General features: G+C 41.4%; 2 protein-coding genes across 3 annotated transcripts; both read right to left on the bottom strand.

Annotated features, from left to right (window-relative positions):
• Positions 1–8,323: 8,323 nt before the first annotated feature.
• Positions 8,324–36,705, bottom strand: SDAD1 (SDA1 domain containing 1). Of its 2 annotated transcripts, none has more exons than XM_036763800.1 (22): positions 36,331–36,705; positions 30,672–30,776; positions 28,926–29,024; positions 28,152–28,262; positions 27,384–27,455; positions 27,198–27,298; positions 26,675–26,732; positions 24,431–24,505; positions 23,747–23,848; positions 23,056–23,125; positions 22,547–22,650; positions 21,548–21,605; positions 20,170–20,228; positions 18,791–18,867; positions 14,409–14,506; positions 14,120–14,196; positions 12,965–13,094; positions 11,333–11,427; positions 10,965–11,155; positions 10,751–10,835; positions 9,861–10,022; positions 8,324–8,972 (listed from the first exon to the last, which is right to left on the bottom strand). In XM_036763800.1, the coding sequence occupies exons 1-22, from the start codon at positions 36,418–36,420 to the stop codon at positions 8,922–8,924; spliced, it is 2,070 nt and encodes a 689-aa protein (XP_036619695.1). In that variant the 5' UTR covers positions 36,421–36,705; the 3' UTR covers positions 8,324–8,921. The 2 variants fall into 2 exon arrangements, with proteins under 2 accessions (XP_036619695.1, XP_036619696.1); XM_036763801.1 differs by having other exon boundaries at positions 27,198–27,289; positions 36,331–36,536.
• Positions 36,706–49,520: 12,815 nt separating this feature from the next.
• CXCL9 (C-X-C motif chemokine ligand 9) lies at positions 49,521–55,690 on the bottom strand. Its single transcript, XM_036763799.1, has 4 exons — positions 55,577–55,690; positions 54,061–54,187; positions 53,010–53,097; positions 49,521–50,306 (listed from the first exon to the last, which is right to left on the bottom strand). Exons 1-4 carry the CDS (start codon positions 55,638–55,640, stop codon positions 50,202–50,204), a joined length of 384 nt encoding a protein of 127 aa, XP_036619694.1. The 5' UTR covers positions 55,641–55,690; the 3' UTR covers positions 49,521–50,201.
• Between the last annotated feature and the right edge of the window lie 10,243 nt (positions 55,691–65,933).

The following is a 65,933-nucleotide window of genomic DNA, read 5'->3' as shown; positions in this document are numbered from 1 at the left end:
TCTCTGATGACCTTGGGGTTGTATGTGGCCTTCTGGTCCTTGGGTACGGCTTTTTGACCGAGTCCAAGTTTTACAGAACAAATTTTTTTATTTTATTAAGGGGATTTGTTCTGTGAAGTTTAGATTCAGTCAAAGGGTCATACCTGAGGACCTAGAGGGTTACATGAGGCCTCAAGGGCACAGCCACAGCCACACCCACCTACACACACACACACACACACACACACACACACACACACACATGCAAGCACATGCACAGGTACACATGTGGGGTGGGGTGCGGGTGTATGTATGTATTTTAAAGTTCCTTTTATATCTAAGTTCTATTTTTTAGGTTTGGGAGATTTTGCTTTTGTTTTTGTTTAAAGCAAAAATGAGTGTTATTCTTCGTCAAAAGCTTTTTCTTTATCTGTTGATATGATTATGTGGCTTTGAATCTTTTGGTTTTAAAATGATTCAGATTCATTATTGTGTGAGGTAAATAAAATGTGAAGACCTCACCGGGAAGATATGTATAAATATATATCTATATTAAGAAATGTTTAAAAATCAAGAAATAAGGAAGTGAAAAAAAATTCTGAGGCCATGAGAGTCTGATGGCTCAGCCTCTGGGAAAATTTACCCTGAAACTTTTTGTTCTTCCTTCTGGTTCTGGTTTAAAGATTTGCTCAGTAAGAACAGGGTCATAATGACCTGTTTTTCTCTATTGTAAAGAATGGAGAGGGTCTCCCCCTCCCCTTATCCCATTCTCCTTCTTTAGATTTATAGACGTCACCTCAGTTGTAATCATTAACTAAGGGAATGGGAATTGGAGTTTCTGTGCCTCAATTTCCTAGTTCTTTGTCCAGCTTTCATGCTCAGTTTGTAAGCCTACCTCCCAGCCAAAGGTGAGAAGGGTCAGAGCTGGGCGGGAATTCTCTTGTGTTAGGTATAATTATGGGTGCTTTGCACCTTGTAAAGTGTCTCCTTTGCTGGTTCTGCTCTGTGCTAGCAGAGGACGCCCAATTCTCAGGAATTGAATAAAATTCATTTCTGTTCCCACCCTGAGATGGCTCCTTATTATAAATTTAATTGGTGAGGGTCTTTCATCCCACACAATTATATTGACTATTTTCCTAGTGTTGAACCATTCTTGTATCCTTGGTGAAAATCTAATTTGATCATAATGAATGTTTTAAAAAAAGAAAAAGAAATTGCCGTAGTTGTTTTGCCAGTATATTCAAAATCTGGTCAATATTCATTAATGACATTGTTCTGTAATTCTTTATTTCATCCTCTCCTGGTTTAGGCATTAGGACTATATTTGTCTCAAAACATGAGTTTCATTGTTTTCTATCTCTATATTTGAGAAAAAGTATAGATAGTAATTGTTATTTTAAAGTTTTATAGATTTCTTCAATAAATCCAGGAGTTTTTTCTTTGATAGGTCCTTATAGCTAGTTTTAAGGTTTTACTTATTGATTTCTTTCCTTTCTTATTCCCTATTTCTTCTCATCCTTTCCCCTCTTTTTAGTTAAATAATTAGTTCCAAAACCCCCCTTCCCCAGTTTCTTTTGTTTTTTTAATGCCTTTTCCTAATAAATTTCTCTTTCCTTTGTCCTCTTCCTTAATCCTCTTCTCTTCCAGTCTATTCAGCAGTTTGATTCCTTGATTCATGGATTATACGTTTATTTATTCCTTTGTTAATCTTTGTGTTCTTCAAGACATTAAAGAGCCTGAAGTACCTATTGAACTTGAGCTCCCTTTTTATGGAATTTATGTTATTGCCTTTATAAATCCTGTCCTGTGCTCCATTTTCCCCACTGTTATCTCTTACCATCTATTTATGAGGAAAGTCATTTGGATATCAGTGCCCCATGGTAGAAATTATCTTGTGTCCCAAATTGTTTCCATCCCCTACTTTCCCATGAACAATCTCCTTCCCATTTACTATGCCACATCATCTCTGAGTCAATGTCATTCTTCCCTACCCCCTGCCCTTGAGTGCTGGCTACCACTAGGATGTCACCTATCCCTTCACCTGGGACAGGATGCTGTCCATGGAGGAATTCTCTTATAGAAAGTGGTCTCCGAACACACCAATTCACCCCACGTTAAACTCATCATGAAGTATACATCTCCTATAACAGGCAAGTACCTCTTCCCTTTAAAGAATGCCCTTCAGTGGAACCCCCTCCTCTCACCTCCCATTAGGTTGAGACTCCTCCTTTCATCCTGCCAATTTCAATCTCTCTTCCATCTTTCTCCTACAACCCCTATCTTCCTAATCGTAAGATATATTCCCTTTTTCCTTTTTTACCTCCATCTATCCCACCTCCCTTGCTGGTTCCTTTTATGCGTCTTCCCATTGTGCAATTCTGTCCCACAAAATATATTCACCTGTAGGAGTTGGAGCTGTGGGGTTCACCCATCACACTTCAGTTCTGCTCTTGTGCTTTGACTTCTATTTTTTTTTAAATTCTACTTATATCTTTATCCCCTTGTGTCCTATTTTATATCTCCATTTTTTTAACCCCACAGGTAGGTCATTCTCTTTCTCTTGAAAATAACAGTGACAACCAACCCCTAAACATTGGTGTAGTTTATTCCATCAATTATTCTTTCTTCAGTAATTTTTTCTGTAATCTTTCTGGTGTTTCTGTTGTTGACAGTATTTGCAAATTGAATATTCTACTCATGCCTGCCTTACTTTGCAGGACTGCTTCAAATACCTTTGTTTAACGTTCATTACTATAATTGATGAACAAGATCAAGTTTGCAGGATGTGTCATTCTGGAATGTAGCCTGAGCTACTTTGCTTTTCAGAGTATGTTTTTCATACTCTTCTGTGGTCCCTACCAGGCATTGCATTTCCTGTTCTTTACACATGAAGGCCTCCTGACCACTTGCAAAATTTGTTGCTTCTCATTTTAATTGTTTAATTTATTCATATATGTTTTGGAGTTTGAAGCATTTTCCCCTCCAAGGCCATCTGTGGATTTTTTTTTTTTGTATTTAGAAATCTTGGGTAGGCTTTTAAAAAATATTTCTGGCATTACGGTGCTTAGGTTTTTTGATTTGTCATTTTCTTCTGGGGGACCTATTATCCTTACATTTTCTCTCTTCATACTGCCTTTGAGGTCAATAGCTTTGGCTTATATAAAGATCATGTGTTCTTTGAGATTGCTGTTTGATTTTCTTCCACCAGATTTTTCTCAACTTCATTATTTTTGCATTTTAAATCTGTTAGTCTCTCTTGTTTCTTTGGAGAAACTGGACCATACTATGGACTCAGTTCTTTCTGGTTTACTTATTTTAAGAGACTACAGTCAGAAGAAGAACAAAGTAAAGAATTTGGTCAGCCAACTAGCTTTTATTAAGCACCTACAAGACACTCTGCTAAATGCTGAGGATACAAAGAAAGTCAAAAGACAATCTGCCCTCATGGAGCTAACATTCAACCAAGCAAGCAATTATGTATGTACCTATAAGTTATAGATAAGCTAGAATGGAAATCATCAGAATCAGCTGAGGCTGGCAATGAATGCTAAGGACAAAAGAAAAGGAATTTGGAGTATTCTTGTCTGAGGGGGGATTTTTGGTTTGTTTTTAGCCATGGTGGAGGCAAGGAGAAGCTCCAAAAAGCTAGAGCTGCTTAAGACACATGAGACATTGGTAACTGATAGAAGACTGAATTACTGTTTTCTCAGCTCAGAGAAATAATATTGGGCTGAAAAGGGAGAATAAAAATTGTTAAATGGATAGTACAATGGAAAGAATGCTAGATTTGGAGTCCAAAGATCCGAGTTCAAATTCCCTATCTTCTACTTGCTACTCATGTGACATTGGGAAGTCACAATCTCTCTGGATCCCACTTTCCCCATCTATAAAATGAGAGGGTTAGACTAGATTTTCTCTCAGGTCCCTTCTACCTCTAAATCAATGATTCTATTACTCTCTGACAGTTAGTAAACATTTATTAAGCACCTACTATGTATCAGGCACCATGCTAAGCACTGGGAAAACAAAGAAAGGCAAAAGACAGTCCCAGTTCTCAGGGAGCTCACAGACTCATAGGGGAGAAAATATGCAAACAATTGTGTACAAAAGCTATATAAACGATAAATTTGAAGTAGCCAAGAGGAAAGGCTCTAGAATTAGGAAAGACTTCCTGTAAACGGTGGGATTTTAGCTGGGACCTGAAGGAAGCCAGGGAAGCAAGTAGCAGAGATGAGGAAGGAGAGCCTTCTGAGGCATGGGGGACAGCCAGAGAAAACACCCAGTCAGATGATGCTATGTCTTGTTTGAGGAACAGCAAGGAGGATCTTACACACTCAGGGAGGGTGGGGATAGTGGGGTGGGGTGTAAGATCAGAAAGGTAGGGGTAGACTATGAAAGCCAAGACGAGGAAGTTCAGTGAACTTAGAAGGATGGTATCAACAGGAGAGATGCTACAAGAGAAAAATTCTTGTTTTCAAAACAGGGAAAAAAGAAAAATCTCTTGGGGCAGCTAACTGGCACAGTGAGTACAGCACCAGCCCTGGAGTCAGGAGGACCTGAGTTCAAATCCCACTTTGGATATTTGGCTACTTACTAGCTGTATGACCTTGGGCAAGTCACTTAACCCTAATTGCCCTGCCTTCACCCCTCCGAAAAAAATTTTTTTAAAAATAAAATCTCCAAATTAGGCATAAGTGAGCTTGATTTTTATTCCTGGCAAAATCTTTTTCCAAAAAAAAAATGATTATTTTCACTTTATTTAAAAACATATACATTCACTTTAACAAGATAATAAAAATGTAGTCTTTCTTTTTATATTCTATTACAGATTCTTTTCCTTCTATGTATGCTTTGGTATTTTGTAAATATTATCACTGTAAACATAAAAATTATTATCTTATTCTGTTCTGAATACCTTTGCACACATGGGTATTTTTCCTCTTTGGATATAGCCCTAGTAGGTGAAATCACTAGGACAAAGGATATGAACAGTTTTGTAGCTTTTAGCATAAGCCATCATTTTGCTGTACAAAAAAACCCCCAATGCCTCTATTGAAAGCTCCACTTGTAATATATCATCCGAAAACACACTAGCATTTAATGTTAATATTTTGAATAATACACGTGCCCTTCCCCTCCTAGCTTTCTAGCAGATCCAGTCATAATGCATTCTTCCTCCCATCGCCCTGTATTCAACATCTAACTGATTCTTTTCCTACTGCCTGGTAAGATTTCTAGAGTATGTTTTTGAAAGAATGGTTCCTTAATTTACCATTACCAGACTGTGGTGAGGCTCCAATGAGATAAATTAATCAATCAATCAAGTCATTATTAAGCACTTTCTATGTGCCAGGTGCTGCAGCTACAAAAAAATCAATCCCTGCTTCTAAGGAACTCACATTCTAATGAAAAAGACAAGGACCCATATGTGGCATTTTAAAAGGTTGAGAGACATCATTTCTGGGTAATTTAATCATTTTATTAATAATGCCAGGATTTTAATAAAAGGCTGGTCATTCGGCTGTCTTTCTCTTAGATCAAAGACAATCATGGCGGCAGCTCAAACTCACATGCCTATTGGAAAAAGGGGTGTTCTCCGAGGGTAGTAATCAACTGACTGGTTAACAATTAGTAAGAAAATGAATATTACAAAGAGGGGCTGGACCTGAACTTTATGTCATTTACTTCTAAGTTAGCCCCAGCTTTGCGCAATGTAGTTAAAAAGTTATCCCCACCCAAACCTGAGTAGAGCACAAGGGCTGCCCCATTTGGGTGGGAACCTTCAGTTAGTTCAACCTTCAGAGACTGAGGTTGTGAAATGAGGATAAAATAAAAAAGGTGACATCTGAATCTCCCCAAATCATTGGCTATTAATAATCATTTCTCTCACATATGAATGTATACAGCATAGTATTTATTAAATAAAAGGAAGTTTGGGAGAGAGGGAACTAGCAGTTGGGTGTGATCAGGGACGTCCATGCCCAGGAGATGGTGCATGGGCTGTGCCGTTAAAGAAAAGGACTCTGTGAGGCAATGGTAAAATTCTAGGCAAGGCAGAGATGGGAGATGGAAAGTTCTGTGTGAGAAACCAAGAGAAGGCCAGTTTGGCAAGATTATAGGGTGCAAGGGAGGAGAGTAATGATGAGTCTAGAAAGATAGGTGGGGTGGGGTTAGGTAATGCTTTAAAAGGCAGAGAAATTCACATCTGATTCTAGAGGCTGGGGGTGGGGTTTGGTATTGATTTAAGTATGGAAGTTAAGTAGTCAGATCCATGTTTAAGGTAAATCACTGTGGCAGCGTTGTGTAGAATGGACTGGAACGGGGTGAGATCTGAGGCAGAGAGATGCATCAGGAGGCTGTTACTATAATCTAGGGAAGGGTGATGAGGGTCTGAATTAAGGTGGTAGCTTTGTGGGTGGAGACCAGAGATGTTGCAAAGGTTGAAATAGCAAGATCTAGCGATTGAGACCATGTACGGGGTGAGGGAGACACTGAGGGCATGAACCCGGGAGAACAGAAGGATAGGGATGCGTTTGAAGGAGTTCTGAGTGTAAGCTGCCTCTGGGCAACCGGCAATGTGGGCCTGAAGCTGAACGGAGAGACAGTCTCTGTCCTAGTCTAACACGTTCTGGCCACCTCCTTTGGTTGTTCATTCATTTTTCAGTCATGTTTGGCTATTTGTGACCCCATCATGGGGTTTACTTGGCAGTGGTTTGCCATTTCCTTCTCCAGCTCATTTTATAGGTGACGAAACTGAGGCAAACAGTTAAGGGTTAAAGTGACTTGCCCAGGGTCACACAGCTAGTAAGTGTCTGAGACTGGATTTGAACTCAGGTCTTCTTGAATCCCTTGAGCCACTTCCTATTATTATGATTGTTTCTGGGCATTTAGGAGGCAGTGGATAGAGTGTGAGGCCTGGAGTCAGGAAGACTCCTCTTTCTGAGTTTAAATCCGGCCTCAGACACTTACTGTGTGATCCTGGGCAACTTAACCGTTTGCCTGTTTCCTCATCTGTAAATCCATCTGGAGAAGGAAATGGCGAACCACTCCACTCTCTCTGCCAAGAAAACCCCAAATGCGGTCATGAAGAATTGGAAAACAACTGAAAAATGATTGAAAATTCAAGACTGAGTCAGGATGGACCAACCTCCTCATTTCTTTCTGACAAGGTAAATTGCCTGCCTGGTAGGTTAGAGATGCTATAGAGTAGAAGTTCTTACACTGAATCAACTTCCAGGGGCCTGAAAACTTGGATGGGAAATAAAATCACATCTTTATTTTTACTAACTTCTAACTGAAATTTAACATTTCCTTCAATTATTTAAAAAAAAAATTTTTTTCTGAGAAGGGGTGTGTAGATTTCACCAGACTACCAAAAGCAGGGTCCATGACACATAAAAAGTTAAGAACCCTTGGCATAGACAAGAGTAGGCCTAGATTTCAACACAGCATTTGACAAAGTTTGGGAGAAAAAGATCTGGAAGCTTTGGTTCACTGCAACTCAATGGGCATTAACAATGTGGCTTGTCGGCAAAAACAAAACCCCCAAATCCAACCCATAATCCTAACCCGGGCTGTATTCACTGGAGGCATTCCATGCAGGATGAGCAAAATGGGAGCCCTGCTGAACTCAGACTTGGTCTCTGTTCTAGTCCAACGAATCTTTAGTACTGGTAGTTCTAGCTACCTCTTTTTAGGAAGGGATGCTACACTGTTGGGAGGGTGTCCACAGGAGAGTGGAAGGCCTTGAGATCATGCCAGATGAGAACTGAGAAGACACTTAGGGAGATGTCCCGGCTGTCTTCCGAAGAGGTCTTAATGTGGATGGCTAGTTTTACCTATTCTGCCTGGTTCTAGGAGCAATGGGGCAGTTACAGAGTCAAATTTATGCTTGATGTGAAGACAACATTTCTAAAGTCTGGAGATGTCCTCAAAAACCTCCTAGAGCACTGGGCTGCTTTTCCTTTTACATGGAGTCTTTGGGGAGCTGCCAGATGGCTACCGGCAGAAGCAATGCTGCAGAAAAGATTCTTGGTCAGGTATGTGGGCACCTAGACGGCATACAAAGGTCTTTCCAGCTCAGACTTGAAGTGTCCCATCAATAGACACTCATCTGGGAAGGATGCAGACACCAGGGGCCCGGTTTTCTTTGAGCTGCCGGACAAGAGAATTCACTTCTCCTTCCTCCTCTGCAGAGGTGGGAGGGTTTGGGAGGCATCCACAGGCATAGAAGACTGAATAATTGTCAGGTTTTTTCAATGCATCGGCCAGTTTTGTTGAATTTTTCTCTTCCTCCTTTTTCTCAATAAAGTAGGGCTCAAGATAAAGAAGCAAACCAGAGAGATTCAAGACAATTATGTACAATTCAGTTTATTTTTTTTAAAGTAAATTATTCACCAATTTGCTTTAATTCACCAACAAGCATTTCCTTATGTTTATTAAAAAAAAATTTAACCCTTTGGCATGAATTGTAGTAGTCTGCCCAAATGTGTGTAGGTCAGTCACCAGACTCACTGGGCAAACACAAAGCGGTTCACCAAGTTAGGGCTCAGACCAGCATTGTCATCAGCACCACACTATCCTGGGCTGACTAATGAAATACATGTCCATTGGACAAATAAATTATTTCTTTTTTGTCAATTTTTTTACAGATATTGGTAATTTTTCATCTCCAAAATAAAAATACTTTTAACTAGTGCAACATTTTGTGCAGTTAATAAGAGCACCCTCTCCATGGGGATCAATAAGCACAGGCAGAGTGACCAGTGGTCAGGATGGGTAGGAGTTGGGCTGGATGGCTGGCTCCCGAGGCCTCTTCCGGCTCAGAGGTTCTGTGATTCTACACCTTCCCATGTATGGAGCTCCCATTCCGTCGTCAACAAGGCCCCTGCCTTTCCAAAGCAATACTGCAAAAACAGCACTTTGTCACTCCCGTGTGATGGTTACTTCATTAGCTTTTTCCTCTTTTTCAAAAGTGCATCCCGTAGAGCCAACTGGAAGATTAAAAAAAAAAGACCCAGGTTAATCAAGTATGCCACCTCTCCATTAGACTCCACTACGACGCAATTCTATTATTACAGAATTCTCCCTAGGGACACTTGCATAAAGAGTTAAAAAGCAGTAAATCCATTTGGTAAGTAGCTCCCAAGATGGCGCATTAATGGAGTTCTTCGGGAAACGGGTGCTCAACGTGTACAATCCCTGCAGTGAAACAGGGAGATTCAGCATGTCCGGCCCTGTCTGGCTAATGCTGACATTTACCAATGGCTGGGTATTCTTCATCAGTGAGAAGGACCCATCTCCAGGACGCTCCCTTATCTCCAGCTCTCTTTGCTCCCCGCCTCCTGTGCTCTTAACTGGGGTCGCCGACATAGTTACTGATGTTTCTGCAAACACCCTAAACTCATTCCTCATTTCCTCAACCTCCTCACTACACCCTGAGATGGTAACACCCTCCTTCTCCAAGGGAAGCCCCTAAATTTTGTAACTTCATTCTTCAGAAATCAATGCAGAGCTTCTGGCATATTTCAAAAGAGCCCATCTGTCCATTAAAGGCTGCCTGTACCCCCATGGCAAGCTGTGGCACAGACTGGGGACCCCTCCTTCCAAGTCACTGCCTTCTGACAGACATTAAGGGGAGAATCCTAAAATCCAAAGGGTTGGGACTTTAGAAATCACTTAATCCAGCACTTGGATTAAAGGTCCCAAAGATACTGACCAACGGAGTGAGACCTAGCACTCATGTCTCCTCACTAGGCCTCAGAAAACTGAACTAATTTAAATGCTGCTATGGACGGCCCCAGGGTGACTTGCAGAGGGAAAGCCACCTTCCTTCTTTGGGCAGAGCTCGCCTAGCTGCCTCAGCACTGACCCCAACTCACCTGCTTTTCTCTGAAGGAACGTTTTGTTTTGGAGCGGATGTTATGGCTGTACCTCATCATCATAAAATTCTTCTGCTTTTTCTTTTCTTTATTTGTCGAACTAGCAAATGGGTTCAGCTTGGTTTTCTTCTTCACAAATTCTTTTCTGTCTGTCTTCCCAGCCTATTCATACAAAAAGATTAATTTTTCTTTTAAAATAACAGACCCCTCTCCTCTTTTCCTATTTCACACTCTGCCACATTTAGACTGTTCTCCCCATAATTTTCAACACTAGTACAAACATTAAGATCTGCAAGCAGCTGGGGGGGCGGGGGAGAAGGGAAGGAGGGAACAGTGGATAAAGCCCTGAGTTCAAATCCTGCCTCAGATACTTGCTAGCTGTGTGACCCTGGGCAAGTCACTTAACTTTTGACTGCTTTAGTTTATCTTTAAAATGGGTATGCTATTTCCACTTACCTCAAAAGGGTTGTTGTGAGGAGCATAGAGCTAATATATGTAAAGCACTTTGTAAACGTAAATAGCTATGTAAATGTTATAACCTAACGCAGTGACCGCAAGTGCTTAATAAATGCTTCCTCATGCATTCATGATTATCTGCAACATAGGAAGCCATGTGACCTGATATTTATCAGCCCTGCTCTCTGAGCCCCAGAATCAGAGCCAGAATGGACCTGAGGCCATGTGCCCCAATCCCCTCACTGTACAGATCCATATAGCTAAGACCTGGTGACATTCCTGGCTGCACCAAGGCCCCGGCGGCAGTAAGCACGCGATCTGGACTCAAATCCAAGGGCCTCAGTTTCCCATCCAACGCCCCCTCTTCGGTCCCCCCACTACCTCAGTGCATCCATGAACTGCTCCTGGATTTAAAAGAAGAATCGGGCCCTCACCATCGCGGTTGCCAGTCTCGTCTCTTTGTCAGACTTGGGTTTTTTATGGAGATGTTCGATGTCCCTCAAGGAAAGCAACTCCCCCCTGGAGGAAAAAAGACACCTCCATGAAAAAGGTCAGTGAAAACCCTGCAGTCTGAAATGAGGATGGGAGTCCCTACCCCCTTGGGCACCCTCAAGTCCTCTATGTTGGGTGTGGTGCGCCATGCTTTACCTCTCTTCCTCTTCACTGTCTATGTCAAAATTCTTCCTCTTCTGGGACTTCCCTGGGGCAGCATCCATTTCTTTCCTCAGCTGAGCGAGGCGGATTTTCTGGAAGTCTTCTTGGGTGAGAACCCGGCTGGTGCTGACCGCAGCCGCCTTGGCCTTTCGCTCCTCCACCGGCACACTCTTCAGCTTCTCAGCCTTGCAGAAAGACAGACAGACAGACACGTTAAACAGGCAAGGACTAAAACACACGGAGGCTCACCCACATGAATGGAGGTTTGGCCACCCATGTCTTAAGACTTCTGCATCAACCGACCCAGGTGAAGCAGAGCAAGCCTAATGACTTAGAATGACTTAGAGAGTCTGAAGACCTACTATTTCCTGTTGCTCTTCATCGGAGGAATGGTGCACCTGGACCCACTCGCCATCTTCATCGTCATCCTCACTGAGGCTGGCGCTTTCCCACCCATCTGGATGGAGAGGAACGTGAGGTTACCACAAGAGACTCTCGGTCACTCCCAGGGTATCCAGGTTAATTAGGCAAAGGAAACGGTAATTTGGTGAGGGCAGAAGGCTCCCTCCAGCCAAGGAAGAGGGGATGAAGATACAATCGACTCAACTAGGCTAGTTTTAAGTGAACATATCTCTAGCAGCACAAGGTCACACAATTCACCCAACCACAGTTTTAACTCAAACCTTAATACATATGGTTTATGGAAAACAAATATGAAAAAAACTTTACAGACCGAGCCCAAGCCACCCTCCAGCTTTGGCAGCTGCCCACGCCAGGCCCAGAAGCCTCTTTATCTTCCCAGCTCCCCCCGTCCCATGTTCAGATGAATGACAGGACTGGATCTTCGAGGGAATCCCTCCATCGGTACAAACCCCTCCACCTTCTCTGAAACCCTTTGTGAGGGAGAGCGGCCTAGAGCTCTCAGAGATGAAGTCAGACCCAGGTCAAGGTGGCCCAGCCAGCACATGTCAGAGGTGCGGCTCGAACCCAGGGCTTCCTGGCCATGAGACTAGCTGTCTACGCCACACAGAAATGACTCTGAAGCAGCCTGGCATAATGGAAAGAGCAATGCGCTTGCAGCCGGGACACGTGAGTGTGAATCCTGGCTCTGACTTTTACTTTGTCACCTAATTTCTCTGGGAGTCAGTTTCTTCCTCCTGAAGATGCAGAGTTCAATGACAGATGAGGCATCTTCCAGGTATCGATCTTATGAAATGTTTGATGACGTGAAAGAGCCTCATCTGTAAGTCAGTGAAATCATAACAGCTGGGGTTTATCCGGCGCATTCAGGCTCACAAAGTTCTCGACAAACGTTACCTAACCGGGTCCTCCCAGCAACCCTGGGAGGCAGATGTTGCTATCATCCCCATTTTACAGATACGGAAATGGAGGCTGAAAAGATGAAATGATGTGCCCGGCTAAGGCAGAATTCAAACTGAAGTCTTCCTGACTCCAGATACGGTGCTTTCTCTGCTGCGCCACCTGGATGACCCTCAAGAGTCAGGGTCCATAAGTGACCTGAGTAAAGCCATGTCCAGAGGCTGTCTCCTAAAACCAAAGTGGCGACTACTTCAGTGACCATTAATTTCGTCACTCTCCTAGAAAGGCAAGAGGAGGCTGCTCCTAGCACCTCAGACCTTCGGTTCTGGGCTGCCTATGGTCCACAAACACAGAACCTATTTCTCCTAAGTGATCTATGGTATGATCTTGGGAAGGAGACTCTCCTGGATCTTAATCCAGACATACGTCCATTAGCATGGTGTGGACAAGGGACCGGAAGCAGGAAGACCTAGGTTCAGATTCCGGCTCAGTCACTGAACAGTTATCCTGGGTCACTCGGTCTCTGTGCCCCAGTTAAGTCATCTGTACAACGAGCTGGGCTAGACTGGACAGCCACCGCGGTCCTGACTCTAAATCCACGAGGGTCTGGAGTTCAGTTCCCTACAAAGGCGACGCAAGGCATTTCTGTACCAAGTAACAACGAAGCTACTAACCATCGTCATCTTCTTCATCCGCCTCCTTTTTCTCCACATCGAGAACTTCAGCCCCTGGAATGTAATCTTTAGCGTCTAACTCGCCGTATTCTTGGATTCTTGCTTCTACCGAAGCCTCGGTGGGTTTGCCCTAAAACACGAACGATCATTAGGCACTGAAGGAGCACTGACTGTACCTGCCCTCAAAGAGCTCGCAAACTGAGGAGTTTTGATTGTTTTTTTGTTGCTTTTTACAGATTTTGCAGGGAAGGAAACTGAGGCAGGTATGAGAACAAAGAGAGCACAATCATGGAAATCCAGAGGAGAATGGATCTAAGGGGAGAAGGAGGTCAACACTGTCCAAGGCTGCAGAGGTCACCACTCAGCCCCTTCTTCCTAACTTCAAGGCTGGCTCTCTCGCTGACTCAAACTACATAGGGAGGCCTTTGAAATGCTACACACAAGGTGGGGCAGTCCTACCTTACCCATCTTATCTCCTGCTACTTCCTGGCATATAACCCACGCTCCACACACACCAAAATACGAACTGTGTTCTGAGCCCACCGTGGCTTTCCCACCTCCCTGCCATTAATACCCTCCACTGCCACCCCCTTAAAATCCCACCCAACCTTCGAAGCCCAGGTCAGATATCACCACCATCAGCAATCATTCCTGATCCCCAAGGGGATAATGATGTTTCCTTATTGGATGATGCTTTGTACCTCTAATAGGTTTATTATATTAGAATTATTTATGACATGCCCCCCTCTAGACTCTAAGGTCCATGAGGACAAGGATCACGCCTCATGAAGAACAGTTGCTGAATTGGGCCAAAGAGAGCTCAAGGTGATCTTGAGTCAATGAGCTGCCCAGCATTGGCTCCCCAGCAGCCCAGAACTTCAAAGCCACAAGCCACGATTTCCTCTCCCCGAGTCCCCACTCTCAAGGGCACATGTCAACTAAAAGGTGAATTAGATGACACTTGTCACAATTTCCTTTTTTAAAAATCCTTAACTTTCCTTTCTGGATGTATTATTAGAGAAAGAAAGCTATGCTGACATACAGACATATTTTTCCCATGATCACTAAAATTCAAAGGCAACTTTCAACACCACTTCAGAATTCATAACCACCAGAAAACAAAACCAAAGACTGGTGCCCACAGGGATTCCTTACCCTGAATTTTTTCTGCAACATCTGTGGATTCAGGGTTCGGAAGAGCTGAATCAAGGTTCTAGCGGACATCATCACATCTACAACAGCAAAGATTGCATCAAAAGTCACTGACATGCACCAGCAAATAAGAATGATGACAATGATAACAGCCAGCACTTGCTAGGCACTGGGCTAAGTGTTCTACAAAGATTCTCTCATAGAAGCCCAGAAGATCAGCAAGAACCACCTGTACTCAAGCAGAAATGGGCAACTTGGTAGGGTATTTGGTGCACAGAAAATAATAACTTACTCTTGTCTTTATGGGATTTGTATTGGGCCAGATCCTGGAGAAGGTCTTCAGTCATGGCCAGAGGGCATCGAGCTGTTATCTCTTTTATGGCGTTGATTCTAAAGAAGGAAGAAAAATATGCGGGGATTGGCTTATTATTGGCAAGGCAGGATGAGCCACCATGGATTCTTGGGTGGGCTTATCTGGACAGGGTCAGAACCCACAGTTTAAGAAATGTGTAAGTGGTCAGTAAAGGGTCTTCCAACTTGGACATGCTGTGACTCTGTGACAGTGTGTGGCAGAGTAGAAGTGGGAGACCTCAAGACTCTTCATTATTAGAGCCATGAAGGAACATGAGAAAATCTATCCCTTTCCTGCCTCCTTGACTCCTGTTCCATGTTGCCAATAGCCTGTGGGATCCTGTCACCTGGAATTTCATGGGCATCTTGGACTGGAGATGTCCAAGATGGAACTCATTATCTTTCCTGCTACACCTAGCCCTTCTCTAAATTTCTCCATTTCTGTTGAAGGAACGAGACTCTTTCTCATGGCCCAGCTTCAAATTCTTGGAATTATCTTTGACCCTTTGCTGTCCCTCACCTCCTGGCCTCCTGAGCCTGCATCCAGAGCATCTCTCCTGTATATCCCATTCTCCTCAATCATGCACCATTACTCTGTCTCATCATCTTTCCCCTGGACTACAGTAATGGACTCTTAATTGATCTTCCTGTTTCAAATTTCTGACCTCTCCAGTCCATTCTCCACACTGCTCCCAAAATAATCTTTCTAAGCTTTAGGTCTAACCAGGTCACTGTTGTTGTTCAGTTGTGTCTAACTTTTTGTGGTCCCATCTGGGGTTTTCTTGGCAGAGATACTGGTTTGACATTTCCTTTTCCAGCTCACTTTACAGATGAGGAAACTGATGCAAACAAGGTTAAGTGACTTGCCCAAGGTCACACAGCTAGTATCTGAGGGTGGATTTGAACTCAGGAAGATGAGCTTTTCTGACTCCAGGCCCAGCACTGGAGCCCCCTAGTGTAAGCAGGGTGGGACTTTTTTTTTTTACTGTTTTCTCTTTTGGAGCACTTGTGTAATCAAGTGATGAGAATGGCCTTTGTTTCTTTGACTATATCGGGAGTCTTTGATGACCTGCTTACCTCAAGGGAAAGCCTAGTATACATGAGTTTGAGTCACATGTTTGTGACACCCTTTGACCCTGAACAGGGCATATAAACTCAGAAGTTAGCAGCATTTTGTTTGGGGCTGTCACTCACTGGAAGAGTGTTGATATGGAGACTCTGGATAGCCGCTGGAGCCCCCTGCCTTTGAAGAAAACCCAGATGTTGCTGCTTCTCTTTTTGGTAACTATGTATGTGATGCCTTGATCAGACAAAGCCTGTCTGTTGCATCCTGTTATTTTATCTGTTGATATTTTCTGTTTGTAATTTTTGTTTGTGTTTGCTCTTAAGTTCAGGGTGCTGGCTTTCCCCCCAACTAAGGTAAGATTGTTAACCACTTAAAGTTGCTTTCCTTAGAAAAGCAGATCAAAGAACCTGTGTTGGCAGCTCTGGTTGGGTCTTATACCTCAGCAGCAGCCTCAAGCCAAATTGTCTTACACCTAGCTGCCCCAACTATGTCACTCTTCCACTCAAAAAACTTCAGTAGCTCACCATGCCACCAAAGATAAAGCTGTAAAGCCAATCAGTAAGTGAAAAGATCTTTCCCACCCATTGAAGAGGCTTCAGGTGGGCCAACAAAAGGAGGTCTGATTAGAGAGAGGCCCACATCCTTTAAGTAATTAAGTGTGATGCCCCAGGCCAGTTAGCAAACTAATTAGCTACTTTGAGAGAGGCAGGAAGCCCTCAGGGCCCTAAGGGGAGTTGCTAAGACCAGAGCCAATGGTATGTGCCTGAGAGAACAGAGCCTGGAGTGGCAGAAGTTGAAGAAGCCAGGAAATGGAGGAGCAGAAACTGCAGAAACGGAGAAACAGAGCAGCAGGATTCAAGAGCCAAGCCAGCTTCCAGAGCATGCAGAGCAGAGAGTGCTGAACACAAGAGGGAGTTCTGGAACTCGGAGTCAGCAGAGCTGCAGGAGAGTACTGAGTGGGGACTTAGGATTTGTGAGTGATCTTCTTACAGGAGCGCCCTAGCATCGAGGGGAAGCACAAGTATGGTCTGGCTTGCTGCTACAATATTTTGTTGTAACTTCCTCGTTATCATAGTGAGGTGGGCTTATTGGTTTTGGAATGCTGTTGCTACGATATCGAACTGGGGGCTCTGGTCCTTGGATCTGATCCTTTGGAGCCTAAATAAACGTTATACTTCCTCTGCCTTCTACCTAGAGAATTCATTATATTCTGTGATTCCAAACCATTCAGGCATGCTCATGGTTCTCTTTGAGGTCATGAATTTTGTCTTAATGATATAAATGCCTAGCTCCCAATTACCATTCTACTTTTACCTACATTACCTCCATTCATGCACTCCCTCCATGCACACACCCCAAACTTAACATTTCATCTCTAGCCTCAGTGCATTTGCCTGGAATTTCCTACCTGCCATCATGACTTCTTACCTTCGAGACACAACTCAGGGGCTATCTCCCCTGTGAAGAACTGTCTGATGGTTCCCCTCCAATTTGTTAATGTTCTCTCCTTCTTCAGATTACTTTATAACCATCCCCCAACTGTTAGCACCCTCCCCAACTACACTTTTATTTGTATTGACGTGCAAACGCATATACATATACATATACATACATAGCCACACACATACCTGCTATCTCCCCTGTTATAACACAATAAGCTCCTTGAGAGAAAGGATTGTTTCATTCTTTTGCATTTTTAATGCCAGGGCCTAGCACAGTGCCCAGATACAGTAGGAAATTAATAAATGCTTGTTGATTGACTATATTGACTTATCTGCGTACAAGTTGTAATTTCTCAGCAGACAGTAAATCCTTTGATACTGAGGGCCGTGGATGTTTTTATCTTTGTACCCCTATTGCAAAAACAGGTATTTAATCCACAGTTCTTGACTTGGATTGAATGTTAGTTGAGGCCAGAAAGGCTCAATGCTAGAGACCTCAGCACAATTTACACAAGAGTCCTGGAGGGAAGAAGGGAGGGAGGAAGACCAAGGTACAGTAAACATAGTGGGCTTTCACACTCAAAACACAGAGAAAGGACAAAAAAATGGGCGCAACCCCAGTTTTAAGACTGTGTTTACTGTTACTTTACATTAAAGGAGAGAATTTTGGGGAGGTAGAGTGCACTCCATCACACCCACAGAAACCTCATCATCACCGAAGATCAAATCAGACTGGGTACTCACCCCTCTGAATGGAGGGTGGGGAACCTCCATTTAAAGAGGCCTTGAGCCCATCTCCTCATTTCCCAGCTGGCTTCATCACCTCCTTCCCTCTTTTCCCCTACCCAGCTCCCCAACATCCCCACCCTTCAAATGCCTTTTCTGCATCGTCTTCTTCAATTAGAATGTAAGCCCCTTCAGGGCAGGGACTGACAGACTGCCTACAGTTTAGCTGTTACTCCCAGGAGAAGTCCATGAGAGAAGGAAAAGAGTTAAATACCATCTGGTGAGAGACTGAGGAGTTAATCATTATTAACTGTTACGGAGGGGTCATCCGGAGGAGGATTCTGGGGAAACTCCGCCTACCTTCCCTCCTGAGCACTGACAGCTGACACCCCACCAAAACATTTAAATGTCTTTGTACTGTTTTATCACCACAAATTATATCCTTAGTAACTCTGGAGACCAGGGTTTGATACAGAAAGAGAAAAGACAATGTTCATGGCAAAGAAGGGTTGCCTAGTTTTTATCAACTGAGCCAATTAATTATTGAGAAATGTTACATTTTTAATATTTCATGAGGAAATATCAGAACTTACTCCTTGACTATCTTTGAATCTAATGGAAGAAAACTAATAAAAGAATGGTTTAAGTAGCAGCCTCCAGGATGGGAGCCTGTGCTTGTTTTCCTGAGAACATGTGAGATGTTTGCGAGGCAAATCTACAGCCGTGCCCAGGGGATCCATGCAAACAATTTAGTTCAAAGCCCAGTTATCGGTTGGGGGAGGGGTTTCATCTAGGCCTAACCCTGCTGTCCACAAAGGGTCAGTCACTAAAGAAAAGAATCATTTGACCACAGACAGAAGAATGTACAAGGAAAAAAAGGAATGACAGAAAAATCTCCCCTCCCTTCCCTGCTCAACACTCGGGAATAAATGTACAAGCTCTGTTTCAAACAAAATCCTGGGCTGTTTAGTTTGGAGAACATAGGCTGATAATTACTGAAGTGTTGTCTCCCAGTCACCATGACAGCTAACCACTACATCTTCAGATAATTGTACAACAGGGTAATTTGCCGTGACAAATGCTACTTACCCAACAGTCATAACCTCCCCAGAGTTCTTGTCGGTGACAAAATTGTTGGCCACAGTCATTAGCAAGGACTCGATAATCTGCATTAGCAATGGTTGGAAAGAAATGATGAACCTCAGAACCATGTGTACAGGACCACAAGCTTGAGCATCAACACACGAATCATAACCGAAGTAAAAACAACTTGATCTTCAGGTTTGCAGTCAATTCTCCCCAGACCCATGAGGGAACAACAAAGACCACCGCGGCTACAGTCCTTCAGTGTTAGGATTCTAGCAGGACTCACAGACTGACAAACCAGCATCACTTTCAACTAGAAAGGAAAGCCTAACTTCTAAGTAACCCCCCACCCCAAAAGAACTAGCAAGCCACCTTCCCTTTCCTGCTCAAGGTTACAAAGATGGAGACTCTACTGAGGCGCTGCACATCATTCCTTTTTCTGGGCAGACTGGCTTTCAGCCAAGCTCAGACATCAAATGACCCCCGGAAGTGGTACCATGGAAAGAAGGAAAGAAGGATGGATGGATGGCTGGAGGGATGGATGAATGGAGGGAAGGATGGATGGATGGAAGGATAGATAGATGGGTGCATGGAAAGAAGAAAGAATGAATGGCTGGAGGGATGGATGAATGGAGGGATAAATGGATGGATGGATGGATGAGGAGTCAGGAGACTGGATCTTAGGGCCAGCTCTGCCACTAACCTAACTATACAAATTAAAGCAAATCATTCCACCTCTAGGATTCAGCAAAATGTAAAATCATAAACAGTTATACTAGATTACAAGGTCACTCTCTGCTCTAAGTTTTTATGCCATTTTTCAACTGAAAAAGCAATGGACGTGGAGACAAGAAGACTTGAGTTCAACCCCTGCCTCAAACGTCCACTGGCTGTGTGTCCCTGGGCATTTCATTTAAGTGCTCTGTGCCTCAGCTTCCCTATCTGTATAATGAGGAGGCTGTAAGACCTCCTCCAGCCCTCAGTCTATGGTCCTATGATCTTGTCTACCATTTTTTTTTTGTTCAGTCATTTTTCATTCATGTCCGACTCTATGTGACCCCATTTTTGGCATTTTCTTAGCAAAGACACTGGAGTAATTAGCCATTTCCTTCTCCAGTTAGTTTCACAGATGAGGAAACTGAGGCAAAAAGGGTTAAGTCATTTGACTAGGGTCACACAACTAGTGTCTGAGGCCAGATTTGAACTCAGGAAGACGAGTCTTCTTGACTCCAGGCCTAGCACTCTATCCACTGCCCCATCTACCCCTGTCTACCTTTATAAAGAAATAAACAAAAACCACCCTGGTGTTCCCAACTAACAGGGACAGCTCTGACTGTGCCGGCCCCAAACCAGGCAGGATAGGTCACAAAGGTCACACTCACCTCAGGGGGTACAAGCTGATGGGCTGCTTGGGCAGCAAAGAGAAGAATCTTTGTCACCTCTGAAACACCAAGACAGCAGGAAAAGGTTATTTACACAGGGTTTTATCAATGCCTCAGATCACCACCAACAATGGCTCCAGAACCAGGTGGTTCTTAAAGTCCCCATGGATGTGCACTTGGAAATCAGGGTAAGGCCCAGTTAGACCCAGTTCAAAGTGGGGCTGTGCTCCTTGGCAGCAATCAATACATCCACCAACCAATAGGCTCTCACTGAGCACATGCTATGGAAGAGTCACTGATGAGAGAAAACAAAACCAACCCCGCCCTGCTCTTGAGGAGACATTCTGGGAGAGATTCCCAGGCAGATGCACACAAGCTCAGGGAGGTCCTAAGGGGGAAACAAAGATGGAGAAATCTCTCTTCCTTGTTCTGCTGCAGATGCCGAAAGGTACAGAGAAGCCCCTGGACATGTGTCATACAGGAGCCATGGGGCAGAGAAGCACTAAGAGAGGGCAGAGAGGACCACTCTGGAATCAGGAGCATCTTGGTTCCTCCTGCCTCCAACAGACTGGTTGTGTGGCCTTGGGTAAGGACTGACTTCTCAGTGATAATCTGGACCAGTGGAAGGACTTTCCCTACTGAGGGTTCCCTAAATCAGTGAAATCACAGGCCATTCAGACCAAAACAAATGAACCAAAAACCCCATACAAATATAATTCATCTCCTCACTGTAGCCCTATCCTCTGACCCTTCCCACCCCACTGGAAATTTGGACCCCAGCCTGGTTCCCCTGGCTTTGGCCTTGCTGGAGTCTGAGCCTCCAAAATGCCCTGTTCTCCCTTCCGTCCCTCCTCACCACCACTCTCATTTCCAGCTCCTCTTTAGGTACTGTGGAGACCTTTCCCCGTTAGAATGTAAGCTGTCTGAAGTCACTTTGCCGGTTCTATTTCTGTGTCCAGAGCTCAGCACAGAGCCAGGCACATAACATTTGCTTAATAAACGCTCTCTAACCTTCATCACCTCCTTCCCTCTTCCCCTTTTCCCATCAGAGTTTGTAAAAAGACTTCCTATTTATAAGTGCCAACTGAGTCTGCAAACTATTAAAAAGATGCCCATGCCAGTTGGGGAACCACGCAAAAGTATAAATCTACTTCTTCTACCCTGTCTACGCTTTTACAACATCGATCACCTGGAGGAAATCAAATAACTTCTTCTAGGATTCAATTTGCTCACCTGAGCCTAGCTCTACATCCTATAATCTTCTCTTCTGTTCTAGAGAACATTTCACTTCTGATCAATGAATTCAAAACAGGAGGCTTTAAATAGCTCTTCTAATAATGTCCCAAGATCAATGAGACAAAAGAGGATGGTGGCTTACCTCTCTGATGGGGTTGGAGGAACCGCTGTATGAAGGGATAGAAGTTAAAAAGAAAGAGCTGTGGAGAAAGTGATGGTATTTTACGTTAATATCCTTAATGCTGGATGGGCCAGGCACAGCAACAACACACAAAAATTAGAATTTTACTTGGAAATAAAAATGTTCCTCTTACTATATTTTCTTTGCCTTAAGGATTAAAAAAAATGCAATGCATCAACTGATGCAACTTGTTATTCCTAAGTTCTAATCTTTATAAAAGCATGAAGGCTCCAACTTGCAGTTTTAAGAATGATTCCCCATCAGGCAATGCTGGACCTTGTATTTTGTAAGGAAGGTTGTACTGTATGGGCAAGTCTAAGGTCAGCCTTGAGAATTTCCAGATCTGGCCTGCCACACTCCTATAACCCCAGTTCTCCAGAAATCATAGCTAGGGAAAAGCTTCAATACCCTTGCTTCCCAAGGAGAGACTTTCTGACAAAGCAAAATTCCCCAAACACCCCCTGGGACTAAGCAGGGACTTCCCATCCATAGGCTGTCCCCTTAGTTTCCTGCCTGTGTCTTTGGCTGCTGTTCAGAGCTTGATCCAAGATCAAAGAACCTTTCCCAACTGTGGCCTTCTTCCAGAACCAATGGCATAAAATATGGGGGATGGGATTGTGAAGAAGGTTCCGATCCCTGCTGTGTGACCTTAATTCATCTCCCTAGGCTTTAATTTCCTCATCTGTAAGAGGAGATATCTCCTTCTGGTTCTAAATCTAAGACCCATGATCTGAACTGGAGTGATCCCTGTGGGGACACTATGGAAACTTCTTTTTCAGTGGTCCATTCTCTCTAAAATGCACAGAACTAAAGAGCTGTGTGAGGTCACAATCTGGCTGGATCTAGGATCCCATCCTTAAAAATAATCATCCAGTGCCCTTTCTGTCTGAGTCTGCCAAAATCCCAAACCCGTTTCACTACCTCTTATCAAAAGAAAAAAGTCCACAAAATGCTTCAAACCTCGTGAATTCCCACTAATCTGGAGATAAGGTCCATGAGCATCATCTTGACTTCGAATCTCTCTTTAGAGGTCTCCAGCTGCTTCAGAAGCTTCTCTGCAAAATCTGTGAGACAGAGAACCAGAGTAGTGACTGATCATGGGCACGAAGGCCGCTTACCAGGATGGAATGAGGCAAGGGCAAAGAGGGGTAAGACAATGGTTCAGATACATCCAGAGTCAGGATCCTGAAGCCGAGGCTCAGGAAAATAGAGTAACGTGAAATGCGGCAGAAAGACAGCATCACCTATCTACGTGTTCGTAGCTTCTGAAAAAGTAAAAATGAAATCCAGGGGAAGAGGAGTCCAACCCAAGTCAAGTGATCTCAAAAGTGTAGGCTTTAACACCCAGAGCAAAGACTCACTGATCTGTGCTCCATTCAGGTAGGAAATGATCTGAGTTTCATGACACGAGCATGGTAGTGTCCACTGGCCATGCACAATGACAGATCTGGAAGGCTGTGTTTAAATACCTTGGGGATCATGAATCAAATGAATAGCTGAGAAATTAAACACCTCTGGCTTCTTCTTCTTCTTTTGTTTCTGAAAGAAAAATGAGTGGTATTTAGCCCCATGAATTAATCTGATATCGATGCCACTGCAGAAGTGGAACTATTCATGGCACAGTCAACATCCCTGCGTGATATTAAGTTCCAAATCATAAAATCCCTCAAAGTATCCCTAAAAAGAGCTACAGAAGGCTCCGCTCTGCTAAGGCTTTGAAAGTGCAGACCTCCTGGGTAGCCTACCTCCAGCTAAGATTAAGGCAAACCTAGAGTGTGACAGGCTCTGGACACCCAGAAAGAGCATGGTGAAGTTTAATTCAGCCATTACACTGGGAAAAATATACCGTGTGTGTGTGTGTGTGTGTGTTTGTGTGTGTGAGGGGGGAAGGGGCATCAGTGTCAGAAGGGGACACGGAAACAAATGGGGCAATTTTATCACAAACTTGAAAGTTAACATATACTCTTTTAACTTCACATAACTATCTTTAAAAAAAGCAAATCTTTTACTATAAAAATTTTTTTTTGCATCTTCTTTTACTACAAATTTTTTTTTTAACAAATGTTTTATAGCAGATGTTTTCCTCAAATTCTGAGATGCCTCTTCTGCACCACTTCCACCACATATAAATGCCACCCCACACCCCCAAGTTGGCCTTACTTTCAAGACTTTCATGGCCTTTTCCAATTTCTTTTTGTGTTTCGACGTTTTCTTTCCTGTGGCATATTTAACAAGCAAATCTCTTGCTGTGGGCCCATCGTCCTAAAGAAAAAAATGACCAGAGTAACAGCAAGACAAATTTCCACAGAAGCAACTACTATCTCCTCTTCTCCACCTCACCCTCTAACCCCCTAAGCAAATCTAGAATTTCCCTCTGAAGCTATCAGATTATACACTATTTCCTCACCTTTTCTGATGCAGCCGATGTAACAACATCCCCTCTACACAACCCCACCTCAAGTTGTGGAGAATCCTGGCCAGAAGCTATAGTTTCAAACCCCAGAATACAACCAAAGCAGGCTCATTTTATTGATCAGAAAGACAACTATCTGCCACAAACAACACATTCTAAATATATGACCAAAGTTAAAGGACAGCTGTGTAAAAAGGCTCTAATACAAAGCTGTTCCACGCCCCAACCTCACTGATGACGGGCATTCTTCTGAAGCTGAATGTAACTCATGCCAACCAACAGCCTAAAGCTTCAGTGCCTGACTGACCACAACTAAGACAGGCCTTTTCAGACCAAGGTGTCTTGAAAAACCATGCTGAGACGCGATCCTCAGAGGAGGAGCTGGGGATTCTGCGGACTACAACTCCAACGTGGAAGAGATAGCAACGAACCTCAGATTCGGAATCACTGTCTTGTTTCTCATCTTCATCTTTACCAAGGAAGAATTTTAAACCGGCAACCAGTATCTGAAGAGCAAAAAGAAAGGGAAAGACATTCAAGACGGTCCCGTAAACAGCAGACAAGGAGTCACCAATGTTAAGAATGGGGAAAGCCAGGGAAGTAACAGGTGTAGCAAGAACAGGTCAGCAAGATTCCATTCAACTCTAAAAACAAATAATAAATAAATAAATAAAATATAACTAATAATAAATAATAAAACAAATTAAAAAAAAAACCCAAAAATAGTTTTATTAAAAAACAGAGTGTTATCTTTAGTTTCTACATCACCTTCACTTCCAAACACACTCCTAATTCCCTCTCCTACCAGCTTGCAATCTCGTCTTTTTTTGGTTTGTTTTTTCTGGTGAGGCAAATCAAGGCAAATCCACAAATCAAGCCTCTAATCATGACTATAAACCCACGGGACACAGCAGACTTGTCTGAATACAGATCACCCGTTCCCCACTAAATCTGGCTTTCACACAAACTCACAGGGACACAAGTTCTCCTCCTACTTCCTAATAATCATAAAAAAATCAAAGTAATGGCAAAATGCCAGGGGATGTCTCATTATAGTCAGCTGAGAAGAAAAAAAGAAAAGAAAGCTAAGTAAAAAAAAAAGCTAAAAGAAGCTAAAAATAAAGCTTTCTCTCATTTGGAAGCTTAACCCATTTTCATAAGCAATGACTTGGTACGCCAACTATATCCTCTTCCTCCCAAGAACTCGTTTTAGAGGTAGGCGGCAACCACACGGCACTGTGGACAGGGTGCTGGACCCGGCATAAGGAAGACCCGAGTGCAAATCTGGCCTCAGACTCAAGCTGTGTGACCCTGGGCAAGTCACTTAATTTCTGCTTGTTTCATTTTCCTATTCCGTAAAATGAAGATAACAACACCTGCTTTCCAGGATAGTTGAGGATAAAATGAGATAAAATATCTGTAAGGTGTTTTGCAAGCCTTAAAGAGCTATGGAAAAGTTAGTTATTACAATGGTTATAGTTATAAGGCAATACAACATACATCATGTTGTTCAGAGAAAGAGAGCACTATACGATGTTTGGGTTCATATCCTGCTAAGGTATAGACTCAACTGTTAGAGGAAATATTAGAACCAAATTCAGGAAGTTAAAGTTGTTCTAACGATACTACAAAATAGTTTTTATTTGGTTTCTTTCTAGCGTGTCTCAAGTCGGAGGTCTGCTTAAAGAATAAAGATGGATTCATAAGAAAATGAACTTCTTGACAGATGAGCTAAATGGTCAGTTTTCAGAGGGAGAATATGAACAGCCATATGGAAAAATGTTCCACAAGACTAATAATCAGAGAAAAGGAAATTTAAGCAAAGTAAAGGCTGCTCCTCCTCATGTGCCTGAGACTGGCAAAGACAACAAAGAAGGAAAACGTCAAATGCTGAAGTTTCCTATCTTTGTGGGAAGGCTGTTAGCGGTGCTCTGAAGGGATCCGGCCATTCTAGAAAAAAACAATCTGGGAATATGTTCAACAAGTCATTGAGTCATACATACCCTTTGACCCAGCAACACCATTACTATGCCTATACCCAAAAGAAATCCCCCCAAAAAGAGGGAAATGATCTATGTTTCAAAATACAGCACCTCCTTTTTTGGTGGCAAAGAATTGGAAAAAAGGGGAGTGTTCATCAATTGGAAAATGGCTGAATGAAATATGATGATATGAATGCAATGCAATGTATTTTAAATGGCATAAAAATGGTGAAACAGCTTCAGAGAAACTAGAGAAGACTTGTATGAACTGATACAGGGTGAAGCTACGAGAACCACGAGATATTTAAATACAATACCATCATTATAAAGACAAACAACTTTGAAAGACTTAATTAAACACTTTGATCAAAATATGATTCCAAAGGACTCATCACAAAATACTTCTTCACTTAGGATACAGACTGAGACATATTTTTTGGACGTGGCCAATGTGGGAATTTGTCCTGTTTCACTATGAATATCTGTTATAAGGGCTTTGTTTTTTTCTGGTTTTTTTTTTTTTCAAATGGGACGGAAAATAGAAAATAGTTAGTTGAAAGAAAAATAAATTGTTAGTTGAAAGCTTCCCTCTTTACAAACATCCCGCATGCTTGAAAGCCTGTCTGGACAGAAAGGAAGCAACCCCAAAACCCATCAGAAGTATTTCCTGCAGAATTTCACATAGAGTCTCACCTTAGTCACTTTAGAAAAGCATGCAGTTGTGATCACATTGACAGTTTTGGTATCATTCCTGTAAGAAAATATTTTCTGTCAAAAACCACATGGAAATTTTTCACTGAAATGTAGTAGGTAGGTTTGTAGCATGCTACAAACTGATCAAAGAGAACAAGGTGTGTGCGTGTGAAATGGAAGCGTTTAGAGACCGGTGTTTAAAGAAAGCAGCATGGTACTGAGGGGCGCCCCACATCAGGGGCCAGTTCCCAGGAGACTCTTAGAGAGCTCCCTGTCTAAGACTGATTCTATGACAGTCTTTAGTCAGAAAAATTATGATGTTCATCAAGATTTTTTTTTTAGCGTTTTCACCTTCTGGCTCAATCGGGAACTAAAACTGCAGGGGAAAGCTTGAAAACATGAAAGAAATGAAGTTCTCTATGCATTCTCTGGGAGTACTTCAGTGTTATAAACTGTCTGACCCAAAACTAAAGCTGGTCTGGGGGTAGACGGGGGCTTGCTTCATAAGACACTCTCTCCTCACCAGATGTTTCTCCTGTACAGCTCGATCATCACATCCAGAGAGATCTTGGCAGCCGTGGCATTGCTGTCTCTCAGCATGGTGTACATGAAGTTCTGCAGCACCTTGAATGGAAAGAGAAGCCCAGATGGTCGGGATGGGCAGACAGCCCCGGGCTTCGCAGAAAGCCAAAAGCAGGATAATACTCACAACGTTCACTTTATTGTTCTTGTGTTTGGCATTAATATTCTTGATATCGGTCACAATATGAGTATACAAAGTCTGAGGAAAGAAAAGAAGTAATTTCCATTTAAAGGCCTTAAGAACAAATACAATTTTTCAACACATTCAATCATTAGCATGTTGAATGACTCAAGGATATCTATCTTCTCCCTTAGAAAGGCCAACATCTCCCATTGCATTCAGGGCCATCTCTAGTTGTCCTGATTTGTATCTCGTCACTGGATCCAGATGGCTCCAGAGAACAGAGTGAGGCTGGTGACTTTGCATGGTGCTCCTACACTTAAATCCAATTCATTTGAAAGTCATGGCATGACATTTTTGATGTCATGGTCCTCTTCGAAAATGAAGGACAAACAACATTAGTTTTTTGTTGTTTTGTGTCTGACTCTACATGACCACATTAGGGGTTTTCTTGGAAAAGATACTGGAGCAGTTTGCTATTTCCTTCTTCAGCTCATTTTACAGAGGAGGAAACTGAGGCAAACAAGGTTAAATGACTTGCCCAGGGTCACACAGCTACTAAGTGTCTGAGACCAGATTTGAATGCTGGTCCTTTTGGACTCCAGGCCCAGCACTCTGTCCACTGCACCACCCTGCTGCCCCACATTAATTATATGAAAAGGGAAAACACTACTTATTTAAAGAACACAAAACAACCTCAAAGCACTTCATAAATGTTACTTATTATTAGAAGACAATTTGTTCCACGGGATGATCAATTACTCCGTTCCCTACCTTTCGCAGAAGCTTATCATGGCAACGCAGAAGTTCAAAGAACAGCTCTAATAAACTGGTTGGATTGATGAGATTCCTGTTTCTCAGCAACATCAAAGCTTTGCAAAATGTCTGAGGAAAGAGAGAAAAAGCAACCTTTATTCTGACACTTGCATTCAAGTTCAGCCGAGACCCTATGACATTTCTAGGCCCAGGGACTGGTCAAGCAGGGCTGACCTTGCTCTGCACGATGATCTCTGAGTCAATAGCCCTGGGAGAACACAGCTTCCAAAGGCTAAAGCTTTACAACAGATCTTCTGACAGAGGTTTTCACTAGAGACCAAATTAAAGCAGGAAAACCCATCAGGAGGTCACTGCAATAGTCTAGATGAAAGAAATAAAGGCCTGACTAAGGGGGACAACTGTAACTGTGCCTGTCAGAGCAGAACCCACGGCACCTGGCAACTGACCGATAAAAGAAGGAAGGTGGAAGAATCTGCACGATGGATGTGATCTTGGCAAAATAAGCTAGCTGCTGAGAGACAAGGAAGCAGAGATGGGGTAGAGGACTTGAGTTCTGATAAAATGGCAGGCCCTCTGAAGGTACAAAGCCATTCTCTTGAGGTCTGAAGGGAGCCGGGTCATTCTGCTACAAACTCCTACAAGGCCTCCTGTCCTCAGTTTTAAGATCAACATGGACATTCCCCCTTTTAAGAAGTTCACATTAGGCTAAAAAACAAAACAACCTGAAGAAGAAACAGAATATAACTTTATTAATCCAAGCCCTGATCTCACCATTCGAAGACCTGCATCCAAGACCGTGTGGTTGTAAGAAAGAAGTTCCTTCAGCTGTTGGGGGAAGTCAACGAGATGTTCTGGATAACAGTGGCCAACCTGTAACAAAGGAAAGACTCTTCTCATCTTAGATCAGTGTGAGGGTAGGTCTTAAAGCTATGTTTTACAAAAATATCAACAGAAGTCAACCCCCTTTCTCTTAACTCACTGGTTTCTCCCCACCCAAACTGTGCTTTACGAATGGATGCCTTTTGTCTTCACACTTATTCTTTGTCCTACAACCCACCTCTACATCTCTTTTAGCACTACATCATCTAATACTTCCAGGGCCTGTAAATCTGGCAGATGAAGTACTCGTGATCTTTCTACAGTTCAATAAATGATCTTAATTGCTCTAGTCAAAAATTTCTTCACCCAACATCCAACCTTGTGCCAGGGAAGAAAGACCACTCTCTGGTTGGTACATCAGATTGCTCAGAGTTTTTACTGGATAAGCAGATGGCTGGAAAATAATCTCTGTAAGACTGCCTTGTTGAGGCCAGAGAATTGGATTTTTATATGATAACCAAAAAAAGAGGAAGGGGAGCATCACAATGTCCAAGGGTACTGAAATTGGGCCATCTCGGGGCGGCTTGAAGCAAATGATGGGTCACTCTGGAGGGATCCCTCTGTTACTAAGGCAAAGGAAAGCATTCCAGGGTCACCTAAGCACAATTTTGTTGCTTTCTTTCTCCCTCCCTCCCTTTCTTTCTGCATTACAATGAAATCTTTAGTGGGTCATCTCAAAATAAATCTTAAATTCTGTGCCTTCACTCAAGGATCATTAAGATTTAAATGTTTTTGTTTTTTTTTTAAGAACAGGAATGGCAAGTAGTACAATTATAACAGCTTAGTTCTCAAACCAAATGCCTGCCATTTTACACAATTGCTGCCAACGCCTCTGCTTTACAATGTTTTCCATACTTTCCAAATGTTGCTCCTGTTTCTATAAGGAGCCTTATTGTTCCAAAACCTATCCCTCTTAATAGCTCAAGCACAATTTTCAATGGAGCCCCTTTGGTGAAGCAGAGTAACCCTTTCCTGAACTTGCGGCACAGCTGGGGTCCCTACAGGCAGGTACAAGGAAGACAAAGGGGAGTAGGGACCCCCTTGCTTTAAGCCTAATGGAGAACAGTTTTCAAAAAGGAAATACTGCAGCTAAGCTGGCTTCTGTACTGGAAATGAGCCTCTAGGAACTTAGCTAAGATAAGCTGGTCCTGGAACAAGACATAGCAGACTGATGCTCAAAGACTTGTCTACCTACAAGGGCATGTGCTCCATTGGCACAACCTTTGAGAATCTTGGATGCGTTTCCCCTTCCAGATAAATTCTGGGACATGAGTAAGAGCCTGTGCTTATTGCGATCCACAAAATCTACCCAGAAAAAATGGAAAGCAAGGATGTTTTGATCTGGCATGCTCTATAATAAAGTACTCCATTAAAATTTTCAGAGATATCACAGGGAAGACACAAGGGACTGGAATGAAGCCAAAGAAAAAACAATAGCTTAAGAAAAACAGTCTTGACAGGTTTCTATTTCATTATTAAGCAACAACTGAGACAACGGTATTCTTATATGAAGTTGCAAAACAGCGGTTAAGTATATCATTTTTAAGTGTAGGTCCACCTCCTGCACAATTTTGAAGCCATGCATAGGAAAAAACCATATGGTGGATTAGCTATGTGTCTTCAAGGGCACCATCTTACCTGGGCCAAGAACATCACCAATTCAGCCAGTTCTTTGCTGGGTTTGTTTGGTTGTAATTTGAAAATTTCCACATTGGACTTGTAGTGATTATACTGCTGCATAAACTGTGGAAAAATAACACAAACTCATGAAATGCCATGACAGTACCAGGAAAAAAACCCTAAGAAATGTCTTATTGTAAAAAGAAAACCACAGCAAAATAATCTAGAATCACTCTACATTCTCTCTCTAGTTTTAAAAGTTCTTATGTATGCAGTCTTCATACTTAAATACAAATTTTATATAAACAATATAATATAATGTTTCTTTAGAATTCTTAGGAATTTTTGAATTCTGAGGCAACAGTGATCCCTTAACCGCCTCTCTTTGAGTTCAGGGGTTCTAAGCAAATGTTAAAGCACTATATAAATGCTAGATACGTTATTCTTCTTAATCTTTTTTTTTTAATGTTACGAACCCCATTAACAGTCTGGTGAAGCCTGGGAGAAGGCGAAGCCTTTATGAGAATAATGGTTTTAAATGAATAAAATGAAAAGGAAACAAGTTATATTGAAATACAATCATCAAAAATTTTCAAAACAAAGCACATCTTTTCACAGATACCAGTGTAAAACCACCTGAAAGTGTATTGTCATCAAGCCCCCACATCTCCATCTTATTCCCTAAGACTATCAAGAGATATTTCATCAAACGCCTTGCTGGAATACGCCTAGTGATATTACGCCTGAGATATTCCTTTGATCCCCTAATAACATAGTCACAAAAGGAAATGAGGTACTCTGGCACGACTTCTTGAGAAGTCTACACTCACCTGCAATAACTGCCATCTCCTTTTTAAGCATTTAGGTCCAAAAGTACAATTTAGCTTTTGACCTTATTATGTCAATGGCACCACAACTCATCTGGTCTCCTGGGTTTGAAGCCATGGTGTTATTTTGGACCTTTCCTTCCTCTTCCTCATTAGCAACACTCAGGTCTTTTTACTACTCTCTCAGGATCCACTCTCCTCTCTTCCCACGGACACTATTCTAATATAAAGCTTACTTCTGATTGTCTGGACTAGCTTACAAGAACCTTCTAAGAAGTACTCTTCTCCCTTCCATCCCAATCAATCTATTCTTCAAACAGCTGCCTGGTGAACCTTTCTTACAGTTCTGGTCGTGTTATTTTTCTGCTCCAAATCCTTCCATGATGCCCCTTACTGTCTACAAAACAAAGTTCAAACTCTACATTTGCCAGATGAGATTATTCACCACCTTGTGCCATGCTTTCTCCTGCTCCCAGGCATTTTTTCATGTTACTTCCAGAACCTCGAAGATCAGTCACCACCTTTAAAACCTACCTCAAATGCCACTTTCTTGTGGAGCCTTGCTTTATCCAACCCTCCACTTCCCCCCGTACCCCCATCTCTCTTCACTCTGGGTCCCCACTGCATGCTGGGTCATCTCTGGTCATCCTGATCTATATCTTGTCAATGGTCCCAGATGGCTAAAGAGGAGAAAGTGAGGCTGGTGACTTTGCAAAGTCCTCCCTCATTTAAATCCAATTCATTTGCAAGTCATGGCATTACCTCCCTGATGTCATGGTCTTCTTCAGGAACGAAGGACAAACAACAACAACCCCACTTTGGATATTTCATATCATTCTGCACCATGTTAACCCACTCATCAGGTATTATTTGGTATATTTGTTTGTCATGAAAACAAATGCATACACGCATACACACACACACACACACACACACACACACACACACACACACATATATATATACACATACACCATGATTTCAGAAGAAAAAAAAACTACAAAGTGACCCAAAAGGCAAAGGAAAGAAACGGTAAGAATAAGTAATTTGCCACATATTACCCATAAAAACTGATATAAAAGACTTTATCAAGAACATGAAAAAGTCATGTACTAAGAGTGAAACATAGAGGCCAGTGCCTAAAGGTTGCATTAATAATCACGAAGTATTAAATAAACCAGAAAGTCTCCAGGATGTTGGACAGATCCACACCAGAGGATTTCAATAAAGACAGACAAGAATGAGAGGAAAGGAGTCCCCACCCGCACTGGGGGATGGCTGAAAAAGAGCTAGTCCCTCTACAGATCCCTTCATCAGGACAGGTGGGGTGTCATATCTAAAATTCAGTGCTTTGAATTAGCAAATGCTTAAAAATGTTTAATAAACTGAATTTTAATTTTTTTTTAATTTAAATTTTAAATAAAACTTGTTGTAGCAAAAGACCATTAGGTTACTAGAAGGACAGAGAGAAGATCCCATCTTTAAAAGCATACAAACTGTAGAACAATGAGGTGAGTTGGGTTGGAGTAAGTCATGGTGCTTGGGTGTGATTTATGAGTAAATTAACAAGAGGGGAAGGTCTGGGAAGAAAAAAGGAAATATTTTTAAAAACCATTTCCCCCAGTCTGTCGCATGTCCATATCAAACATGATAAATCCATAAGCAAACCAAGGTAATTGATAAGCTAACAAAAAATGATTTTAGGGCCATAATGAACTAGTGCTTAAAAAAAAAAAGCCCCGCATTTGTTCCGGTTCTCCCCCCAAATTTCTGTGTTCTTCGATGCTTCTAGAAGTTCTATGTCTCACCCGTTGCTCCCAATGGCAGCCTTGATTCATTTTACAATGCTGTTTTCCTGGAACCTTACTTTAGTTAACACCCTAAGAACACAATCTCCATACTGCAATTGTGTAGAATTTTGAGGTTTTTTTCCTGTTTGTCTGTTTTAAAGGCGAGGTCTCCATAACTCCCCAGGCTGGAAAGGCTAATCCCTGGCCTCCCAAGAAGCTGAGATCCCAACTGTGAGCTACCAGACTTAGCACTTCAGTTTTCAAAGAGCTTACAGTACAGTATTTTATTTGATCCTCACAATAATCAAATGGAACGAGCAGGGCAGGCCTTACTAATCCTAGTTACCAAATTAAGAAAGTGAGGTACAAAGGGTAAAGGCCCACAGAGCTAAAAGGTGACAAAAATCAGGGCCTCTTGACTTTTAACAGCAAACCAATTCAGAACACACAGTGAGGCTTATCTTCATTAGAGGCGGATTTGGTGATGCCCTGGAGAAAGCACTGGACCTGGCATCTGAAAGACCTGAGTTCAAATTCTGTGGCAGAGACCAGCTATAAAACCCTGGGCAAATCTAATCACCTTGTTGTTCAGTTGTTTCAGTCACTCTTCATGACCTCATTTGGGGATTTCTTGTCAAAGATACCGGAGTGGTTTGCCATTTCCATCTCCAGCTCATTTTACAGATGAGGTAACTGAGGCAAACAGGGTGAAGTGACTTGCCCAGGGTCACACAGCTAGTAAGTGTCTGAGGCCGGATGTGATCTCAGGAAGATGAGTCTTCCTGACTCCAGTTCCAGCCCTCTGTCCACTTCACCCAATCTAACCCTATCTGCAGTTAAATTAAACACAATCTGCCTTAGTTTCCTGAACTGTAAATTGGGAATAGTGACAGCACCTCCCTTCCATGCTTACTGTGAGGATCAAATGAGATCCTATTTATAAAGCACTACATAATGATTAGCCATTATTATTATCATCACCAATTTATCCATTCATTCACAACAGGAATGATGTCGACTCAGTCCAGATCCCAGACTCTCAGAAATGGAATACCTTGAGGGACAAAGCCCAACCTTCGTTATATGAACAAGAATCACAGGCAGCATCACAGAATCAACGTGGGGTCACCAGCCTTTGTTAAAAGATCGCCAGTGAGAGAGGACCCACCAGCTCCCAATCGGCCTCTTTCATTCTGGAACAACTCTAATTCTAAGATGTTTCTCAGTTGTATTCAACAAACCTTTATTATCATGAGAGCATTTTGCTCCAGAAGCATCTAAACAAAACAAAACAAAACACAAGTGGGGAAGGTACACAAAAATCTGAAAGTAAAGGGATGTTATATAAACTGAATGCTGACATCTTAGCAATCACCCTTGACAGAATTATAGCATTCTGAGGCTCAGAAGCTTCAAGATCACCCAATTGAACACTTTCATTTTAAGAATGATGGACCTGAGACTCAGAGAAGTTAACACACTTTCCCAAAGTCACACAGCAAGTTATGGAAGAGATGGGAACACACCTCAGACTGTCTCCAACTCCCCAATCCAATTCCATCTCTGCAGCATACTTACTTCTGGAGTATGCAGGTCAACAGAAAGAGTAGTAAAGTGTCATCATGGGACAAGCTGTAATGTATTAGAAAGAACATGGGTCTGGAAGTCATAAGGTCAGTATTTGCCCTGAGTCACAGGGATGTGAATGCAGTGTTGGAGATAGGATTTGAACTCGGTCTTTCTGACTCCAAGTCCAGTGCCCTATCCACCATACCTTACTGAATGACCAAAACTTATGTATTAAGTTCATAATATGTGCCAAGCACTGTGCTAAGTGCTTGGGTCCTAAGTAAAAAACTGGGATTATTAAAAACAAGGTGTCATTTCTGAAATGCAATCCAGTCTACTGTTTTCTATGCTTTACTGTAATTTGGACAACCCCCAGCACCTCCACCTCACACATCAAAAACTCAACTTTAATTACAAAGAAATTTTCCTTTAGTATAGTCTAAGACTACCCCTCTTCAATTTTCACACAGGCTCCTACTTGTGATCCCGGGCACACCACAGCAAATTTCATCCCTCTTCTACAAGACAGCTCTTTAGACACTTAAGATGCTATCACAGTCCCTTCCCTCTTCCCTTGAGAGTAAAGCCAGGGCTATTTTATACTTCTCTCACATCTACACCTCCACCCACAGGATCTATCAGAAATCAGAACATCCAGGAGCTTATTAAATATTTGGCAGATACTGTTGACTTGGAGAAATACAGGAAACTAAACAGAGAGCTAAACAGTTGTGTGCCTTTGGACAACTCATTTTCCTTCTCTGGACCTCAGTTTCCACATTTATAAAACGAGGGGGCCGGCTTCTATTACAGTCTCATAACCTGAATAAAATGAGTTATATTATAAAACATATTTTTAATTGTATTCAATATAATTGGCTTCTTTTGTAATCCTATGTATTTGACTTCATGCCTTTAGAAACACAATTCAGAGAAGGACATCCACAGGGTTCAGTAGACTGTGAAAAGGATTCTTAACCTAAAAGGAGGAGGATTGTCCGCTCTTTCTTTGCATCCCTCCCCCCCCCATGAGCTCAATGCGAGGCACAAAGTTGACTGACTGTATTTACTTTTTGGTTTGGGGGCGGGGTGAAGTGGGGTGGATAGGAAGTAGGAAAGAAAACTCTGAAGTTGGAGAATCCCATTCCAGTTCGACCTCATTTGTTTATCTATGTGACTAAGTACTCGGGCCTCAGTTTTCCCATCTGTACAATGAGGGGGAGGCGGCTTCTGCGTGTGGATGCTACGTTCTCTTCCCCCGCAGTCACGGGAGCGCTGGGACCCTTCCGCAGCCCGTGAGCGCATCCCCGGCGCCCGGCACGCGGTCAGAACCTGATACAATGTAGCCGCGTGATGCCGCGGCCGAGCTCACGGATCCTCCCGGGGCTGGGAAGCGCAGGCTGAGAACGAAGCGTCTCCATCCGGCGGGGAGGGCACCGGGCTTCTCCTCCCCTCCCCCCGCCCCGGAGGCTCCCGGATCTCCGAACCCACCTCTTCGACATAGGCCGTGGGGTCCCGCTTGATCAGGTTCTGCAGCTGCGGCAGGTTGCTGGGCAGCTTGTTGTTATTTCTTCCAGACATGATGGCGGCCGGGGAGATCCGTCTTTCTCGCTCTCGGATCCGCAGCGGCTTTTCACCGAACGGGACCCAAAGCTTCACTTCCGGTAACCGGTGCCACCGTCAGCTCGGTCCGGAAAAAGCACGTGGGGCGGCCTGTGGGAGGCGCCATCTTTCTTTTCGTCATCCGCAGACTACGGGACGTCCCGAGGGCCAAGCTTCCCTTTCCCTTGCAGTTCCGCGGGAGAGAGCGGGGGCGGTAGAAGCGCTTGTGATTTATCCCGAGAAATGCTCAAATATGTATTGGAGCTGCCAAGATTCAAAATGAAAGAGAATTAAGCGTCTACTATGAGATGCACAGAAGCAAAGGCACACAGCCCTTGCCTTCCTCAGCTTGTTTAGCACGGACAAAAGTCGCCGGGACTGAACGCTTTACGATTGCAAAACAAAAAAATTAATTTTAAGAAGTTGCAAGTACTAACTACTTGACAAATGCAAAAAAAAAAAAATTTTAAAGTGGCAGGAACTAAATACTTGACAATTGCAAAAAATAAAAGAAAAATTTAATTAAAAAAAGTGGTAGGAAGGTGAAGCAGGATCAGGACAGAAAAAGACGTGGGGTAAGTTTTAAAATTAGATACAGCCTAAAAGAAATGAGGAAATGCTTCTTTGAAGAGGTGGGAAGCTATGGGTTTGGATCTTCGTGTCAACTGTCAAGCAAAGCTGATGTGTTGGTTAGTTTTGCCGAACTTCTTGTCCTAATTCATTTTTTATTTTATTTTATTTTTTTACAAGAGATAGCTTTGCTGCATAGGGATAGGGAGGGCTATGTGAAAGTGTATCTGAAGTTAGGGTGATATAAAGGCGAACACCAACAAGAGATTCTTGAAGAAAACATTTTTAAGGAGTTGAGAAGTGAATGAGATGTGAGAGGCAGCTGACTTACAAAGCTTCTTCTAGGAGTTTGTCAATTGATATATCTTTGATACTAATTTTAGTGAAAAGGTGGGAATAGATGAGGACGATGAGGAATAGACTGGAAAATTTGGAGCAGGAAAAAATTAATGAGAGAAGTCAAAGACTTGCACGCTGTTCAGAAGCCTCTTGCCTATGTATCATACTTTCTTCAAGAAAAAAAAGAGTAGTCACCATGAATAACATTTTAAAATGTAATTGAATTTTAACAAACAAGAAGGAACTTGTCACTGATATGGGAGTTATTTGTGAATCTGTGGTTTCTACATTGAGACTACACTGACTGGCTAGAGGAAAGGTCAAAATTGAGTAAAAACTAGAAAAATGTGTGACATTTAATTGAAGCAACTCCATTCAGACCTATTTATATAAGTTATTGAAGATGAAAAAGGGTATATGGACAGGAAAAAAAGACATAGACAAAATCAATTCAGTGAAGAAAAGTAAAAGAAACAACTGTGTGTGGGGGTGGGGGGGCGGAAATCATTGCCTCACATATCTCTGATGTGGGTCTTATATCCAAAATATATGTGAAATTAACAAAAAGATATGACTAGGAACTATTACCCAATGGGTAAATGATCAAAAGAGATGAACAAGCGTCTTTAAAATAGCAATGACTGTAAGCAGTGTTGCTCTAAATGGCTAATACTAAGAGAAATGCATATCAAAACAACTCTGAGGTTTCGTCACATACGCAGGAAACTGGTAAAGAAGACAAAGGATGGAAATAATCAATACTGGAGAGATTGCTCAAATGTGGACACTAATACATTGTTGGTGGAATAGTGAATTGGTTCACTCTGTTGATGTCAGTGGTATTCTATGAGAAAGAAGGACCAACAACAAACAAGAGCTGCAAGAAGAACATCAAATTAGGAACCCATAGTTCATTTGAAACTTCAGAGAATTTAAGTTTTTACATACCCTGGCTGTTTCTGGCTTTATCTAAACCAAGGATGGGAAACCTGCAGCCTTAGGGCCACATGTGCCCTTCTAGGTCCTTGGGTGTGACCTTTTGACTGAGTCCAAGTTTTACAGAACAAATCTTTTTATTAGGGGGATTTGTTCTGTGAAGTTTGGATTCAGTCAAATCCTGTACCTGATATAGATACTATCAACAACAGATTGAAGTAAGAATATTAAAAAGAATCTATGAGGATCTGACTTGTAAAATGACTCCATTATCATTTATCTTTTTAAGATCAGCATTTATTTATTTATTTCATTCTTTATTTCAGATTTAAGCCTCATAAAGGGAAAAACTTTAGTTTTAGTACTTATAACTGTCCTGTAAGTTAGCAAATTGATACTTTGATATATTTAAAAATTCAAATAACTGAGAGATCAAAAACTGAGTATTTTAAAGCACCACAAGAAACAGAACTCTGAAATTTTTTAAATTAAGCATTAAAAAAATACACAGAAAATGCCTGATTTGTGTAAAGGGCAAACAAAACTCTGTGTGTGTGTGTGTGTGTGTGTGTGTTCAAACACACACACAAAAAGTCCTGACCCCAGTTTTTAGACTTAGTTTTAGAACATGCTCAAAGCTTGTATATCCCATTAGAATAATTTACATTTGAAATATCTAATCATCTGATCTTGCTGCTTTCTCAAAAATTCCCCCTCCAGCTAATTCCCGCCTTAGGAGGATGAGATACTTTGGGATCTAATCCTAAACATGGCTATCTGTACTCTTTATAAGTAATTAATCTCAGGCTGTATACAGAGAGCAATATATGTGTGTGTGTGTGTGTGTGTGTGTGTATATTTCAAATGAGCAGTCCATGTGTAAATTGCTTGCACTTCAGGACATGCTCTACACATAGGTTTTAACTCTAAATTAAATGGTACATCTAAATAAAATTGGATTTCCCTTTGAGGTAACACAAGATATAGTCCATAAGTTACTCTCCTCCAAGATAACATTGTACTGAGATTCTTTTCCTTATAACTAAATAGATGTTCCTGATCTTAACCTCACTAATTAATAGATTTATATCTTTGTTCTCACAAACTTCTTTATCTTTGTCTAACTATTTCCATATCATTCAGACATATTTCAAGGACCTTATCTTATGCATGAATATATAACCATTAACAGGCAGATGACAAGTAGAAGAACTCATTTACTTAGTTATGTAGGATATAGAATTAACTACAAATTCAGAGTAAAACTGGGATCTTTCATAATTGCATCATATTAACTCAGAGATGTTGAGATATCGTAACAATAATATTCATTATATTTTTAAAAAATTATAGCTTTACCCACCCTGACACTCTATCCATTGTGCCACCTAGCTGTCTTGGCTTCCACATAGTCCGTTGTAAAAATGGGTAGGAGCTTCATTTTCTTCTTGACAAGTCATCCAAAATCTCCTCCAATTATCATTCACACCCAAATCAGGGAGTCTAATAAAATTTACAGCAAAATTTCTAAACTACTTAACTTCAATTTGTAAAACTCCCTGGTCAAAGTTTCTAATTTCAAAATGCACAACAATTCAAAAAATTCTTTCTAAATTTATTTGTACTTAAGCATCAGATAATTTAAACTGAAAACTGCAACCCATTTTTTTCCTCCACTTTGAAACTTCATTTCAAACTCACTTCTTTTCTAAGCGGTGAAATGACCTTCCTTTCTTAGCTATGCAACAATAAATCTGTCACTCTCCAAGGGAAGAATGATTAAAAAAAACCAAACACATTAACATTCACAGTTATGTTCTTAATTTCTTAAAAACAAATCCTAAAGAGTGTTAACTCAAAATCACTAGAACATTTCAGCATTTATAAAAACATTCAAACCACAATTTGGAAACTCACAGTAGAGAAATTACATTTTAGTTTCTAATGAGTCTCTATTTGGTTTATGATGCTGTAAATTCCCTGCAGACTTAAATTTCCTATAGACTCCTTATTTGTGTCTCTTGTCTGCTTTCTAACTTACCCAGAGTTAAAGAGAGAGAGAGAGAGAGAGAGAGAGAAAGCTTTCTCAAGGAAAAGTTTTCTTTTTACTCTTGCTCTTTGGACTGATAAAGCCCCGGGGCGGGGGTGGGGCAGGGGGTGGAACTAGTTTGACTTTCAAACAGAAAACATGAGAAGACAGACACAGGGAAGCATTTACTGGCAAAGTCTTCCTCCCTTACTAGAGCTTTATGAGGATTAAATAAATCCCTTCGAGCTTGTTGATCTATTTTAAAACGTCATCTTTCTAAGCTCTCTGCTAAAGCATGTACTTGAAAGTTACACAGAAGCACATACTAACAAACACAGGGCTGATGGAATACAAGTGGGTTGCTGTTCTCAGAATGGTCACTAGATGTCTCCAGATACCACACTATAGACACACCAACTCACAGAAAAGCAGATACACACTTATAATGGACAGCCTAGAAAAAAAGATTTAGGTGATATTTTGATTGCCGCCCCCCTCCTTTTTTTTTTTTGCACCATTGTGAAGACAAGCTTCCCTACCCTTTAATGGGAAATATTCCTTCATATAGTTTTGGAAAATGCAAGAAAATGAGGAACAGATTTGGGTAGAAGGGGAAGACAATGCAATTCATTACAGGATAGGCGGCATCACTGGGGTAGGAACAACATGACTGGTCACACCAAGGAGAGCAGGCTGGTACCCATGTGGCGCTAATGTCCACTACCCTTTGTCATTAAGTAATGCTGATTGATTTATTGCCGACCTTGTTAGTGCACCTGAGTTGGCAAATTTTTTGATACCTAGAAAAGTTTATTAGGAAATAATTGCTTTTCTTAATGATGCAAGGAAAATTCAGGGACAACATATCTCTTAGAGCTAGCCTCAGGACTGAAAGATGACACCAGATGTCTTGGTATTTATCCAAGCACTAATAGTATGGAATTTCCTTTTAATTATGGTGACTTATGGTCAGAGAGGAAAGCTAAATTCCTGAACATAACTAAAGGACATAGAAAGGGGACTTAAATAGATACTGAATTAATTACAATATGAGATCAATACAATATAGAACCAATTACAAAGTAGAATTATTTTAAATTTCTCAACCCTAAGAAGTTCAAGGTGGGGGAGGGGGAAGATCCATGTACACTGACAGATTGACAGTATCACTTTTTGTGGTAACAAAGGACTGTGAACAAAAGAGATGCTTATCAATTAAAGAATAGCCAAACAAATTGTGGCACATGAATAAAATGGAATATTACTACGCGTTAAAAGATGACTATGAAGAAGTTAGAGAAATATGGGAACACATGATCTGTGGCAGAACTAGGAAGGGTTAGGAATGTAGGTGGAAAACTAAACAAAAGTAAACCTTAATGCTATGCAAACATAATAAAATTGCAACAACAACAAAAAAATCCAAATGGATAGCTCCGATTCATATCAGATGACTACAGGTAGCTAGAACACTGGAACCTTAGGTAGAGAAACCAGTGTTACTACTCAGGGACTGGAAATCATATCTAGAACTACACTGGCAAAATTCTAACTCAAGCCCCAGTCGATCACTCCAAACAAGCTGACTGCTCTACATTTAACCAAAGGACTCAATTATTTCCACTAAATACTTGGAAATCAAAACACATACCAACTGCATAGTAACAAGTCTATATACTAGGCTCTCTTTATGTTCAATTGTTGAATCTGCTTTGAATGGTCTAAATGAGGGAGTTCTTTACACTTTGTGTGTCACGGTCCCTTTTGCAGTCTGGTGAAGTTCATGGACTCTTTCTTGGAATATATTTTCAAATGCATAAAATAAAATACAGATTATAAAACATTTTTTAAAAACCAAGTTTATAGGACCCAGGTTAAAAATTCCCAGTCAAAGCTAGCTTTTAAAGTAATCAGCTATTACTATCAACAACCTAGAAATCAAAGTAGAAAAACCTATTTATACACATTACAACAAGTCTGCTTGCAAAGTTCCATTTGTGTTGCTTTACTCTAGATAGCCAGAATGCTTCATATCTAGCAAAATAAATAAAATATTACTCCTGGAAATCTAGAAATCAAAGGAGGAAATACTTATACAATAACATTGCAACAATTCTACACAGAGAACTCCAATTCTTGGTGCATGTTCACAAATAGCTAGAATACTAGAAAGCTATTTAGAAAAACCAACTATTATGATTAGAAAACTAGACATCTAACTGGAAATCAAAAATACAAGTATGTCTATCAATATTGCCTGTCAGATGTTTTCACAGACAGGTATGCTTCCTAATTAAGACATTTTTTGGCTGAGTGCTCCAAGGCATGGGGTCTTTACTTTTACTTAACATTTTGGGTCCTGAAATTTGAGAGAAAAGAGGTCAATACTTTACACAAACTCACAATACACCTTTTATTGCCAGGATAGGCTGTGTTTAGGAGTAGTAAAGATTGGAGCCGTCCATTGATCCTCACTCTCTTTGTCATCTCTAAGGATGTATAGAAATGGCTTGTTGACCCCTTTATTCTCAGGCCTGTGTGCTGGTATCCTAATGAACTCCATATTCCATACCCCCTCACAAACATCTCCTCCTCCCCCAATTTATTATTGAGGGATAAAGGATTGTTCACTTGATGACCACCCCATTTCCAGGAATGGTCTCACCACCCATCCATTTGCAGGAGGGATATAGAGATGCCAACTTGACCCCATTGTCCTCTTCATTTCTAGGGGTTTGTTGGACTCATTTCCCATTGACTTTTGCACAAATGATAAAATAGTTATTTCATTGACCCTTTCTTTACTCACATATAGACACATTCACTAATAATAAATATTTGAAGACCTTTATATATCAAATTTATCAGCCTTTGGAAAGGGAAAGGAAACTTCTTTCCTATGTGCTTCAGTCTTTTTTCTAGCTCAATTAATAAATGTTTATTGAATTGAAAATAAATGTTATTGAGAAACTACTGTTAGCACCAGGCTAGATAATATGAGCGACACAAAAGAATATAGGACTTAAAGGAGCCAGGGAAACACACACACACACACACACACAAACGCTACTGTTAAAGCAGTATGCCAAAATGAGTAGTGTAGGAAATATTTCTAATATATATATATTTTATTTTATAGATTTATAGATTTTATTTTATAGATTTGCAAGTGCTCTTTCCCAGAGCCAGTTTCAATTCAGAACTAGGCTTGCAGCAGGTGGGAAACATGCCACCAGGTGGTGCTCCTTCCTTGGTCATGTTCTGTGGTCCTAGAACAAGGCATGGTTAATCTCAGATGGAATATTTCATCACACTTCTAAAAAACAGCCAGAACAATAGAGACATCATGGACAGTGTCTAGAGTGCTGAACTTGAAGTCAGAAAGGCTGAGGGAATACGGCCTCAGACACTTGCTGACTGTGCCCCTGGGCAAGTCCCTCCACTTCTCCAGACCTCAGTTTCCACATCTGTAAAATGAGGAGATTTGACTCAAAGGCTTTTAAGGTCTCTTCCATCTCTAAATCTATGATCTTATCATCCATATCAAAGCAATTGAACTTAAGTGCCATTACTAAACAACAACCACCACAACAACATTTAAGGAGAACTGATTGATCTGCGATCTCATCCCTGCCCAGTGGTGTAGTGTATGGTGGAATATGTTGATCTAAAACTATTTTCTGCCAAACTGCTTTCCATTTTTCCCAACAGTTTTTGTCAAATAGGATCTTCAAACTGAGTGTGTGGCTCATGACTATAATCTCTCCTGTTAAGGGAGATTGAAGTGGGTGGATCACTTGAGTTCAGGAGTTCTGGGCTTGTTGTTTTTCCTTAATCTTTTTTTCTTTCTTTTCTTTTTGAGGGGGGAAGGTAGGGCAGTTGGGGTTAAGTGACTTGCCCAAGGTCACACAGCAAGTGTGTCAAATGTCTGAGGCCAGGTTTGAACTCAGGTCCTCCTGACTCCAGGACTCACTGCACCACCTAGCTGCCCCTTTCCTTCATCTTCTGAGAAGGCACAAGTGATGCCTTGACTTGTGGGTGAATTGGATTCAAGACAGAGTTGTACTAAATCATTAGCCTCACTCTCTCTTCCAGAGTCACTGAAGTCCAGTGGCAAGATGAAAGTCAAGATGACTGGTGACGGCCCAGGATGCAGAGGATGATCTTGGCATCTTCGATGTTTGACCAAGCTCTAAATGCTCCACACCTTCTGCTTCGGCTGCCTTCATGGATGCAGGAACGAATCCTTTTCATCTACCCATTCTGCCAGGTAAAGTCTTCCCATGCTTGGGGTAGACATCCCCCTAACTCAACCACAGGTTTGAGGCCTGTCAGTTACCCTGATTTAGCCCATCTGCCAAGACCATTTTACCAGGGTATGGCTGCTGCACATGCTATGGCTTACAGTCACAGGTGAGAGTTGGGAGACATCCAAAGGTGGATGAGCAGGCCTCACCCCAGAGATGCTAGTCCTCCCTGAACACCCCATACACCTCTACAGTAGGGGCTACAGTGGGGTTAAAGGCAATCAGGTATCTACACTAAGTCTGGCATAAATCTGATCAACCCCTGAAGTGGAGGGCCCCAAATTGCCTAAGGAGGGACAAATAGATCCAGGTCAGTGTATTGGTAATTAAGGTGGGACTTTCTTACTGTTTTCACTTTTGGAGCACTGAAGTAATTGAGTACCTTTGTTTCTTTGATTAAATCTGGGAGACTTTGATGACCTGCTTAACAAACAAGAAAGCCTAGTTCACATAGGTTTGAGTTGCATGGTTGTGATGCCTGAAGAAGCATCACATAGTTTTGAGTCACATGGTTGTAATGTCCTTTGACCCTGAACACAGTATATAAATTCAGAGGTTAGTGTTTTGTTTGGGGCTCTCACTCACTGGAAGAGTATTGTTGATTTGACCAGATGAGACTCTGGGTTGCCGTTGTTAAGGAGCACCCCTCCCCTCATCTTTGGAAAAACCCAGATGTTGGTGCTTCTCTGGTGACTATATATTGCTATGGATAGATTGGTTTGTGTGATTTGCTCTGTTTATATGATGTATGTTTGTAGTTTCTGTTTGTATTCTCTCTGAAGTGCAGGGTGCTGGCTTTTCCCCTTGAACTAAGTGAATGGTATATGTATGTTTGATTAAAGTGAGATTGTTAACCTCTTAAGGTTGCTTTCCTTAGAAAAGCAAATCAAAGAACCTGTGCTGGTAGCCTTTTCTGTGTGCTGGTGTTGTTGGTCTTACACAGCCACAGTAGTGGCAAGCCACATTGTTGTTACAGTCAGAAAAACAGAAGTTAAAGTTTCCATACCAATCAATGTGGGAATTGCACCCATTAGTGACCACTGTACTTCCAACCTGGGTAAGAGAGGGAGAAAGTGAGGAAGGTTTCTGAAATACTTTGGGATCCTAGGTAAGACATTTAACCTCTTCTAGATTCAGTGTCCTTATCTGTAAATTGATAATGTCAGCACATACCTCACAGGATTATTATGATAAAATACATATAAAGTGCTTTGTAAACTTTTAAGTGCTAGATGAATATAAAGTATTATTATCCCTGTGTTAGTGGCTTTAAAAGCAGCTGGATACACCAAAAGATATTTAAAACATTTATAGAAGGATGGTATGTATAATGTGTGCATTACAGAAATCAAGAAACTTGCAATTCTGCTAATGATTTGTTTGCTAACATTTATTTTCCCAATACAGCAAATATATTTCAAAATACAGACTATATCATATAAGTGGTAGTTTTTCTACCTAAAAATTCCAAAAGATTGTGCCATTTTTTCTGCTTAATAACTATTTCTCTATAGCATATATTTATATAATATGTAAGTATAGTTGATAATATTGTTTAATGTTCAGTGTCTCATTTGCTTCTCACAACAATGGTGTGGGGTTGGTGCTAATATTACCACACCATTTTACCAATGAGTAAACTGAAATTCAGAGAGGTTGTGATATGTAAGCATATAAGTACTTTGCAATGAAATAACATCATAGATATTTTCTTTTATCTAAAAAAAATACATGAAAAAACCGGCCACTTGCCTGCAAACTCTGAAACAGCTGGGTTGTCAAGGGACTTTTCACCTCTAGAATGGTCATTCAGTTAAGAGAAAAGAGTAGCTCTAAGGTATTATTTGGACAAAGTCAATGAATCACTCAAAATAAGCTTTAATCCAGTGGAAGACAGAGGGGGAAAAATAAGGAGAAATTACATCTACTTTTGTATTCTTATCTTTTGAGCAAAATTTTGCAAAGCTCCTGCCTCTCCTCTCCCATTCACTGGAGTCCTCCTTTTTTTGTTGGCTCTCCAAGCCCTGCGGGAACCATTTGTCTACCAGTTTGGCCTTTGAAAGAAGGACCTAGGAAAGAAGGCCAAGAAAAAACACCCCTCAAGGTCTCCAGAGCAGTTCTGAAGCCCACTGCCAGGATGAAGATTTTTTGCTTTGGCTGCAAGAGAGAGCCATATCCATCTCATGCCTCCATCCCCCCACCTGTGGAGGGACAGTGGGGTCTGAGCATTTGGCCCTAATGCAGGATACCTCATCAGAGTCTTGGACCTCAGAAAGATCCACAAAGTTGTCTTGATTGGGGATGTGGCGAAGGTGCAGCAGCAGCTGCTGCTTGGGAAATATGGCCTGAACGATCTAGATAAAGTGAACTGGCTGCCTCTACACCTGGCCAGTGCTAATGGATATTCAGATGCTATGTCACTCTTAGCACTGAGAAATATAAACTAAACATGTATGACAATGACAGTCAAACCCCTTTAATTAAGGCAGTACAGTGTGAGCAGAAGGAGTGTGCTCACAGACCAGAACACAGACCAGGAAGGAATAAACACCTCTCCTTAGATCATACCACCTTGAAACAACTGAAAACTTACAGGTGCCTAGAAGTATCTCTGAAAATAGCTGCACAAAAATCCCGAAGCTTGGGACGGTGCCCCCTCCACCCTGGAAGCAGAGCCCTACTTTAATAAAGAGTTAAAAGTTAATTAATAGGCTAGGAAAATGAGCAAACAGTGGAAAAAATCTCTGAGTATTGAAAGGTCCTATGGTGACAAGGAAGATCAAAACACACAATCAGAAGACAACAAAGTCAAAGCTTCTACATCCAAAGCCTCCAAGAAAAATATAAATTGGTCTCAGGCCATGGAAGAGCTCAAAAAAGAGTTTGAAAATCAAATAAGAGAAGTAGAGGAAAAACTGGGAAGAGAAATGAGAGTGATACAAGAAAATCATGAGAAAAAATTCAACAGCTTGGTAAAGGAGACACAAAAAAACCTGAAGAAAATAACACCTTAAAAACCAGACTAGGCCAAATGGTAAAAGAGGTCCAAAAAGCCAATGAAGAGAAGAATGCTTTAAAAAGCAGAATTGGCCAAGTGGAAAAGGAGGTCCAAATGCTCACTGAAGAAAATAATTCCTTAAAAATTAGAATGGAGCAAATGGAAACTAATGACTTTATGAGAAATCAAGAAACCATAAAACAAAACCAAAAGAATGAAAAAATAGAAGATTATGTGAAATATCTCATTGAAAAATCAATTGACCTGGAAAAGAGATCCAGGAGAGATAGTTTAAAAATTATTGAACTACTTTAATCTATGATGCTATGCTATGATCTCTATTCTTTAAAGAGCTTACAGTGTATTTGAGGAAGAAAATGATGAAGCAATTAGAAGACAAGTGAGTGTCAAAGCCTGTGGCATTAACTTTAAGCACAGTGAAGTTCTAGAGAAGGGAGGAACCAGGGTAGATAGCCAGGGAAGACTTCATGGAGGAGGTTAAGACTTGAGGAGAGATGTAGAAGATTGAATAGGTATTGGATATGGGAGGTAAGCAGGTCAGTTGGCGTACAAAAGGCACAAAGCAGATCAAGGCAGCAGGCAGGGATGCGCATGCTATGTGTTTATTAGAGGAAGAGAAGCTGGATAAGCTGGAAGATTGGGAGATTAGTTGGAACAGAATGTATAACATTGGAGAATAATAGTATATTATGTGAAGAGGTTGGATAGATGGTCAGTTTATAGGTGGCATGGGAAGCCAGGTACTGATGGATTTCTGGTGGTACTGCTAACTCCCTTTCATATTAAGACCTGAAGGTTTTGCAAAGTGATTTCCTCATAGTGACCCTGAAGGAGTTATTGCTTGTCTAACCACTTAGGGGAGCATGTGAGCAAGTTTAGGCATAGATAGGACTTGTAGGCTATCATTGCTTTGTAAACCCCATGAGTTCTGTTAAGCTCTTTTGGGTAATTTATTTATATACCCACGTAGACATGCCACTCCTACCATACCCACTTCACCCTTTCAGAGGTGAGGTTTTTAGATTGTAAGCTACTGGAGGGCTCTTTCTCTTTTTATTAATTGTATCCCCAGCTTAGCACAGTGCCTGGCATGTAGTAGGTGCTTAATAATCATTGACTGGATTGGACTGGATTTTGAAATGCTAGGGGAAGCCTGTGAAAATGAGCTTCAGACCGAGCCTTTCAGCCTAAAAGTGGCCATTCACCCCAGCCCATGAATTTTGTGAGCCAATGATTTCTTTCACAAAAAGGACAGAAAACAGATCTAGGGATATTTGACTATATTTGTCCCCTGATGTTTCTACAAGGGTTATAATAGTCTAAAAGGGGAGATTTCCCTTTCTTTCTTATTCATCTATCTATGCACAATAAGTAAATTTTAAAAAAAAATTAGCGTTAAGTCTTTCTTTGCCAATAGGTTTTCTCACAATGTTAAAGGTTTAGAAGTGGGAATGAATTTGGAGAAAAATAACCATATCTTTAAATCCCCAGGTGCCCTTTCCAAACAACTCTAATGGAACAGTGGGGTAAGGAAAGTGAAGGGGTTAACAGGCTGGATTGGAAAAGAAGGGGGAGAGAAGAATAGAGGGTTTCACCATTTCTCCTCCAAGCTCACTCTGAGATGGCAAAGCCTAAGTCTACCACACCTCCTTGGTCATTATTCCCAGCAAACAGTTTGAGAGTCCACTTTGCCCTGATGTCACTTCCTTCAGTTCAGTGCAGCACCTCTTGTGCCATGTGGTGGCCTCCCTATTCTCCTGCTTTTATTTTTTCCCACAAGCCCCTTAGTCCTCAAGGGCAGGGTCAAGATGAATGTCAGGGCAGGTTCCTGAGTCTCTAAATGCTACCAAATCAAAAGGATGGTTACATGCAACTCTAGTAATTTTTTGTGAGACAGATTGTTTTAATTAGTCTGCCACAGGCTAAAGCAACTCAGTAGCACACAGCTCCGGAACTTGGGGGGAGAGAAAAAAAAATGGGCCTGAATTAAGCCCCAGTGATTCTATTTTGAGGCTCTGAACATGAAATAAAATGTCTAGGGAAAGGAAGTAGGAGACAGCCAAGGGCTGAGTTGACTAAATTGGACTTCACTTTAGCTATCTGTAACGTGGGATGTATGGCAGACAAATACAGGGATGCTTCTCCCAGCAGCTTCTTAGATGACATGTGTACACAGGACAATCTTTGTGGGTGTCAGGGTGTGTGTGTGTGCGTGTGCGTGCGCCAGGCATGTGTGTGCAAACACATGTATTTTGTTTTCGCTCTGTAATGTGTTTTGATTCTCTTCACTGTGGTCTTTCTTCAGCTTACAGAGGTAATTTTTTCGACAAGGAGGAATCCCTAGCTTTTTCTTCATTACACATTGTAGACTCTAGACTAAGAAGTAATTGGATTTTTAAAAACAACATCCAAAGATCATTAATATTTCATCATCATGCTTAATATTTTTAGTTACAATAGTAATTGAATTTTCTGATACATTTTTAACACTTAGAATTTTTCTTAACTTTTTGTCTTTAAAATGGTTGGACCTGAACGTCTTTTTCGGTGAAGTGGCCTCCTATGCAGTCTTCCTTGGGGGAGGATGTTTAGCTTTTTTCATCTTTTTAGCATTCTTGGTTTGTCGTCTTTTATTTCCTGTTTTTGGTTTATTATTTTTGTCACCCTGAAAGGAAAGAAGAAAGGAAATAAAAATGATTTCTTTTCCCTTAACTTTGTTTTTTTAACCACACTGAACTGAATTTGGACTCTGGAGTATGTTGTTTCTTCACCTTAAAATGATGGACTAAAGAGCTGTATCAATAATTCTCATCAACCAGTTTAGAAATGTATTAGTGAGAGTACACATGCCATTAAATAAAGCTTCATTTTTATACCTTACTACACAACCCAATCTGAGTAGTAAATCTGCCCCCACGTTGACTTGAGTTGCTTCCTCTGACTCTCTAGACTGTTTTCACATCTATACAAGGGGGCAGTATTGACAAGCAATGGTTAGTATAGGCAGAGAGTGTGACTTCTCAGAAGAGTGTCCTTTCATCCATTAGCAGATTGATTGCTGAAAGGAGGAGAAAATGAACTGTCGTGTAAATAAAAGGGATTAAATTACATTCTGATGTTACATCAAGCACTACCCCTTTCCTATGTGAACAGTTTGGAGACTGAAAGACAGTGGGGAAAAAATCTTTGTATTTGAAAAACTGATAAAAATCCATGTATGAAGAAAAAGGTTTTTTTTTGTTTAAATGGAAGAGCAGATGGCTGGGAGCAGATCCTAGAGGACCTGCTGAGGACAGAGAAATGACTAAGGCTTCAGAGCACTGTGGTCCTTTACCTCATTTGCATCCTACTTTAATTTTTTTTTTTTTAGTTTAAGATGTTAACATTCACAAAGTGGCAAATCAAAGAACTGTTGGGAGACTAGGGGATGATGAAGGAAGGCCTCTTGATTTCACAACTTACAGAAGTTGTGTATGAGTTTTAGCTCATAGGGGAAAGACAGATCATCGAGCACCAAGAGGCTCTGGTTTGGGCTACTGAGTATTGTGTAAGAAGCCAATGGGAGAAGAGCAGAAAAACCAGCTAGAAGGAGCTGAGTTGAGGATAAAGCAGGAGACAATTAGGAGGGAAACAGGAGAGTGAGCTGTTAGGGAGGCTGGGTGTTGCTGATTACTTGGAGGTGAAACCTCTCAGAGGTACTGGTTGCTCTTTGCTGCTATCTCCGGTTGGACAGGGAGAAGCAGAAGGGAAAAGATAGGTTGTACATCTGCTTTGATGTTAGAAGAGACTTGAGAGCTGATTGAACAAACCAGCAACCTGCTGAGTGTAAAAATGGTTGCGCTTTTTTGCATTACCCAGAAAGCCAAGCAGAGGAGCTTTGCAGCTCTCTGCCTCAAGGAAACTTCTTATCTGTATCATACTACAATACTACATCATAGTTCTTTTTAGGGTGATTATGAGTTAAAAGAGCTTTTCTCTGCTTCATTAGTTTGAGAGTAGACAAGGAACAGATTTGCCCAGCAGGAGAACAGTGAGGCCCTGAGGGGGAGCAGCTTGTAAAGAAGCAGTTTTATGTAGTACAGATTGTTCCTGAGGGGATCAAAATCATTAAGGCCTGTAGTCCAGAGCCGTGAATTGCATCTGCTAGGTTTCTGTAATTATGTGCCCACTTACCAACATGGATACCATGTGCATTGGTAAGAGTATACATGAGGCAGGCTTATGGGTTAATTGTAATGAGTTGATTATTCCTGTATCTCCTTGTATTACACAACTGCAATATACTGATTATTATTGACTCTACCTTATCATTAAGGAAATGTTTTATGTTTAAGAGATGATGGTGTCATCACTGTGATCCATTTTGTATAGCTCAGTAGCATACCAGTGTGGGCTCCGGGCAAGGAGGAGAAAAACAAAAGGGTTATCCCTAGGACCCTGAGAGAGCTTGAGTTGTAGTTGCATGGTGGCAGTCCTTCTCAGGGAACCTAGACTTGCCAGGGCTTGAGGTCAAGTCAGGGTGCCTAGGCTAGCCCAAAGAAAGAGCGAGTGACACAATGGGAGGCTGTCCCACAGGCTTCATTGATATCACTAGTTAAGCTCCTAAGCTATAATTTCTTTGGTACAGTACATCTCTCTACCACTGTTGATCATCAAGAGTTGCTTGGGCTATTGAAAGGACAGTATGTGTCAGAAAGGGGACTTGATCCCAAGTCTTCCTGATTCCAAGGTCTGTTCTAATAAATGTTACATTGCACTTCCTCTCAATAACTTTAAATAATACAAATATAAAATATTATTGCTCCTTTTACTGACTTCCTTATATGGGTATTTTGAAAAGACTTACTAATTGTCATCTTTGAACCAAAGTTCACTTCATATACCCTATGTGTTAGCCAAAATATATTGTTTGGGCAATATGTTATTCTCCAATCTTTTCATTCTGCTTCCTTTTACCACCTCCTTTAGGCATGCTTGGAAGTTCTCTCCTGATAATCTTTCCCTTCCTTGAAGACATAGGTCAGGTGTTACTTTCTTTATGCAGTCCCTGATCCTCTCAGTTTTGTGATCTTTCTTTCTTTGAGTCTCATAGATTCACAGAAGTCGATCACTTCTGTTCCTTCTACCTCCAAATCACAGAATACTATGAAATGCTATGCTTGAGGTAACTGGTCTGTAGGGGGCCAGCTTTTCTTGGTGCCAAAGAGAAACCTGTTTGTGTTGTACTATCCCTCCTGGTCAGTTTATTCTTTAGAGTCTGAGTTGATGATGGTAAACTAAGTATATTTTCATGCCAACCTCCATATCCATGACCCTTGCAAGTATTAATTGTTAAGAGAGATGAAAATTAATTTACCTTGCTACTCACCTCCTTTTTCTTCCACATTTTTACCAACATCTTCACATGTGGGGAATCTGGGTCCAGACATTTTTTATTCCCATTCTTCATTGTTACACTGCCAAGAGAAATATCAAAGTGAATCATTTCTACATGTTAATGGCCCCATGGGCTCGCCATCACCACATACTTTGAGTTCTTGGTCAGGAAGAATTTCTTTTCCCACTAAAATATCTGAGGCTCTTAAAGGCCGTGATGCTACATTGCCAGAGATGTTAAGTGGCTTGTCCAATGTTGCCTAAATGGAAGTTGAAGAGCAAGGATTCAAACCTGGCTCCTCTTACCCTAAATCCAGTGTTCTTGCCACCATTTTATGATATATTTTTTCTTCTCTATGTACAGGATAATAATAGTGATAATAGCTAGCATTTATACAAACCTTAAGGTTTACAAAATACTTTATAAATAGTATCTCATTTTATCCTCACCTTCCATTTGATAGATGGGGAAGCAGAGGTTAAGTACTTTGCTCACACAGCCAGTCACATAGCTAAGTAAGTATCTGAGGCTGGATTTGAACTCAGGTCTTCCTGACTCCAGTCCAAGTGCACCATCCACTGCACTACCCAGATGCTTCTTCCCTTTGCCAGGGTCTAAACTCCTTAAAGTGAGGGACTGTTTTGTTTTTGTCTTTGTATCTCCAGCACTAACCCAATGTCTGGCACTTAATTGATACTTAATAAATGCTTGTTGGATTGATTTGAATTGCTCTTATGGGGCAAGTTCGTTTGCATGGACACACTTGGTAAGCATTTCTTAAGCACTTACCATGTGCCAGGCACTGTGCTAAGTCCTGGGGATACAAAGAAAGGCAAAAGATGATCCCTGACCTCAGAGAGCTCACAGTCTAATGCGAGAGATAACATGCAAACAAAAGTGTACAGACAAGCTACATCCATCCACCCAAGCGATGATCAACAGAGGGAAGGCACTAGAATTAAGGAGGATTTGGATCCTTACTATTTCATACCAAATAAAGTTTCAGTTCTTTCTACCTGCGTTTTAGTGGGTTTTCACTCACATGATCTCAGGGCGTGAACACCAAGAATCTGGAGGAATCTCTTCAAGATTCTGTATGGCTCTTCTCTGGATCTTGGCTTCACTGACATTGATGCAGGAACAGCGTCCTGTTTTGGAGATCAGGAATGCTAGCAGAGAGAGAGAGAGAGAACCAGGCCCAGAAAGTCAACATTAGTTAGTTTGGTGTCTCAGGCAAGAGATTCAATCAAGATGAGATAGACTTTAGATGGAAAGTATGCATTAACCACATAACCACTAAGCTACTTAATCTGAGAAGTCATCCCTAGTATGCTGATTGTAGTCCCTTGAAGACTAACAAAGGATGTGCAAATCAGGTAGGCATAAATTTTTGCAGGCCCATTGAGTTAGGCAGTAGAGAGTTGAGTTTGGTCTGGTCAGGAAGCTTGACTTTTGACAACCAGTCACAACTTTCATCTTTCATCAGCATACTTTTTATTGATATGTTTTGTTTTTCTATTACCTTTATTTCCAATTACAACCCTCCCTGCTCCCCTACTCAAGAAGTCATCCTTGTAACAAAGAACAGAAAAAGAAAAAAAATCTATTCAGCAAAACCACTCAACCAACACAACAACCTTTCTGGCAGCACATGGAATATTCTATAGCCATAGTCCCCTACTTCTGCGAGGAAGGGAGGGAAGAATATTTTATCAGCTCTTCTCCACAGGTATTGATAGCCTTTGAAAGTGATACCATGAGTTATCACTTATGAACCTCATAAAAGATAGGGAGGTCAAGCTGGTAAAATTAGCCCAATTTTATAGATAAGAACACTGAAGTCCAGAGGTCAAGGGACTTGCCCAAATTCACACAGTTAGTACCACAGCAGGAGATACACATCCAGGGTTTCTATTCTAAGCCTAGCAACAACAATAAGCCTTTCTTAAGAGTCCATTTTGGGAAAAGGACCCATCACTGCCCTAGTGGGGCAGCTAGGTGGAGCAGGAAATGCAGTGCAGTCCTGGAGTCAGGGAGACCTGAATTCAAATCTGCCCTCAGACACTTTCTAGCTTGTGCTACCCTGGGCAAGTTACTTAACTTCTGTCTGCTTCAATTTCCCCAACTATCAAATGGGAGTCATAGTATTACCTCACTGGGTTGTTGTGAAGATCAAACAAGGTAATATTTGCAAAGTGCTTAGCAGCATCATGTAGGCACTTAATAAATGCTTATTCTCCCTCTCCCCAATGGAACGGATAGTTTGATAGGCAAATAAGACATAAGACAGATAATATTATGTGATAGACATTTGACAGCAGTGAGTCTAGTGCTCCCCCCCGAGACCTAATCATAGAACTTGACTTTGCAGCTAGCTATACCTCATTAACACTGGACAGTCAACATTCATCACATCAAAGAAGCCTGAAACACCAACTCTCAAACAGCATAATTCATTATTAGCATGCTAGACATTTAACTTGGTCATTCTCAGGGATTTACAGTAAATCACATCTTTGGTTTCAGTAATGAAACCTAAGGCAGTCAGGTCCTTTTACCTTGAACTCCGGTCAGAGTCAGGAAGGTGATCCCCCAGAGGAAGGCAATATGGTAGCTCCTCATAATGGTGACTATATTCCTCACAAATGGGATTTCAAAGCTAAAGAGTTTCTCCTGAGCCTGATATTTATCTAGGAAAGCCTCTTCCTTCCTTAACACTAATTGGTCATTTATGGAGATAATCCAGCTAAGTTCACCATATGTTTCATTATTGTAGGGGAAATCCTAAACCACAGAGCCAAGGGAATTTCTCCTGTGTACTCTGGTTCTATTTCACATAAATGGGTGGTTTCTAGTAAGGGAGGTGAAACTAAATTGGAGAATTCTTTGCTGCTCACTCTGATGAAGAACTAGATGATACTTCCTACAGCTATATAGCACAATGCCACAGAATGTTTTTTGGATAAAGAAAGGTTCCCTCACAGAGAAATGGTTCACCTTTCATAACCTCTCAAAATACGTTTTTTGTATACTCTGGTTCTTGGGTAAATAGCGAGCAGGATTGCATCTGAGAAATAGTAGCATGATTTCCTATCCTTCTACCTGAAACAAAGATTCATGTTTTTGATACTACTATTCTTCTGTTTGTTGGCTACGGGCTCAAGATATCAGAGTCTCTGGAGAAATACAGTTGCGTGTCATCTAAAGGGTGAAGAGTAGTAGGTGTGAACTGGGCCACAACATTTTACCAATAAAGAGTTGCATGGAAGTGATGTTAAGGACATCATTGGTGGGATATGGGATCCGACAGGGTCATTCAGTGACAGTAAAAGATAACAGATGGACAGTTCATGTACTCTTTTGGGATTACTGCCATGTGAAGAGATCTCAGGGAAGGTCCCTAGTATATGAGGTGAAGGATTTTCAGAAGGACATTGACCATCATCACACAAGGTAAGAAAAGATGGATGGATTGTGATCTGCTTGCTGGAGCAAGTCTTTTTACTGATAAAATCATAGATTTTTGTTTCAAATTTAAAATAAGAGATAAGATTTATGTACATATATGTATAGATATCATTTTTCTCCAGAATGTCTGCCCAATAATTTTCTACAGTCTCATCTTCCTAGTCCAAACATCATCCTTTAAAGGGTTGTAAATTAAGTCCTCCGGGAGCCTCTGGAATATCATTTCCAGCATTCTGACTATAATTCTATAGTTAATTTCCACTATATTGCATTCATTCATTCATCCTTAACCCATGGCCTTGAGTTACAGTTTTGGGATCACACAAACTGGTTTCAGATTTGGAGATGTTTTGACCGTTGTTTTTCCCTTGCCCAGAATATCCTTGGGGAACATCTGTGTCTGGCTTTGTGTAGCTTTAAGGGTCTTCAGGTTTCATGGAAGCACTCAGCTAACAAGATATCAAATACAGGATATTTATATTTATTTTGAGATTACATTTATTCTGAAAAATACAAAAGGATTTATACCCAAGTTCACAAATTGTGAAGACCATCTCTCTTCTGGTGGACTCTATCTTTCCAAGAGGCTTATGTAGCCTTTCAGAATTACAGTACATCTCCCTTTCCCACCCTCTCCTCTCCCTGCTTCGGGGTTCCCTCAGGGGTATATGACACCTCTGGTCTACATGATTCAGAGTACCATCAAAAGGACATGTCAGGATTGCTGAATTGCTCAGGGTCAGGCAGGTGGTTAGGTATCTGTGGCAGAATTTGAACCCAGGTATGAGTGTGCTGGTAAATGTTTAACAACCAGCTCTCTGGGGAAAAAAGTGTGGCACACTTTTGCATTTAATCTGAAATATTAGCAAATTATGGATGATTGATTGAATTCCTGTGGGAAGTACTTCCTGGTCTTCAATCCTGCTGCAGTTCATTTATTTTGTTCTCCCTAAATTTAAGCCTGGATATACCCATTGGCTAGGTAAGTAGTAACCTGGCTTTCTAGACACAGTGGCAGTGGGGTAGTGTAAGGCATAGACTGAGAGAATTAAGAGTCAGGCTAGACCTGAGTTCAAATGTTGCCTCTGATACTTAGTGGTTGGGTGACCCTGGGTACATCAACTCTTTTCTCTCAGCCCCGGTTTCCTCCTCTGTAAATGGGGATAATGATAGTCGGCACCTCTCGGAGCTGTTGTGAGGATCAAAGGAATCACGTATGGAAAGTGCTTTGGAAACCTTACAGAGCTATATAAACCCTATTACTGTTATTACTGTTCTAAGCAAGCCCCGTGAGGGAGTTGTCAGTTGGGCAGACCCAGACTGAGCATGCCCAAGGGGTCCCAAGTGTCACGGTCAGTTAGGGCAAAGTTCACAGTCCGGGGGTGGGGAGGAGGAGTGCCAATTGGACTGAGGCCAACTGAGCATGCCCAGAAGCTCCTCAGGAGGCAAGTGTGTGTGAGGGGAAGGTGGGAGGGAGGCTGACTGAGCATGCCCAGAAGCTCCCCAGGAGGCAAGTGTGTGTCAGGGGAAGGTGGGAGGGAGGCCGACTGAGCATGCTCAGAAGAACCCCAGGGGGCAGATGGGTTAGGTGGAGACAGCCTGAGTGATGAGGTCAGAGTTGGGAGAGCAGGTTCACATGTGAAAGAATTCACTTAGACCTTCTTTGTAGCCATTGGGAGCTTTATTGATGCAAATGCAGTGGGCCTGAGATTCAGCAAGGAGCTAAACAAAGGCCCATATATGGGGAAAGAACCAGACTTACATAGACAGAAAACTATACAGCCTGTAGGATGATGGTGTAATTTTTAGGGTTTCAAATGAGGGTTGGAGATTTAGGGACAGGATGAGGAAGATGGATGACACAAGATAAGAGAGACAGGAGAAATTTTATGACCCAGGATGTGGGGGTGGGGGGTGGGGGGAGAGAGACAAGGAGTTTTATGGTCTAGGATAAGGGAGAAGTTTTATGGTAACTCAAGATAAGGAGAAGAGACTCCAGGATGCCTTCAGGTTAGAGAATAAACTAGGGGCTTCACAAAGTCAGCCCTTAATAATTTTAACTCTTAGGGTACTGTTTGTATCCACGTTACTGAGCATACCCAGGAGCACCCTAGGAGGCAAGTGTCAGGAGGGGAAGCAGACTGAGCATGCCCGGAAGAGCCCCAGGTGGCAGATGTGTTAGGTGGAGATAGACTCAGCATCCTCAGAAGGCCTCAGGCGGCAAGTCTGGCTGAGCATGCTCAAAAGTGGCCCAAGAAGCTTGCAGAAGCTTGAGGCGGTGGCTGGCTGCTGGGGAGGTCAGAGGTGACACCAGGCCAGGCCATCTTTCTGCAGTTACACAGGGCAAGAACAGGGGAGAGGTGTTGCTGAAGGTACAGTGTGCAAAGGCCCCCTGCCCTGCTTCTCCCCTGCCCCCTCCACAGGAATATGTGGCTTCCAGCTCTCATCAAGTGCACATTTGGGCCAAAGTGGGGGTTTTGTTTGTTTATTTATACATAAATAAATGGGGGGGTGACTGTGGGTTTGGCCTAGATGAGCCTGCTGATGGGTGGATGAGCTTTGCCCAGCTGCCTCTATACCATCTTGGTTAGGGGCTGATGGCTCTCTGGGTGGGGGAAGGGCTGAGAGCCACATTTGAAAGTCGAGAAGTAAAGAAAAAGTTAAAAACAGCTGCAGCACCAACTACAGTACTTGTGGAGTGGGCACCTATGCAATGATGGGTCAGGACCACCCAACCCAAGTGCCTCAGATGCACCTGGGGGGGATCTTCTGGGAGCTGATGCTAAATCAGATGGAGAAACTAGGGAAGAAGGTCAGGCTTCCAGGATGCCCCCTCCTTCCCTGCCCTTGCCAGGCTGTCTCTGTTCCCCAATCAGTGCTGAATGGGGTCTGAGTAGGCTCTGAGTCTAGCCAAAGATACTGCTTCTGGTTTGAAAGTGTCTTGCTGAGTGCATTGAAAGAATGTATCTAGCTGGGGTTTTCTGGGAAAAGAAGATAGATACAAAGTAAGTTTTATATCTACAGTTTAAAAGTCTATGGAAATGGAGAAAGGGACACATGAATTATTGAGATCTAGATGACTCAGATCTCTCTAGTTAGAGCGCTGGATTCTTAGTTTTGTCCCACACATCTTCCAGTCCATTGGGTGGTAGAACTAGTATGCTTGGTTTTTTATGCCATAAATCCCAAGAATGTGAATCTGCACCAGAGTGGGTTTGGAGTCGCCCCAGCACCATTGAAGAGACTCATCTTTATGCCATCATGAGTTCCTGGACCCATAAGAGGCAGGCATAATTAATGCCAGTGGTTCCTAGGGACTTCAGATCTGCTGCTCACACAGCTACCACTTTATTTCAGGCCCTCATCACCTCTCCCCTCCATCACTGAAACAGCCTCCCAATTGCTTTGCCTGCCCCAGGTCTCTTCTCAGTCTGGTCTGTCCTTCAGATGCCTGGCACAGGGATTTTCCTTAAACATAGACCCAAGTCACAACCCTACTGAAAAAACAAAACTCTAGTCACTACACATTTCCTCTAGGATAAAACATAAACTCATTTATTTGGCTTTTAGAGCCCTTCACAACCTGGCCCTTAACTTTTTAACCTCCATTTCATTATATGTTATTGTTTCATTATTTTATATCATTATTGTATACTCATTGTATAGTATTACTTCCTGTCTCCATACTCTGTGATCCATCAAAATTGTTCTCCACTTTGGTCTTCATAAAGCATCCCATTTCCTGTCTGTGTCAGGCACTGACTTCCTCTATTTCCTTTCACCATGGCTTCAAAGGACCCTTCTTTTCCTTCAAGACTCACCTCAGGCACCACCCTGTCTGTGAATTCTTTTTTAATCACTCCTTGTTCCACTCTTCCCATTTGCTACTATCCTCCCTTCCTAGCTACCTTCTTTTTAAACTATATTTTCTTTTTAGTTATTCTATATATGTGCACTTATACATTCTATTAGAATATAAATGCTTTGAATGGATAATTTTGATTACATTAAATTGAAAAAAGTTTTTGCACAAACAAAGATAAGGAGGGAAGCAGAAAACTGGGAAAGAATTTTTATAACTAGTATCTCTGATAAAGACCTCATTTCTAAAATATAGAGAGAATTGAGTCAAATTTACAAGAATATAAGTCATTCCCCAATTGATAAATGGTCAAAGGGTACGAACAGGCAGTTTTCAGAAGAAGAAATTAAAGCTATCTCTAGTCATATGAAAAATTGCTCTAAATCACTATTGATTAGAGAAAATGCAAATCAAAATAATTCTGAGGTACCACGTCGGATTGGCTACCATGACAAAACAGGAAAGGATAAATGTTGGAGAAGATGTGGAAAAATTAGAACACAAATTCATTGTTGGTGGAGTTGTGATCCAACCACTCTGGAGAGCAATTTGGAACTATGCCCAAAGGGCTATAAAAATGTGCATACCCTTTGACCCAGCAATACCGCTTCTAGGACTGTATCCTAGAGAGATCATAAAAATGGGAAAAGGACCCACATGTATAAAAATATTTATAGCAGCTCTTTTTGTGGTGGCCAAGAGCTGGAAATTGAGGGGGTGCCCCTCAATTGGGGAATGGCTGAATAAATTGTGGTATATGAATGTAATGGAATACTATTATGCTATAAGAAATGATGAACAGGTGGACTTCAGAAAAACCTGGAAAGACATACATGAACTGATGCTGAGTGAAGTGAGCAGAACCAGGAGAACATTGTATACAGTAACAGTAACATTGTGTGATGACTGATTTTGATAGACTTAGCTCTTCTCAGCAATGCAAGGACCTAAAACAATTCTAAAAGATGCAGGATGGAAAATGCCATCCACATCCAGAGAAAAAAATATGGAGTCTGAATACAGATTGAAGCAGATGATTTTCTTTTTGTTTTGTTTTATTTTATGTTTTTCTTTCTCATTGTTACTTCCATTTGTTCTAATTCTTCTTTACAACATGACTAACGTGAAAGTATGTTTAATAGGAATGTATATGTAGAGCCTATACTGGATTGCATGCTCTCTTGGGGAGGGGGAGGAGAGGGAAGGGAAGAAAATTTAAAACTTATGGAAGTGAATGTTGAAAATTAAAAATAAATAAACTTATTTAAAAAAATTTAAAAAACGCAAACAAAAAAAAAGAATGTATGTGTTTTGAGAGTAGAGATTGCTGCCTTCTTTGTGTTTTTATCCTTAGTGCCTAGTACAATGCCTGACATTTTAATAGGGCCTTAATAAATACTTGTTTCGTTGACCTAGGTCTGTGAGTCCAAGCCTGGTTCTATACCATCTTCCATTTCCAAGACTCAGAGCTGGGATGTACTTAATAGATAGAACTGCTCTACATAATGAAATACTTTGGGGGTCTACCTGGTCTGTTCTCACAGTCCTTGGGACTGAGCTGGAATTCTAGCAGTAGAAAGCTTGGTATAATCGAAAAGGCACTGGCTTGGGAGTCTCCTAATTGACTTTAGTCCCGATCTCCTGACTGCCTTTGGCTCTGACTTTGCCTCTAACAAGCTGTATGACTTGGGGCAGGATCATTTAATTTCTGAGAGTCTTAAGACAATACAGAATAATAGCTGACATGTTTTTATAGTGAGCTTCAAGTTACCTACAGCACCTTACATTACAGTATCTGATTTTGATAGCAACTTTGAGGTAGGGACTATTTTACCCCATTTTACAGTGAGACACTGAGACCCAGAGAAGTTAGGTAGCAGTCAAATCTAGGTCTTTCTTAGTTCCAACTTAGAGGCAGCTGGGTGGTGCAATGGATAGAGCTTTAGCCCTGGAGTTAGAAAGGCCTGAGTTCAAATCCAACCTCAGATACTTACTAGCTATGTGACCTTGGGCAAGTCACTTGATCTTTTTTTTTGCCTTAGTTTCTTTATCTGTAAAATGGGGATAGCAATAGCACTTATCTTCTGGATTGTTTTGAGGATCAGAAGAGATAATATTTGTAAAGTGCTTAGCACAATGCCTGGTATATAGTAGGTACTCTATAAATTCTTGCTATTATTATTGTTAATATTTTAGCTTGAGAGCTCTTTTTAGGATACCACACAGTCTCTCTTGAGGTTCCACCTAACTATAAAACCCTTCTTTTCTGGGTGTCATTTGTAGGGCCCTTTCCGTGCTTGAACTGAGCTTGCTTTTTAGAATTCTTTTCAGTCTCTCTTCATTCCATTCTCATTCTGCAGTCGAAAATAGAGGGATTTCTCCTCTCTTAGAGAGAGAAGAGAGGGTGAAGAAGAAGACATCTCTAACTTTAATTGCATGTGGTGGGTTGGAAAGAAATTATGCAATCAGTGCCTTTTCTATTACATAAGGAAGAAGAGCACTTTTTTTTGGTTGTTTATTATAATTTGCAGAGGGGCTTTTGTCTGTAAAAATGAAACTTGTTAGCCTATTTGAGTTTCTCATAATGGACTTTACCTTCTTTTATCAGTTCCTTCTGTGAAAGCGCAGAGGATGATGGCAAGAAAGGACTTGATTTCCTGGAAATCACTGAAGGTTCTATATGAATCTTCATTTTCACTCCTTTCACTTTCCTGTTTCCATTTTGCTCTTGGCTGATTCTTCTTCCCAGGTTGGCTGTCATCCAGCTCATCGTAATAGTAGGAATAGGTTTCAGATCCTTTTCTGCTGGCAGCTCAGATATCTCAGGGACAGGAACAAGTTTCTCCTTTGCTGACCTTGCATTTAACCTCTTAGTTTACATTTCCCCTTTTGGGTTTGGAAACTATTTGAGATCCTTGGAGAGTTAGCTTATTCTGGGAGAGACAGGATTCCAAAGGTCAGCTATGGCCAAACGCTAGCAATGATATGTACACATCCAAATCTGTTGCCTTTAGAAGATCAAGCAGTCTTATTTGGAAAAAAAATAACATGTCCATGTGTTCTGTGATTCCCCAATTAGAACGTGAGCTTCTTGAGAACAGGGACTTGTCTTCTCTATTTGAATCCCTAGTGTTTAGCACAGTGCTTTGCACACAGTAAGAGCTTAAGAAGTGCTTTAAAAATTCATTCAAGATGTATAGTCATTAAACGTGGGGTAGTGGACAGAGAGGGCTGGCCTTGGAATCAGAAGTCCTGGATTCAAGTACTGTTACACACACACGCACACGTAACCATGAGTAAGTCAGCTTCTCAGTGCCCCCAGGAAATTCTTTAAGACTATAAGTTACTTATGTCATTCTATACCTGAGGAGGAAGTTGTACGGTGGATCGATTGCCAAGCCTGGACTCAGGAATACCTGAGTTCGGATTGGGCCTCAGACACTTACTAGCTATGTAACCTTGAGCAAAGTCACTTAACCTCTGTTTGCCTCAACTGTAAAATGAGAATGATAATAGCCCCTACCTACTAAGGTCATGTGAGGATCAAATGAAATAATAATTGTAAAATGCCCAGCACTGCCCAGCACATAGTGAGCACTACACAAATGTTAGCTATTATAATTATTATTAGTTTGCCTTTCGAAAAATTGATTTTACCTTTTTCAATATTTCTTCCTTCTGTCTCCCTTCCCCTCCATTGAAAAAGAAAGAAAAACAAAGCCTCTATGACAAATATATATGGTCAAGCAAAATCAATTCCTGGCATTGGCCATGTCTTAAAAAGAAATGGCTCCAAGTCTGTCACCTCTGTCAGAAGGTGGGTGGCTGCTCATTGTGTTGATAGGAGTTCTTAAGTCTTTAAAAGTTGTTTTTTTTTTTTTTACAATGTTGTAGTATAAATCAGTGAACCTGGTTCTGCTCACTTCACTCTGCATCAGTTCATACATGTTTTCCCAGGTTTCTCTGAAACCTTCCTAAGGATAGTGTTTTTAGACGGACTGTTCCTCACACCGAAAAAATCACAGATTAATTAAAAACAATCTTTTAAGAAGGAGAAAGCTGTAGTCAGCAAACTCTTCAAGCCCTTATTAAGTGCCTCTTGTGTGCTAGGCACTGGGCTGGGTGTTGAGGACACAGAGACAAAAATGAAACAATCTGCCCTCCAAGACTTTGCATTCTATCAGGGGAAAACAATATGTACATAAATATATCCCCAATAAGTATTGGGTGCTGATGAAAGGGATGGTGTCAGAGAAACTTGGTAAGACTTCTGCGAACTGAAGCAGAGTAAAGTGAGCAGAACTAGGACAATTTATATGATACCAACAATATTATAAATCCAGTTAACTTAGAAAGGCTTAGGCACACTGACCAATGGAACAGGCTGCCTATCCTCTGATGGAGAAGTGATGGCCACAGAATGCAGATTGAAATATATGTTATTTTGGATATGATTGATACCGGAATTTGTCTATACTCATCATACATGTTTGTAATGGGATTTTTTTTTCCTCTTGCTTTCTCAAGGTTTGGGGGGGGTGGGGCAGGCAAGAGGAGGTAGGAGAAAGAAAGCAGATCATTCAAAAAAAATTCATTAAAAAATACAATTGGGATATAGCAGGGAAGGATAGTACCACTCCCAGCGTGGAAAACTCCCTCAAAATCAAAAGAAGAGAACATGTACAAGGGAAATTTTTGTGTGGGGGGAGAGAGGCATCTAGGTGGCACGGTGGATAGAGTGCCAGGTCTGGAGTCAGGAAGACCTGAGTTCAAACCCAGCATTGGACATTAGCCGTGTGACCCTGGGCAATTCACTTAACCTCTATTTACCTCAGTTTCCTCAACTGTAAAATGGAAATAATAAATAGCACCCACTTGCCAGGGTGGTTGTGAGGATCAAATGACAATAATGGTGAAGTGCTTAGCTCATGGTACATAGTAGATCCTATATAAATGTTCACTATCATCATCATCATCATCATTATTATTCAAACTGCTTGGGGAGATCAGAAGAGGCTTCCAGTAGAAGGGGATGCTTGAGCAGAATTTTAAATTGATTTTAAAAGGCAGAGGTGAGATCAGAGCACGGATGTGGATTCACTGGTTTACTAAAAACTTTGATAAGACCGGGGCCAGGAGTCATATTAACACGCTTAAAGGATAAGACAGGTTAGGTGAGAGGGATTTAGGCTGACCCAAAAGAATGTAGTATCAGCACAGTTTATGGTACAAGGCTGGGAAAGGGCATAAGCTAGATCTAGAAAATTTCTGACTCTTTAAAAGGAAAAACTTTTACTTTTAAAAACATTTAACGAAAAAGGAAACTGGGAAAATTGAAATACATATACTTTTAAATCCCTTTTTTTGATTTAAAGTTACTGTTTCTGAGCATACAGATATATTCTGTTTTGTATAGTTAGAAATATAAAAGCTGGGGACCTGAGAAGACTGATTTCACTCTAAGGCCTTCATTTCTGTAGGCAACATGGGAGTCACTTAGAATAGGGTTGATGAATGCAAAAGTTCCAACCTTTTCTGGCCTTTGTACCCCATTGCTTTTAAGTACACCTTCTCATATTCCCTAT

Source organism: Trichosurus vulpecula, chromosome 6 (genome assembly GCF_011100635.1).
Source record: "Trichosurus vulpecula isolate mTriVul1 chromosome 6, mTriVul1.pri, whole genome shotgun sequence".
Lineage (NCBI taxonomy): Eukaryota > Metazoa > Chordata > Mammalia > Diprotodontia > Phalangeridae > Trichosurus > Trichosurus vulpecula.
Note: the sequence above shows the minus strand (reverse complement) of the source record. Positions and strands in the feature narration are given on the sequence as shown.

What these genes read in the sequence shown, in the direction of transcription:
- SDAD1 (XM_036763800.1), bottom strand. Translation starts at nt 36,420, where the DNA reads ATGTCTGGAAGAAATAACAACAAGCTGCCCAGCAACCTGCCGCAGCTG. An exon ending in TGGATGCAGGTCTTCGAATG is followed by an intron (nt 28,263 to 28,925) that starts GTGAGATCAGGG and finishes CTCTTTCCTCAG; the next exon opens with ACATTTTGCAAAGCTTTGAT. An exon ending in CAAATCCCATAAAGACAAGA is followed by an intron (nt 14,197 to 14,408) that starts GTAAGTTATTAT and finishes TTGCTGTTGTAG; the next exon opens with ATGTGATGATGTCCGCTAGA.
- CXCL9 (XM_036763799.1), bottom strand. Translation starts at nt 55,640, where the DNA reads ATGAGGAGCTACCATATTGCCTTCCTCTGGGGGATCACCTTCCTGACT. An exon ending in GACTCTGACCGGAGTTCAAG is followed by an intron (nt 54,188 to 55,576) that starts GTAAAAGGACCT and finishes TCTCTCTGCTAG; the next exon opens with CATTCCTGATCTCCAAAACA. An exon ending in TGTTCACGCCCTGAGATCAT is followed by an intron (nt 53,098 to 54,060) that starts GTGAGTGAAAAC and finishes TTCTCTTGGCAG; the next exon opens with TGTAACAATGAAGAATGGGA.